Source organism: Physella acuta, unplaced genomic scaffold, assembly GCF_028476545.2.
Source record: "Physella acuta isolate Inbredline_101_S28 unplaced genomic scaffold, ASM2847654v3 ptg000481l, whole genome shotgun sequence".
Lineage (NCBI taxonomy): Eukaryota > Metazoa > Mollusca > Gastropoda > Physidae > Physella > Physella acuta.
In genome coordinates, this window is record NW_026732000.1 from 719796 (window position 1) to 791884 (window position 72089).

The window sequence follows — 72089 nt, forward strand, 5'->3', positions numbered from 1 at the left end:
TAGTTGCGTTATATTTTGTTTGTGATGCAGTTTACGACATGATGCGATTAGTCGTGGCATACAGTAATAAAATGACGCTGTAGCTAATGACATAATTTCAAATGAATCGATAATTTAATTGATAATGACTGCATTTTTTGTGTAATTATCAACAGTTGTGGTTAAGAAGGTAAAATCTGCGTATGCAAGGACTAAAGTATTATCACCTTATCGTTATAATATAATTAAAAAAAAGTGTGCATATAAGTAAAAAAAATAAATTGTCGGCTTTTTGGGTGATTTTTAGTGTAGCTATATCATACTAATTGCTTAAAAGTCATACCAGTAGCTCAAAGTAAACAAATTAGAAAAGGAAACTACATTACCTTAGTAAGTACACATCTAACCAATATTTAAATATAAAACCAGCATTTACACATCAAATAAGTTGGTGCACAAGGTACTTTTTCACATTGGCCGTTTACATTAAAAAAATAAAAACCCAACATGATAAATGATAACAGAAAAGTATTTAAAAAACCAATGGAGTAGTAAACTCAAAACTCGTTATGTCAGCATAGATAAAAGCCTTATTGATACGCTTGAACGCTGACAGCATGGCACAGTATACGTAAACACTCTCACTAACTGGTAACAAAAGGTAAATAAAAATATTTTTATTGAAATATCTACACACTTTATTATACAAGTAACACATTATATTTTACATAGCCAGTGGCGTAGCGAGGTCGGGTGTCACCCGTAGCGGCACTTAATGGTGTCACCCCCCAGAGGCGTAGCGACCCTTCCCGGGATCAAACTTTCAATATTTGATTTGCACCCCACCCTCCTCAAACTTTCGATTTGCACCCCACCCTCCTCAAACTTTCGATTTGTACCCCACCCTCCTCAAACTTTCGATTTGCACCCCACCCTCCTCAAACGTTCGATTTGCACCCCACCCTCCTCAAACGTTCAATTTGCAACTCTTAAAAGACTATTTAACACTCGAATTAATCACCTAATTAAGTGGAATTATCATTTTTCTCTTTATATTTTGCTATGTTTTGCCTTGGTGTCACCTCCCTAAATGGTGTCACCCCACACCCCTCCCCCTCGCTACGCCCCTGTACATAGCGTAAAATGTGACATACTGAACACATACCTCAGACTACATCGCTTATAGTAGAGTGATCGCTTGCATTATTGTGATGTATAGTATTTATTTTCTACTTTTTAGTTCAATCAGAAAACGTGGGTTTTTTTAAACTTTTTTAATGATTATTATTTTCTACTTTTTAGTCTTTGTCTGTTTGTTTGCATTAAAATCTTGCTATCGATTTTATCTTTTCACTTTTTTTTTTGGGTAAACGAAGACAACTCGTAAAAAGACAACTCGTAAAAAGACAACTCGTAAAAAACGCGTTATGTGAATACGTTACTGATTAGAACACATTTGAACCCGTGTCGAGTGGGATAGCAATCGTGTGCCCAACCACTCGACCATATCGTCTCCCCCATACTGGCCACCAGTTGTTACGGTTGTTTGTACACAAATTACAGTTACTGGGTTATGTCCCTTTTTCCCCACGTTTTTACTACAACGAGCCGACCCGCGGCATATCATACGCCGCTATTTAGTTGATTTATTTTCTACTTTTCAGTAATTCATAATTTGTGAATTCGACAGTACCAATGCTGCCACTGAAAATATTTGCTTTAAAACACTAACCCCCCTCCTTTCCCCTAACCCCGACCCCCCCCCGTGAAAGCAGCCTCCTCTTAGTTACCTCCTGTAAGTTTAAAGTCGGTTTTAAACTAAATTATCTGCCCCTAATAGCCGTCACTAAACCTGGCTGTACGGTTTGTAAACATTAACGTGACCAAAGCTCAGCAGACAATGTGGGGGTGGGGTTGGGTGGTAGAGAGAAAGAGAGGGGACTGTAAGGAGGCGCTTGCAGCTTGTTTTCTAATGGCTCGCAGAGGAGAATTATATATATAGATTATATAGCGGTCTAAAATGCTCAATAAAATGTTTCCATTGATCAATTTAGTAATAATAACAATTGAATATTCTATGGTCATCCAAAGGAAAGCTTCCCTGAAAATTTCAGCGCGCTAGCTAACTGGGAAGTGCCAGAAATTTCGATCGCAAGATTTGATTGGAAAGACAGAGAAAGCAAGTTAAAGAAAACGTGGGAAAAACATCTTTCATATGCCATGATTTGTTAGAATATTTACTTACATCGTATGTTTTGTTTACTGAGAAAAATTTCTTCGCTCCCTTCCTTCTGGCAATGTTATGTAAAATGATAACAACTTGACTAATGATCCACTTAGATTGGGAGTTCTGTAATTTTATACATTGTCATACATTAAATTATTTGCCATCACAGTTAATGTTTTTAGAGGTTTTCACGTCTATTAAGTCAGCTGATCATGATTTAGTCCAGTTATAATAGAAACCGATTAGTACATTACATGTTGGTCTGTGAAATAATATGAAGATTCTAGAATACTGTTAACCATCACCAGTATACCAGCCGTTAAAGTACAATTCAATGCAATTAAATACAATTACGAAAAAAAGCAAATAACACACAATACATTCCTATTTACAAGAAAGCTGATAGAATTATTGGAACCCAACATTTGAGCGAGATTGCATTTGTGTTGGAAATATGGCTCAATTAAGGATGTGGGTACGTTGTATAGGGCCAACAAAAATGTTTGGTAAAATATACACGAGATGAGCTGATATATCAATATAAACAGACAGAGTAAACATCTTACTTCTTTCTCTTTAGTTGAATTGGGTTTTTACATACGAATTTAACGAGATGTTTTAGAATAAACGTTCATCTATGTCCAGATCTTGACAAAACGTGTGTACTTAAGACAATTATCATACAGTAGACATAATAAATTAATAAGAGCTAAACATTTATCTGGTAATATGAAAAAAGGAATACATGTTTTGTGACATTGATTTATTTGTTTTTAATTTTGTATTTTAAAAAGTAGGTCTTTGTCTTACATCTCAATCATCTATAAAACCAAAGCAATTTTAATAAACATAATTAAGTATTCTAAGAATAGAAATTAAAACATATACTTAGTGCTTAATAAAAAAATGCTAACATAAAATTACCTGTATGTTTTTATGAGAGATGAGGAAATCTGTAAATATCTTTACAACGTCTTTCTCGGCCAAACGCTACAATTGAATGTTGAACAAAGTTCTTAAGTCGCTATTTTTTGTCACACTACCATGCTTTTTTGTAACTGAGTACCTCTAATTCTTTGTTAAAAACGAATAAAAACATGTTCTTGGAATAATTACCAAACCAAACTCTTTATTATGGTGACTACCGCTTATCAGCAGACTCAGCATATCACGAATTAAAGACAAACTAAAACCTGGTGCTCAGGTATCAAGAAGATTTTCATCTTTTAAGCATCTCGATGTTATATCTGTAACAATAATGTATCATGAAAGTGTTGCATTTTTATTTGTATTTACTTCTTAGACAGAATTTGAAGTCCCATTTTGAGCTAAACGTTTTTTTTGTAATACTCTGTAAATAATAATTTTCTTTTTCCGGAGAGTGTACACGGCTGACGTAATTTGTAATTTTGCACAAAGAAGGCATTGATTTAAACATTATATTACTTTGCATCAATAGAACATTTTTTTTAGGCTACAGGTTCAATAAAATGGAATCCGTCTAGTTTCATTTCCACAACGCGGCGTCAAAATGAACAGTGACAAATAGGCACCGTCAAAAAGACCCTAACAAAACGGCCCCGGCATAAAACCCCGCGACAAATGAACCCCGTCATATATTCTACCGACAAATAAATTCCCGTCGCTTAGACGCACAACAAATCCTCCCCCGACAAAAGGGTCTATTTCAATATGGTTTCCGTAAAGACAAAACGGCCTCATTGAATATGACACCTGCCAGTGGGACCTCTTCGGCAATACTCTTTAGAGTTAGTCAACAACCTTAATAATACAACACACGCAGTGTTTTTTTGGCAGGCCTTACTTTAAAAACAATCTTATCTAGTATAAGAATTAGTATGTTATAAATGTAAGGGTCAATTAGGTATGATTTCTATCAAATGAGTCGGTTTTGGACTCTTTCAGCTCAGTTTGTGGTGAGAGAGGTCCACGCTGTTCAGTTTGACTGCAGTAAGCTTGTAGGTTTTCAAAACAAAACATCGTTTATTCTATAGACATCATGTAGGCCTTCCTCAAAAAAATTAAACGCGTCTTAGCATCATACCTTCACGGTTGTAAAATACCATTATCAATATTTTTAAAATTTGTGGAATTCAGTTGCTAAGATCTCGATTCGTTCATGAGTAATAACTGTTAGTTCTTGAAAAAGCTCTTCGTTCAGACATTTACATTATGGTGGTTAATTTTTTACAGAAATATTTTCATTATTTTGAGACCTGTAGGCTTTGAAATTGTTTGGATTTTTTTATGGACAAAAGGAAACAACACCGTGCTAATAATCTAATCTTGGTTAATTTTCCTGATTTAAAAAAAATATTTCAGAGCCCTCGGCAGCCTTCTCAAGAGTATTCTCAGCAACTCTCCATAAGTTTCATGGCGCACGGATGAAAAGTGTCGAACCGCATCTGACTTTTAATTTTTATATAGCCTACAGTACATAGAGAAAAATCGAACCCTCCCGGAGCGCGGCCCTTGCGAAATTAAAAAAAAAATATTTTGCGTAACCTTTCCAGGTTTTGTTTTAATCAACTCCCCAAGGTTTGATATCATTCAGATGAATGGCGTGAAAATGCAATCGACTTTTATTTATATATATATATATATATATATATATATATATACTGTATATATTGAAAAATTGCACCCTCCCGTGGCGCCGCCCGTGACAAATGATCTCAGGATAAATGATCTCTTGACAAATAATCCCAAGGACAAATGATCTCATGGACAAAAAAATACCATGACAAAATATTTTAGGACAAATGATACCACGGACAATTGATCTCAGACCAAATAGCTCAGACAAAATATCTCCTGATATATTTTGTCCTGATGTCTTTTGTCTGTGAGATCATTTGTCCTTGAGATCATTTGTCCTTAGATCATTTATCCTGAGATAAATTGTCCGGAAGATATTTTGTCTGAGATATTTTGTCTGAAATCTTTTGTCCTGAGATCATTTATCATGGAACCGCTTTTAACATCTACAATGTCGTAGTGACGGTCCATAACAACCATGTTACAAACTAGAAGAATGACCTTTTTATGAGAGCTAAAATACAGCTTTTACTAACGCAAGCTGAAACACTAAATTACCCGCATAGTTACGCTCTAAGAGAAGGGTAAATAACTTCAGTTCATCTTCAGCATTTAGAGTAGAGTAAATTGTCTTCAAACATCTCTGACATATGAAGAAATGTAAAGCGTCAAAGTCTCTCATGTTAGAAAACTCAAACATAATATCCGAAACAAATTCCTGTAAATCATCATAGCTTGGTTTCTGTAAATAAAAAAAATAGTTTACTTTTTTTTAACATGATTGTATTTATATATGTGTAAAGAATATTTCAAACTATTTATCAAATAAAATAAATGTAATTTAAGAGAGAGTTGTTAACGAATGAGTTCGATTAATGCATCGTGTATTTGAGTCTAAAAAGGCGAACTACTCAAGTGCTAATAACAGATCTCATGCAACTGATAATATTCAAATCGAAACGCTTCAGGGTCATTGGCTTAAATCGATGTTAACAGCTAAGGTTTAAACTCAGATTTCCCTATAATTGGATGTCTGGGAACTAACTTATATATATATATATATATATATATATATATATATATATATATATATATATATATATATATATATATATATATATTTGTCGAAGGTACACCACGCCAATCTCGAGATGAATCTACGAATCTACGAGAGCTGTGAGCTGACGACACACAAATGAAATCACGCGGCTATTGGACAGTTTACGTAACGCAGGCGAACTATCATATAGGTAAAATCCATCATTGATTCAAAGAAATTGAACGGGCGGCATAGTGTCGGTGATTCATCATTACTTTGGCTTAGACTTTGTCCTCTCTGGAACATAGAGCCTCTACCATTTCCTTCCGTTTCATCCTATCCCCGACTATTAATTTTGCTGTCTCCCAAGACATCCCTGTTGGCTTCAGTTATTCGAGAAAACTCTGCCTTCAGGTCTGCCCGGGGCGCCCTCTATTCCGCTTTCCATGAAGGTTCCACTCAAGCGCTTGGCGTGTCACATTTTGGTGAGCATTTCAATACATCATAAAGAACGACGAATATCACGAGGCTACTATATGACATAATCATTAAATCATGAGCATACTTGAATCGGAAACATGAAGACAAAACTTGAAAATGTCTATTTGTAAGTAAATCAGAGGCAATTATGGATTACATAACAATAAAAAATAATGACACGGGAACTATGTGCATAAAAAATAAAAAAAAGAAATAGAAGGTGAAGTTAAAAGTCTTTATAATGAAAGAATATGAGGTAAATTAATATGTATGTTCATTGAACTTAAGTGTAAGAATCTACAACCAACTGAATGTTTTTACTATTGTAAAAGAAGCAATTTCAAGTCTGGTTTAGAGGTTTAGATTAGCAGATAGAAGACTAAACAGTAGTTTAAATAGAGCCACATATAATTATTAGAATAATGGAAAGTATATTAAGAGACTTGTATCTTATGAGGTTAAGTAAAACTGCAACGATGTATTCAGAAGTCTAGATAATAAGAATCAAATTAGGGATAATTCTCAAAGACTAAGATAAAGTAATTACATAACTATTAAATTGGTTTCTGTACCAATCAAGCAAATAGAGAAAACAAGAAATGAAGGTCACAAACCCGAAGAAAAAAGACAGGTAACCAAGAGAATAATGTTAAGAAAACCCGTCAGTTACAATATAAATAAGTAAGACATGGTAAACGTAATCAGTGGAATTATGACAGTATAAAAGCTTGAAGCTATACATTCTTTTCAATTAGCAATTTGCACAGAAAGTAATATTACAACGCCAAATGTAGACAGAGGTGGACAGTGGTACAGCATTTGTGTTTATTTTGCAATTTTAGTAACAACGTCTGCTTCCACCCCCATTACATGCTATTCAAAGCAGCTATGGCAAACAGGTCATCCTCTTCTCTCTCTCTGTCCGCAAAATATTTTCGCAGGATATCACATCAGAATATTCAGCGATATATGGAGAACTTGATACGGACTTTTGTTGAAAATAATATGGTAGATGTTTTAAATGTATCAAAAAACTTTTATTTAAAGAAGAAAAATAAAAATAAAGGCATATTCGAATGTAGAAAAACAGTTTTAATTATGCAACAGGAACACTATTTATAGTTGTGAAATAGAAAGCATAAAACAATGACGTCACATGCCAATTGTTTACACTAAGGAAAGTACACAGAACTCGCGGCTTCATCTTCCGATATTACAATATAAAGAAATGAACTTTTTCATTCAAATTTGATTTAGATCTACGTACGCTATCAAATGTATACAATACAATTTTCTCGGCCTAAACTTATAAAATTTACTTTATCTATTTGGATTCTAGATCTAGAGCTTCTAGATCTAGATCTAGACTAGATCTGCGGACAAACTAGACGTAGACGCTAAGATCTAGATATAGATTATCTACTCTAGAATCTATTCCCATAATAAATTTCTATATTAAACTATTTCTGGCCCGATTTATTTTATAGAAATCTTTATTTAGCTATGGAATTGGCTAACTTAGGATAAAATTTACTTTGAAAGGATAGGGCTATTCGCGTAAATTAAGTTTCTTAACTAGGTATTTTATACTTCATGATTCATACGCCGCCTAAATAGCATAGAAGATAGTGTCATTGATATTATGCGGGTGGTACGGGTTTGAGAAAAACCAAGCCAATCCTAATCATAAGTTCACCAGTTTCTGTCTTTTTAGCATATGAAGGGACAGTGTGGTCAGACCCATGCTCAGCCGAATAGGTGTTTTTAAAAGACAAAAACAACATAACTCTCATTGAACAGCCGGATTTTTAAAGAAATCTTTTAAGCCTTTCAATTTTAAGTATCTTAATCAGCAAGTTCACTTAATATGATATGTTTACCGATGAAGAAATTAAATATTTCATTTAAATCTATAGATCTATACATAAAAACCTAATTAAAATAAATCACTTTAAAAACAAGAAGAATACTATTGAATATCCGAGTTTTTAACGGAATCATTTAAGTCATTTAATCAGTGTGTGCCTGTGTTATGTGTTTTTTTCTATTCAATATTTTACACCTATTCCTCTGTTACACGTGATGTTATTGCATCTTGACATTTTTTTTGCATACTGACGCATTCAGGTTATTGATTTTGTTCGTTTTGTATAGAAACGTGCCGATTTTAATTTGTGCCACTGTATATTTTCGGAACGTTTCATAAACACTATTAGGTCTAAAAATGTTGTCATAAAATTATTTGTAACACATTAGAAAACTATTAAGTGATATGATCACAATAACTTGTTGATTTTTTCTACACTATAAACTTGTATGACTAAAAAAGTTCAGTCTATATTGTTTGTATTTTCATTCCAGTCTGAGATGTACTTTTTTTACTTTCTCGTATATACGAAGTATAGAGAAAGTATTGTAATCGTGCACAAAAATAACATGACATTTTGACAGTTTTCACCGTTTTACTCCTCAGTTCTTCCGGAATATAGAGGACTTATTTTAATCAGGCAAAAATTATAAATACAAATATATAAACGTTTTGGCGTTTTATGCGTTATCGAGTCGTAAAAACTGGACTTTGCAATTATGTCCGTATGTCTGTGTGTCTGTGTGTCTGTCTGTGTGTAAAAACGATAACTTGAGTACCGTTACAGCTAGGTTGATAAAATTTCATATATAAGTATTTTATCAAAATCGGCGATCCTGATCAACTTTTGAGTGATTTTCCGATAACCGGAAGTGTTACTTTTTCTACTTTGAATTTTTTTAAAGCCTGTAACTTGCGTACTGTTTTAGATAGATGCATGAAATTTTAATGTAAGTAAAAGATCTGATTCTCTACCTTCTGCCAAATTTTGAGTAATTTCAATTGACCGGAAGTACTAATTTACGCTATTTCCGATTTCTCAAAAAACGCATGTAAATGTATAAAGTACTAATAATATCCCGCACTTTTATACACATTTTATTAGGCATTCACTTGGTGTGGGACCGAGTGGTCTAGCGGTAGAGAGCTGGACTGCTAACACGTTAGTCTCGAGTTCGAATCCGAGTTCAAGTCAGTAGACCGTCCCTGAGTCCACCCAAATCCGATAGGTACCTAACTCCAGTTAGGGAAAGTAAAGGCGGCTGGGCATAGTGCTGACCACACTATCTCTTCATACGCCAATGTCACAGAAACAAGTGAACTCTACTTCACTTGCCCCATAGACCGTCAGGTTTGAAAAGGGAACTTTTATTTTCTGCTACTCTGCCTTCACAAGTTTTTGGGGATAAAATTATTGTTCACTTTATTAATGAAAGTATTATCGATGAAAGTCTCCTATCGGGTGTTCTAGATGGTAAAGAGAAGTCTTCACAGTTGTCAGTGGGTCAGATAATTGCTAAGTTCAAAAAGCTAGACCCAAAGTTTAATGAGGTAGACCTAGTTGTGTTATTTAATTATTTCGAGAATTTTGCTAGGGCGTGTAAATGGCCTGAAAATTCTCTCACAACCTTACTATGTACAGTACTAACAGGGAAAGCTGCTAGTGTTTACCACGCTCTCTCTCTCTCTCTGGATGTCCAAGCCAATAATGTGCTAGTAAAAGCTGCTATCCGAAAAGCTTACGAGCTTACTCCTGAGGCTAATCGGTAGAAATTCCGAAAGCTCAGGAAGCAGCCTAGTCAGTCATATGTGGAGCTTTTGTTTGAAAAGGAGAAAGTTTTACCGGGTGGCTCCATTCTGAAGAGATCAGAGAAATTCCTCAATTCCCTCCCCGAAGATGTTCGTCTGCATATCCTAGATTCTAGGATATCTGATATTAAGAAGGCTGCAGAGTCGGCAGACACCTACACTTTAGTCCACAAGAGACCACTAGTGTCCAGCAATCGGCTCAACCCAGTACACACCCCCGTTGGCAACAGTCCTCCTGTTGGCCAATTCCAGAAGTCTCCCCAGTCCCTAGGGAAGCCAAGGTACCCAGCCAGTCAACCAGTGGTATGCAGATATTTCCAGAAACCTGGCCACTAAATTATCTTCGATAACAGAGACAGCGAGACAACAGAGAGATTGTGCGCACACCAGCGCATAATGCTTTCTCTCTACATGCAGCAAGTTCACAGTTGAACACTATTCATCGGGATGACACTATTTCTAAGTGTCCACAGAATAGGAATCAATTCTCTACCACCTACGTACAGTCATCGTTTGACGACCCACTCCACCGTCCAGTATCTTCAGAGGAAACCGATTTTCGGGTACAGAAAAAGGCTGGCTTCTCATCGATCCAGGATGACGCTGATATGATATATCCCTGGTCATCCGTCTAAGCGGAAGATTGTTGTCTTACGAGACACAGGGGATTCACAGTCGCTTCTGTTGAAGGACTCAATGGTCATTTCGTCGGAAACAGACACCGGAAATGTAACCATTATTCAAGAAGTGTGGTCTGAGCCCACTTTAATCCCTCTACACAAATTCCATCTATCACATCAACTTATTCAAGGAGAAGTTATCATGGGTCTGATAGACTGTATTCCAGTCTCAGGAGTACATTTACTTCTCGACAACGATCTAGTCGGAGGTAAAGTTTTTCCTCAGAGAGTCCAAAAACCTTTGTCAACCTGTCTGGATAAAGACAGTGAATTGTATCCAGCGTGCGTATTCACACGAAGCCAGTCAAAGCTGTTGGCTGCCAAAGTTCCAGACCAACTTACATCCACATCTTTATTGCGTGATTCTGTACCCAATCCTGAATATGTTCCAGCAAAGGCTACACTCGTGGAGTTGCCATGTTTCAAATCTTGCATGAAGACATAGTGAAAGCACAGAAGGAAGATTCTGAACCCCAGTCTTTTGTCGATAGGTCTTTCTCAACCGACTATGGAGAAAATTACATATTAAATGACCTTGTCTTTTGTCGTTTTTTACCAGCGGCTGCTTCAACGGCTGAACCATGGTTGGAGAAAAAACAACTAAGGGTACCTCCACCATATCGTCAAGAAATCCTCAATTAGCACACGACAACCCGATGTCTGCACATCCAGAGGTAAAGAAGTCTTTAGCGAAAATCAGAGAGCTGTTCTTCTGGCCAAAGATGTGGAATGACATATCCCGCTACTGCAAGACATGCGAAAAGTGTCAACTTGCCGGAAGGCCCCGTTACACCCAGTTCCAGAGTTAGAAGAACCATTTTACAAAGTCATCATAGATTGCGTTGGTCTTTTGCCAAAGACAAAGGCGGGTAACGAGTACTTACTCACCATTATGTGCTCGAGCACCCGTTTTCCTGAAGCGTTCCCTCCGAGGAACATAACGACAAAGACAGTAGTCAAAGCTATAACTAGATTTTACCAACTATCACTTCCAGGAGGCGTTAGCAAAGCTAGGCATCACTCATGTCACAAGTTCAGCTTTTTACCCGCAATCTCAAGGTGCACTGGAAATTTCTCACCAAACCCTAAAGACTGTGCTGAGAAGTTTCGTTAGAAGTACGCCTAGTAAACAGTTCCGTGAGTTATCTTTGCCGCTAGAGACTGCGTTCAAGAATCTCTAGGGTATTCGCCCTTTCAGCTTGTGTTCGGTAATTCTGTCCGTGGTCCTCTGAAGCTGATCCAAGAGCGTTGGACAGGAGCCCGAACCCATCCAGTGAAGAACTTAGACGATTTTCACGTCCGTTTGAAAGCAGTATGTGAATTAGCTCATAAGAACTTAAGGAATGCCCAAGAGGTAATGAAAGAACGCTACGACAAGATCACACGAAATCTAACATTTAGTCTAGTCGAGAAATTTCTTGTTTTCGAGCCTGCCAATGCATTGTCCCTAAGGTACTGTGATCCCTTTACGTTTCAAGCAAGATTGAACGATATGAACTGTCATCAACACTCCAGACCGGAGGATGAAATAAAAGATTTACCATGTTAACTCATTGAAAAAGTATTATGTCATAATACATGTTTGTTTCCACAGATCCAGTTATTCTACCTATATGTACTTCTGATATGTCTGATGATGTAATTCATGGCAAACTTAAACCATCAAGATTATTAAACTCATCATTTTTGTCTAACCTAGATAAGCAATGTGTACATATACCCATATATGAAAGAGCCAGATTTTGTCTTAATTGTTTTATGCCTTTCCTTCCATTTTTTTAGTGATATACCTAAGGAGACCAATGTTCCACCTCATGATGTTGACGTAGGAGATGCTAATTCTGTAAAACAGCATCCTTACCGCGTTAACCAAGAGAAAGCTTTAATCATGAAGCATGAGATCAAATACATGTTGGAAAATGATATAACAGAACCAAGTTTTAGTAACTGCAGTTTCCCTTTTCTTTTAGTCCCAAAGGGAGACATTCAGAAAAAGTCACTAACTTTCGGAAAGTCAATGCCCTTACAAAATCTGATTCCTACTCTTTATCCAGAATAGAAGATATTATTGACAAGATCGGTCTGTCCACACTCCTTTCAAAAGTTGACTTATTGTCAGGTTACTGGCAAATTCCTTCGTCAGACCGTGCCAAAGAAGTAGGCCCCTATCTGCATTTGTAACGGCAAATGGTTTCTAAAGGTACAAACGCATGCCTTTTGGAATGAAAAAAAGCTGGTCAAACATTCCAACGTGTAATAAACTCTATCATCTCTGGTATTGATAAATGTGATGCTTATTTAGATGACATTGTTTTATATTCAGATTCTTTTGATGAACATATCGTCCAGTTATCTTAAGTTTTCAAAACATTGCCTGGTGTTAATTTCACAGTTAATTTACACAAAAGTGATTTTTGTAAAAGTTCCGTAACTTATTTAGGATATCAAGTAGGTACTAATCAAGTTAGACCTATTTAAGCCAAAGTAGAAGCTATAGTGAAAATGACTCCTCGTAAAAGTTGTAAGAAAGTGAAGAGATTCCTTGGGGTGGCAGGATACTATAGACGCTTCTGTAGAAATATTTCATCTATAGGAGCGCCTTTGAATGCCTTATTAAAAAAGAGTTAGCTTTATTTGGTCAGATGAATATAATAATTCATTTTTGGACATTAAAACTTTTCTGTCCAATGCTCCTCTCACGGCTGCCCCAAAGTTTAGTAAACCTTTTAAACTTGCAGTAGATGGCAGTGACACCGCCATTGGTTTTGTATTATTTCAGGAAGATGATCAAGGAATTGATCACCACATTGCATATTTTCCCAGAAAAATAAATACTAATCAAAAGAATCACTTCCCAATAGAGAATAAAGCTTTAGCTCTAGTGTTGTGACTACAACATTTTGAAGTGTATGTAGCTTCTGCAGTATACCCAGTCCTCGTTTTTTTTTCTGACCATGACCAACTCAAATTTACTAACAAATTAGGGCAGAAAAATCATAGAATTTTGAGATGGTTCCTGTATTTTCAAAAATTTAATTTGATTATTAAGCTTATGAAAGGTACAGACAATGTAATTGCTGACTGTTTGTCAAGAATTTAGACAACTGTTGATGACCACATGATTTATGTGAGTTATTTTGATTACGTTATATCAATTTTTAAGCTGTTTACTTAAGTAATTAACCCTGTATCCAGTATGTGGATTGTTTGCATTCTGCTGATTCTTTAAATGTACCATTGTTAGAGATTCTTGTTAGTTTTCAAGTATACATATTTTGAAGGTATTTTTCCTTATGTGTATTAATTCAGAGTAAAATATTATGGCTCAGCTGATGCTGAATTTGAATCAAGTAGATTAACCTATTGGTTTTCTTAGATATTTTATTTTCATGTATATATGGATACCCTTAAATAAGGGACTTTGATGTGCCTTTGTCTCAAATGAGGATTGTTGTAAAATGTGGAATTATTTCCATTTAATTTTCTAGTAATTTTTCCTCACATAATTTTTTGTTGTTTTGTTTTGTCAGATTTGTATTTATATAATAGCTTCCTTTCTGTCACTAATCTGTCACTTTAAAAGAAAGGGGGTTTGACCTATTTAGGTTTTGTTAATAGTTTAATGTCAATTTATTTGTACTCAATTATCTTTAAGCTCCCTATTTAATTAAATGATGTAATTTTCATTTAGACTTATTTGAAGGTGATCACAACACCCCCCCCCCCCGAATAGTCTTCGACCTTAGTTACACTATCCCATAATCCATCAGAGATAGAGAGGTATAAAAAGAATTTCGGCCACTGGCACGGGGCGACAGAGAGAGACGAAGGCATCCATGTTTTTTGTAGTAAACTAGTTAGTAATTACTTTGAAGTTAATTTGTATACCGTATATTATTTTCCTTGTCAAGGCTTAAATATATTATAATACTTTAATATTTAACTTTTTTTTATAAAGGAAAGAGTGGGTTGATTCCTAAAAATCAGTAAAAATAGCCAATACATGTTATAGCGACCCACGCTTTTCTTTACAGTAATTTAAATAGTTGAGTATTTGAATATTATTTTCTCCTTTTTCGTACATTTATACCACCAGCCCCCCCATATAAAAAAAAATGTCAAGTACACGCCCCTCAAGTTTGTAGTTAAAAAGATTGACATCTTTCTATATTATAGACTTAGGGTGTACCCAATTCCCCCCCCCCCCCCCCGTTTCCGAATAGCTGCCTGACTAAATTTTCCGGGGAGAAAAATATTTTATGTGTTTAAAATACCATTTTTATGAACCTATTAATTAAAAAATATTTTTCCCCAATCTTACAAGCCCTCTACGAAAAGTTTTATATCTGTCATCATATTGTATTTGACATCATTAAATAGCTGGGTTTCAATGTATTTGATAATAGTATTTTTCATCATCTAGGAAACACCCAAAGCTTACAATCGGTTTTACAAATTACATATTTATGGTATTTTCGTGACTCACCTTTTTTAAGCCCACACCTTTTTTATTTATTAAACAATGCCTACTATATTTTCAGTAATTGTTTGTAACCCTCACTCAGTTGGCATGCTTTTACCCACTGAGGTGTTGTAGTTAAGACGAGCTGACCCTGAGATTAAGGACAAATTGAAGCGACGCTGTTGTCCACTAATTGACTTTATTCAACAGTACATCGAGCCATGACGGCGATGCAGAACAACAGTAGTAAACGATTATAGATGAATAACGAAACAAACCAAAAAAGAAGAAAACTGTAGCCCTAAAACAAATGTCATCAAAAAGTTACATCAATTATAATACCACGTGTAGGCTACAAAATATACGGGTGCAATAAAATATGTTGCGGCCAGTACACAGTACTGCCAACAAGTACCAATAAGTAGTACAATAATAAATACTTAAATAAATATTCAACCTAGCTAGTGTGCAACATGGAGCACTTGTAGGAATACACAACTAAGTATTCTAACAATAAACATAATTTATATAACCACACTACCTGCATTAGGTCTACATTGTTATGTCTACCTCTTGGTACCGTCACCCTCCGTGTCCACAGACCGCAGCCTTGCGTGTGACTGACACGGCTAGGCACGAAACTACCCATAGTAAAATCGCTCACTGAAGAACCTGCAAAACAACTACATCAAAAGTGTTGCGATCCCACAGGGGCCACAACCCAATGAATTAAAACTTTATTCTAATCCCCCTTTGGCTGGTAACCATATGTGTTACACAGCCCCCCTCACAAATAAATGTATAATGGAATTTACATTTACAACTCATAAATAATTGTACTTAAAAAAAATTCAGTACAGTAGTACTCATTAAGTCCTAACAACTCAAATATATTATTCCTTGCAAACCGATAGAGGCTCCAGTGCTGGTACTGGTCACCACTTGATGCGCCAGGTTGAGTCGCTCGACGGGTCGTCGTTGACGGGTTGACCTCCGCAGCTCCGCTGGTGGTTCTGAGTTGATCAAAGAGTCATCCTCGTCCGATGCCTCGTCCCTCGAATTCACCTCGTCCAGATGTGGGGCTGGCCTGACCATCACCTTCTCTTGTCCGTCCCGGGCGACCACCTCTGGCACGAAAGGTTTGGGACCAGCTTGATTGCCAGTTCCTCCTCTTCATCTGCCTCCCGGGTTGGTATGACCTCTTTCCGTCGTTGTTCTTGCCGCCGTCTCTCTTCCTCTGCCAATATTAAGCCAGCATCCATATCTAGCATCCCACCGGCAATAGGAAGTTCCGATGCAATGTCCGACATTGCCCTTTTCCTGTCTCCTCCTGCACCGTGTACACTGGCACGTCATCCGCTCTATCCACTACCACATAAATCTCGGCCTCCCACTTGTCGCTGATTTTTGACATGACTCTAGGGCCAAACGGCGAATTAAGCACCGATCTCCAACCTCCAGCTCAGCAGCGTGGGTTCTCTGCTGCACGTCTGTAGGCCGACTTCAGTTGGGTTTTTAGACTTTGTATATACTACGTCTGTGTTCCCTGTTTCTTTCTTCCTACATCGATCCCAAAAGCTAAATCGAAGGGCAGCCTAGGATGACGACCAAAGAAGAGGAAAAATGGACTGTAGCCTGTGCTTGAATGGATACAGCTATTGTACGCATGTACAATGGCCGGCAGTTTTTTCCTCCACGTCGCCACCTCGTCCTCCTCAAGGCTTCGGATCATGTTTAGTAACGTCCTGTTCCACCTTTCTACTGGGTTTCCTGCGGGATGGTAGGGTGTGGTCCAACACTTGCGAATACCCGCCATTTCACACAGGTTTTTCACAATTTTAGCTTCAAAATCCCTACCCTGATCGGTGAGGATTCTCTTTGGAAAACCGTAAGTCATGAAAACAAATCACGCCACAGTGTCCGGGCTACCGTTTCACCGTCTGGTCTTTGGTGCACACTGCCACGGCAAACTCTGTAAAGTGGTCTAACATCACTAGAACACTTTGTTTGTGACCTTCTGCTTCAATAGTTAGATAATCTATTGAAAGCAGTTCTAACGGAAACGAAGTGGTTATTGTTTCCATCTATGCTTTCTGAACTGGTGCACGCCTCCTTAGACATCTCCCAAAGTTCTCGATCTTCCTTTCAAGGTCTGGGAACATATGTGGCCAGTAAAACCGCATTCGAGCATGTTTAATCGCATCATCCAGATGGGTATGAAATAGATCTTATCATGTACATGATCAGTCCCGACTGTTCTAAGATATCCTCCCTGATGGATGACGGATCCTTTACCACCTGTTCGACAGTCGGTATGTATGTGATACCTTCCCCGTTAGTTCTCATATCCGTTGAGAAATTCGACTGGCTCTCGCCACCCTTGGCTGCAATTATGGCTGATACTAGGTGTGTGTCGATGTGAATCGACTCGGCAGCTTGCAACTCAAACTTTTCCCTCAAAAATTTTGTGTCTTCGAGCAAAACTTGAAATTGCTCATCCTCCTCTGCCGGCTCGTCCTGGTGTCGTCTGGACAATAAATCGGCATCTACGTGAGTAGACCCTTTTTTGTACTGCAGGTCAAAGTCATAGATCGACAGAGACGCCAGCCAGCGATGACTTGTAGCATCCAGTTTGGCATTCCGAAGAATGTAGCACAGGTGATCATTGTCTGTGACCACCTTGATGTGTGAGCCGACGATATAGTCATGGAACTTCTCTGTCATCGCCCACTTAAGAGCTAGAAACTCGTTTTTGGGCAAACGTTTTGTCAGGAGAGAATGGTGATGGCTTTCATAAAAAAATTATGATAAAAAAATATGCAATACACTATTAAAAGAGGGACAATAAGGTCTGTAGAGTTTTGAACGGTTTACTTATTTTTCAAACTACAGGTCATGCAGTTATTTAACTGTGTGATAGTTACTGTAGAACAATCAATGTTGTAGTATATGTTTTTTACAAAATCACAAGTCTGTCACGGTGCAAACACATGCATTTGTTGTGTGAAGTCGACTTTTGGACCCCTTATACGCCCCCCCCCATCCCCCAATCCCGTGTTTTGGAGTCCAGCGGTATAGTAGTTCCGCCCTGTTTTAAATATAAAAGCTCGAAATTTTTAGATAAACATATCTTACCTTTTTTGCGAGAGCAGACGCTGTAATAGTTATATAGCAGTCGATGGACCTTATTAAAATACAATAATTATAAAACATTATGTAAGCCGTAGACACAGAAGAACATACTTTATGATTTACTATGTGATCGTGTATGTTATTTGAAATTAGCAACTTTCTAAGTGGAAACACAATGTATATTACTGTCGTTTGAATTAATTTTGTAATTTTGAACATGCGTTTTAATTTGATTGTTCACAATGCTTACATATTTTGTGTAAGAAATTTTGTCCTGGCATCGTAACGATGTATAAGAAAAACTTAACTCTTCAAACCGTTTTCTAAAACAAGTGATCTTGTGTTAAATTAGCACAGCGGTAAAATGATCACGAAACCGTACAGAAAATATTTGCATGTTTAACACTTAATGCGCCATTAACAAAAATTAAATTGTTTAACAGATTTGTCGATGCATTATTCATTTAATGTAGGTTATGGTATATTTTAAATGTTATACCTTCAATACTATTCCTGACACAAACTATATACTTAAATCACTTACAAAAATACATTGTGGCAAATCTTGTAACTCAACTTTGACCTGCTTCTAATGCATAAGTATACAGGCAGATGACAAAGACAATATATTTAAGGCACATAGCTTCGCTTACCTTCAAATGTATTGTCTGTCTGTATGCTAATTTCAAAATAATTACCTTTGATATTTGTCTTTGTTTTCAATATAATTCTAAAACTTTAATCTGGTCATTATTATTTATGCCTAAACAAAGCTAGTTTGATTTCTAATCATTATAAAAAAATATATAATGACTTGACAACATACATGTACCACGTGAAAGCAGGTAGGAAGATATTTTTTTATTACAAATAATACTTACTTTATAAAATTGTGGATATCAGCGTCGGAATTTTCACAGAAGTTCTCCTCAAACAATTCTGCAGCAGTACCATTTTCTCTAAATTCGCTCAATGCTGATATTAAAATTTAGAACAATATACTGTATGTTACTATTAAAACATGTATTTTAAATTAGAATATACGAGCCGATCCTAGGCGTAGCATACGCATATATATAGGTGTTTTATTTTCTACTTCTCATTATTTCAAAATTTGAGAACTCGACACTACATTTTGCTTTAAAATACTATCAATAGCTTATGAAGGACGATTATCCTCACAATCCACTGCTCACCAGACTGGCGAGGGTGGGGGTGATGGCTGTATAGTCTGTCGCGCATGCCTGTAGAACGAGGGAGGGGCGGGAGGATGGTTAGATAGTCGGCTTTCTTGCGTTGTGGTCTACACCTAGAGAATTATATATATTGATATTTATACATTAGCTGTTAACCCCGTTGCCGAATTTTATAAAACAGCGGCAGTTAATTTAATCCCAAGATATTTAGCAATTAATTTGATGTGTGCTGAAAACACTATTAAAGCCATTAAACGTTGTTTAACAAAAGATGCGATTAAAGGTTATCAAATATTTTTTTTTTCTTTCTCGTATACAAAGTATAGTGGACGTAATGAAATCGTGCAAAAAAAAACTTAAGTCGGAAAAAAAATAGTTTTGCAATTTTGTCTTTACGTGTGTGTGTGTATGTACGTATGCATTTGTAAAATGTGTGTATGTGTGTGTATATGTGTCTGTGATCACGATAACTTAAGTACCGTTACAGCTAGGTTAATGAAATTGCATACATCAGTATTATATCAAATTTGTATCAACTTTTCAGGAATTTCCGGTAACCGAAAGTGGAACTTATACTGCATTCAATTTTTCTATATTTCACATTGATAAATGTAAGTAAAAGATCTAAGTACTTGCCTTCTGTCAAATTTTGAGTAATGTCCGTTGACTGGGAGTAGTAATTTACGCTATTTCCGATTTGTCAAAAAATGCATGTGAATTTAAAAAGCACTAATAATATTCCGCATTATTATACACATATTATAAGGCGTTCACTTGGTGTGTATTTCTTTTTTTCTACGTGATTGTATTCTATTTTTTTTAAATTGATAGTAATTAAAAATAGATAAAAAATCATGTCTATATCACGAGTTGCCATACCAAGTAGTATAAGAATATTCGAGAAAGTTTAGGGGAGATCACTCCAAGTTTATTTCTCTATTGTTTTTACAATGTGGTGTAATATACAGCTTATATGAATGTATATACATTTTTTACATTTATGTATGTATATTGTCCTGGTCTCAAAACTTAAACAAAATCTATTGTAGTAATAATGAATCTTCGAATTGTGATTTTCCTGTGAATTTCACAACATAAAGAATATTTTGCTTTAAATTTAAGAAAAATTAAAAATGCCATTTCAATAATATTTGGACACAATAAATATGGTCATATTCAATAGAAGAAGTTTATCAATGCTTAATATTAAGATTGTATAGGGTGTCCTAGCCTAAGCACAGCTTCAATAACAGTATATAAAATCATTCGTAGTCGACATTTTTAAAAAGCTATATTTATATACCATTTTCCAAAACAAATTGAAATGACAACATTTTTCGTTATTTCTTCTTCTTCTTCTTCGTTTTTAATTATTAGTGTAGAAGAGGATCGAGATTTATCGTTAGATCTTCAAGTATTCACAGAATAAAATAAAACAGAAAAATTACTGTGCATATATGTTTTGATTATTATTTACATATCGACAAATTATTTTGAAAAAAGCGCATATATCCCTAATTATTAATTATGTTCATGAATGTTATTGCAAACCTGTTAAAACTCTGCATTTGCAGATCATTTGTTACATCTCTAGTTTGGTGTAAAGCGAGTCAAATATGTGTATGTATATATGACGCGTATACTTTGATAAGGGTAAAACCGTTTTTAATCCATTACGGAACATTTTGTTCTTTTAAATATTAATATTAATGTATGGTTTTTAAATTTCATATATCCCGACTAAGGCATAATAGACATAGTAACACAATTATTGTGTTACAATGTGGTGCTGTAAAGTAAAAGGATCAACATATCGGAATTCGATATTCTCTTAGTGAAAGATTGCAGTGAAACGGGAACAGCTACTATTTTAATTTTATGATATTAATTTGTACAACTAAGTTATGGAATTGTGGAAAATATTGCTGACCGATAGACAATAATCAAGATCTTACATTTAACTGAATAGAACGTTGATCTAATGCATTAACATGGTGCATCTTAAGTCTCTAAGTTAACACAAACATAACATGCATTTGCAACAGCCCAAATAAAGGTTAACTGAGCAAACAACACAGATACATCTATCTGATAACATTGAAGCCCGATCTGAAGGATAAACTCGTCTAAGCTATCTGAACTTATTTGACTTGAAACAAAAACTATAGATGAACCAGTTTCATACATTTTAAGCCCTCTTCCGTTATTTTTTGTTGAAAAAGTAAAATATCCATTTCTTAGGTTATTTTGGTCTTATAATTTCAATAAATAACTGTTAATTTTGATTAAACTGTATTCTATTACAAGCTTGTGTCTGGCAAAATAATACTAACAATGTCGATATATTTAATTTCACATAATTTAAATTACAATAATGTTAACAAGCAATACATATTTTAACAAAAATAATGAATTATTTTTACCTTCATCTGTTGATTTACTAATAAAACGGAGAAGCATTTTTGTTCTTGTTGTAATGTATTTCTCATGAGCTAAAGATAAAATTGTTTCTACAATTCTAAAATTGTTTCCAATCAAAGTCAAAACAATGTTAAATAGATACACATCTGAAACAGTTACGCCATGCAACATGGAGGCTGTGAATGCATTCGGCATGTTTTGAGGTAATAAAATTCTATCTGCTTGAGTTTTTATTAAAAACTCGATAAATTTTAGGTGACCTCTTGTGGCTGCTAACATTAATGCATCATTACCATCTGTATCCACATCATTTACTGTAGCTCCATTTCTAAGTAAAATATCCACCACTTTCTCATGTCCATTAAATAATGCACACATTAAGGCAGTTCTTCCATTTTTATTTGTTTTATGTACTTCCGCCTCATTCTTCAAAAGCATCGCTACACATTTATCATGTCCGTTTTGAGAGGCCATCATTAATGCATCATCACCATATGAATCTACATGATTTACATCTGCTCTCTTTTTAATGAGCATATCAACTATTTTAGTATGCCCATTAAAGCTTGCAAACATTAATGCATTATGTCCTTCTTGGTTGACATAGTTTACGTCTGATCCATGCTTAAGCAAAACATCAACCACATTTTCATATCCATTAAGTGAGGCATGCATTAAGGCATTTCTTCCAGCTTTATTTGTTTTATGTACATTCGCCTCATACTTTAAAAGTATGTCTACACATTTCTAATAATTTTTTCCTGCTGCTAACATTAATGCATCAATACCATCTGTATCCACATCATTTACTGTAGCTCCATTTCTAAGTAAAATATCCACCACTTTCTCATGTCCATTAAGTGATGCACACATTAAGGCATTTCTTCCAGCTTTATTTGTTTTATGTCCATTCGCCTCATACTTCAAAAGTATGTCTACACATTTATAATTTCCTTTTCCAGCTGCTAACATTAATGAATCATTACCATATGAATCTACATCATTTACTGTAGCTCCATTTCGAAGTAAAATATCCACCACTTTCTCATGCCCATTAAGTGATGCATACATTAAGGCATTACTTCCATTTTTATTTGTTTTATGTACTTCCGCCTCATTCTTCAAAAGCATCTCTACACATTTATCATGTCCGTTTTGAGAGGCTATCATTAATGCAGCAAAACCATATGAATCTACATGATTTACATCTGCTCTCTTTTTAATGAGCATATCAACTATTTTAGTATGCCCATTAAAGCTTGCAAACATTAATGCATTATGTCCTTCTTGGTTGACATAGTTTACGTCTGATCCATGCTTAAGCAAAACATCAACCACATTTTCATATCCATTAAGTGAGGCATGCATTAAGGCATTTCTTCCATCTTTATTTGTTTTATTTACATTCGCCTCATACTTTAAAAGTATGTCTACACATTTATAATAATTTTTTCCTGCTGCTAACATTAATGCATCAATACCATCTGTATCCACATCATTTACTGTAGCTCCATTTCTAAGCAAAACATCAACCACATTTTCATGTCCATTAAGTGAGGCACGCATTAAGGCATTTCTTCCATCTTTATTTGTTTTATGTCCATTCGCCTCATACTTCAAAAGTATGTTTACACATTTATAATGTCCTTTTCCAGCTGCTAACATTAATGAATCATTACCATTTTTATCCACATGATTTACTGTATCTCCATTTCTAAGTAAAATATCCACCACTTTCTCATGTCCATTAATTGATGCACACATTAAGGCATTTCTTCTATCTTTATTTGTTTTATGTCCATTCGCCTCATACTTCAAAAGTATGTCTACACATTTATAATTTCCTTTTCCAGCTGCTAACATTAATGAATCATTACCATATGAATCTACATCATTTACTGTAGCTCCATTTCTAAGTAAAATATCCACCACTTTCTCATGTCCATTAAGTGATGCCCACATTAAGGCAGTTCTTCCATTTTTATATGTTTTATGTACTTCCGCCTCATTCTTCAAAAGCATCTCTACACATTTATCATGTCCGTTGTGAGAGGCCATCATTAATGCATCATCACCATATGAATCTACATAATTTACATCTGTTCCCTTTTTAATGAGCATATCTACTATTTTAGTATGCCATTTAAAACTTGCAAACATTAATGCATTATGTCCTTCTTGGTTGACATAGTTTACGTCTGCTCCATGCTCAAGCAAAACATCAACCACATTTTCATGTCCATTAAGTGATGCCCACATTAAGGCAGTTCTTCCATTTTTATTTGTTTTATTTACATCCGCCTCATTCTTCAAAAGAATCTCTACACATTTATCATGTCCGTTTTGAGAGGCCATCAATAATGCATTATTACCACCTGAATCTACATGATTTACATCTGCTCTCTTTTTAATGAGCATATCTACTATTGTAGTATGCCCATTATAGCTTTCACATTTTAATGCATTATATTTATCTTGATTGATATATTTTACGTCTGCTCCATGCTTAAGCAAAACATCAGCCACATTTTCATGTCCATTAAGTGAGGCACGCATTAAGGCATTTCTTCTATCTTTATTTGTTTTATGTCCATTCGCCTCATACTTCAAAAGTATGTCTACACATTTATAATTTCCTTTTCCAGCTGCTAACATTAATGAATCATTACCATATGAATCTACATCATTTACTGTAGCTCCATTTCTAAGTAAAATATCCACCACTTTCTCATGTCCATTAAGTGATGCACACATTAAGGCATTTCTTCCATTTTTATTTGTTTTATGTACTTCCGCCTCATTCTTCAAAAGAATTTCTACACATTTATCATGTCCGTTTTGAGAGGCCATAATTAATGCATCATCACCATATGAATCTACATGATTTACATCTGCTCCTTTTTTAATAAGCATATTTGCTATTTTAGTATGCACATTAAAGCTTGCACATATTAATGCATTATTTTCATCTTGATTGATATAGTTTACGTCTGCTCCATGCTTAAGTAGAATATCAACCACTTTATCATGCCCATTGTGTGATGCAATCATTAGAGAATTTCTTCCGTTATTATCTGTTTGACGTACATCCGCCTTATATTTCAAAAGTATCTCTACACATTTGTAATTTCCATTTTGAGATGCAAAAATTAATGCATTCTTATTATGTTTGTTGGTTAGATTAACATCTGCTTTTCTATTCAAAAGAATGTATATTGCTTTAGTATGTCCATTAAGGGATGCAGACATGAGTGCACTAAGTCCATTTTGATTTATTTGATTTAAACTTGAATAATGTGTTATTAGCAGATCCATAATCTTATCATAGCCTTTTTCTGACGCTAATATTAAAGCATTATTTTTACTATTGTTTAAATGATTAATATCACTTCCGATCTTAATCAGAAACTGTACAGCTTTATATCTTCCATTGTACGCCGCTATCATCAATTGATCCCAATCATTTTCGATGATTTCATTTTCTCGATATTTCGCAAATACTAACCAAATAACTAAAATCAGAATTACAAAAAATAGAAATAATTGTGTAGATACAGCTACAATTTGTATTATATGAGGGTAAAAAAAGGTCGTAGCGCCATGTTTGAAAAATATCCCAACAACATGTTCATGTCCTTTTCGAGATGCTATCATTAATGCATTTTCTCCGTCGTCTTCAACACTGTTTATATCTGCCCCATGTTTAAGTAGAAAGTTGATTACATTTGCATGTCCGTTTTGAGATGCAATCATTAATGCATTCCATTTTCTATTTTCTAAATGATGTACGTCTGCTCCATTTCTAAGTAATATATCGACCACTTTGTCATGCCCATTTTGAGATGCAATCATTAATGCATTCCATTCCTGTTCTTCGACAGCGTTTACGTTTGCTCCATTCTTAAGTAGAAGGTTGATTACATTAAGGCGTCCGTTTTGAGATGCAATCATTAATCCATTCCACCCAGTTTGATAAGTTTGACTTATGTTGGCTCCGTGTTTGAGTAAAATATCTACAACTTGTTCATGACCAAACTCACAGGCAATAACGAATGCATCACGGCCAATATTGTTTACTAGCTTCAAATCTGCTCCGCTTTTAAGTAACATATCTACCACTTTATCATGTCCGTTACGAGATGCAAACATTAATGCATTCCATTTTCTATGTTCTAAATGATATACGTCTGCTCCATTTCTAAGTAATATATCAACCACTTTGTCATGCCCATTTTGAGATGCAAACATTAATGCATTCCATTCGTGTTCTTCGACAGCGTTTACGTTTGCTCCATGCTTAAGTAGAAGGTTTATTACATTATCGTGTCCGTTTTGAGATGCAAACATTAATGCATTCCATTTTCTATGATCTATATGATTTACGTCCGCTCCATTTCTAAGTAATATATCAACCACTTTGTCATGCCCATTTTCAGATGCAACAATTAATCCATTCCACCCAGTTTGATAAGTTTGACTTATGTTGGCTCCGTGTTTGAGTAAAATATCTACAACTTTTTCATGACCAAACTCACAGGCAATAACGAATGCATCACGGCTAATATTGTTTCCTAGCTTCAAATCTGCTCCGCTTTTAAGTAACATATCTACCACTTTATCATGTCCGTTACGAGATGCAAACATTAATGCATTCCACTTCCTCTGCTCTACATGGTCTATGTCTGCTACATTTCTAAGTAACATTTCTACTACTTTATAATATCCTTTTTGTGAGGCTAACAAAAGTGAGTTCTGTCCATTTCTTAAGGTGTAGTTTACATCTTGAACTTTTTCCAATAGAGACACTACCAACGGAGACTCTAGAGATACAATCGTCATTTCAGTATTATTCAGCTTTTTAACAGCGAATTCTAAATTGTAAAATGTGTTTACTGATATACATTTTGTATTAATTCCACAACTCAGTATGTTTTTCAAAACATTACATGTCGCAGCGATTATTTGTTTGCCACTAATAATATCAACTCCAATTATTTCAGCAGACCTATTCAGTAGAATGTCTACTACGCTGAAATGGCCACCAAGGTATGCTAAATGTAAAGCAGTGTCACCTTGTTGGTTTGTATGGTTTATGTCAGCTCCTAAATGAAGTAATAATTTAACAACCTCATGTTGTCCATTATACGCTACAAGTAAAAGTGGTGTATTACCATTACCGTCAACATGATTTATGGCTCCGAATTCTTTAATAAGTAACTGTACTTGCCCAATGTTGCCATAAAATGCTGCTAACAACAAGTCAAAACGTTTTCCTATTTCCTTTTTGTCCTCAACACTTGTTCCTATAAATAGTATAGCTAAGGTGAAAACAACCCTCAGAATACTTATTGTATTCATTGCTGTTTTATTTCTGTTTTTTTTTTATTTCTATGTCCAAAAGCTGAGGTAATCAAATATGCACATTTGATTGATCTGAAATATAAATTTAATACTATTACATATGTGTGTGTTTACAGATATAAAATTAATACTTAATACAATGTATTCTGGATGTGGTTGAAATAATAACTTGATCAAAGATACATCAAAGTTGTATTTAAATCAACCAGAAATGTAAATCAAAAACAGCTGAAATTAGTAACAAAAGGGAAGTAGTCTGGAGACGGATACCTTAATACAAAGACCATACTATTTTTTCAAAGCACACATGAACTTCTGTATGTTCGATCTTCAGACGCGCGAATCGATAACTTTTTTTTTAACGGGTCATTTTGCATATTGCCACCCTCCGAGAGGTAAAACGACGTCGCCGTTGATACATACGGGAAAAGAGCCTCGTATATGTAATTTAGCAATATTTTAACGAGCGGAGGTCATATTTAATTTGACAACTATGCATGTAAACTACACGTTTAGCGACTACCAAGGTTATACATTGACTAAAATTAGAATCTGTATTCCCTTTTGTACATGTATGCTCTACCAGTAGTACTCTTTCTAACACTGTGTTAGTAATTAGTACTGTTTTGTAATTATATGTTAAAATTAATCTTCGTTTTAACAATTCCAAATTAAAACCATAATTCTTTTTCTCGTTTACAATAAAGATTGCTTCAACGTAAACAGACTCTGAGTACGAATAACCCAATTTCTCCCTGTATCTATTATCTTCAGCAAGCCAACAGAAAAGTGTTCCTTTTTTTAAAAAGAGCTTCTGTCATTTGTATAAATGTCTCAATTCAAGTCTCTGGCGTTTCCCACAGTTTTCTTAACCGTCGCAGTACGCTAAACTCGTTGCACAGCCCGGAACGACAATTGACAAAAATGTGTCAACCATAGCCGCATTTTTTGTTGGTCTTTTGAACATTCTATTTCACTATTTTCTATAACCACAACTGCGATATTCTGTTTAATTGCCAATACACACCAACACACAATTCCACAATCAGAGGTTACAGTATGTTCTTAATAATGAATGTAGTATGAATAATCACTTTAAAATGGAAAAAAAATACGAAAATTATCAACAACTTTAGATTTGCAAATGTGTTATCTCCCCTATATATGTTACTGTCATAGCTTAGATATATAGAATTAGACTAGATTAGTAGAGGTTACTGGGGACAGCATGAACTTGATGGTAGACGATTTGGTGCGAGAGTATTGTGCGCGTGTTCAATAAAATATTTGTGGCGTGAGTGTGACGTCAGCATGACGCGACAATGGACCGACGACGTAAGACGCAGCAGTGAAGTTCGATGGGGGTTAGCTATAGTTGAAAACGGACGTATTTCATAACTGTTTAATAGATCTATTAGTGTGTGATATTAAAGTTAATGTTATTTTTATGAACGAAGTTGTTAAAGTCGTTCATTAGTTTCTGCGGAAAGATAAGAGTGTTCCCGTCCTCCTTCACAAGCTTTTAGTTGCAGTGTTAATAATGGCAGTATCTATATATATAATTCTCTTCTGGGAGCCGTTAGAAAACAAGCTGCAAGCGCCTCCTTGCAGTCCCCTCTCTTTCTCTCTATCACTATCACTACCACCCCCACCCCACCCCCACATTGTCTGGTGAGTTGTGGTCACTCTAAATGTTTACTAAGATAAATGTTTACAAATCGTAGAGCCGTAGAGCCGGGTTTCTATTAGGGGCAGATAATTTAGTTCAATATTAAACTTACAGGAGGTAACTAAGAAATAACTAAGAGGAGGCTGCTTTCACGGGGGGGGGGGGGGGTGTAGGGTCGGGGTTAGGGGAAAGGGGGGGGGGGGGTAGTGTTTTAAAGCAAATATTTTCAGTGGCAGCATTGGTACTGTCGAATTCACAAATTACGAATTGCTGAAAAGTAGAAAAAATACTTACAAAAAACTTTTTAAAAAACCACGTTTTTCTTGTGGACTAAAAAGTAGAAAATAAATTTTTCTTTTGTGCTTCCTCGGTGCAGGTTCTTTTGATGACTGACAAAAAACATGGGTACGTTCACCATCAAATTTCCCGACCCATCTGCCCGACCCACGTTTTTTTGTCAGTCATTACAAGAACCTGGTTTTTTAAAAAGTTTTTTATATAGTTTATTTTCTACTTTATCTAATGACTTGATTAAGTGTTTATAAATACACGGACTAAAAATCTTGAGCGACCAGGATTCGAACCTGGGTTGTCGCGGCCACAACGCGAAGTACTAACCACTATACGATCACGGCCAGCGTGCTCACATCGATTAGGGCCGAAGTAACTGTGTCAATAGGCCTCCAGTCTTGTCGGTATCTTTAGAAATCATGTCCTCAATTTTATGGTCCTTGGGGCGTAATTAAATTAAGCTAATTACGGTCTCTAATTGCTAGTTTTTATGATTGCCTCTGAAATTGTTAGGCGAAAGTAGCCTGCATGCCAAATTTCATATCTCTAGAGCAATCAGAAGTGGGCTAATTTTCGATGTCAATTTTAACAACAAACAAACAAACAAACGCGAAGCTGAGTTAAGAAAAACGTGTTAAAATAAAACAACTAAATAGCGGCGTATGATACGCTGCGGGTCGGCTCGTTCAGAATAAAGATACATAGATGAAGTATCATACACACTTATAAAACCCCACATCACAGTTACCTAGTATCATAATGTTAGCATTGCATATGTAGCGCCATTTTTTAGCTTGTGCAAACTCGACCGACCGTAAATCCATTATCTTTTACATGGTTCATGTCTACTCCACCTTTAATTAGAATATCTACCACCCTGTAGTGTCCATTTTGTGATGCAAACGTTAAAACATCAAATACCATACTGTTTAACGTGGTGCGTATTTGACCCATCTTATAAAGAATGTACACACGCCTGTTGTACCCTTTTCCAGATGAAACGATTAATGTCACACCGATGTTGATCAAGTTTCGTTGCTGTTTTAATATTACCACCAAAATCTGTAATGCAGTACGTAAATTAAACTCAATCTTTCACATGAATTTGATTAACATAAACTCAACTGCAAGTATTAGCTTGGTCATAAAATCATGGCCATTTCTTTTATGAATTGTTAAAACATTTAGTTCATTTTGTTTCTTTTTTATTGTGTATGTACTTTTTTCCTAAAGCATAAAATTTTTCATGAATAATCGATTGATGTTTCCATTGAAATATTGTAAGTTTTTGTCTTTAGTAAAAAGAATATGTCATCTAATTTTATATCATAAAAAACAAAAAGATGATTTTACTGATAATTTTAAAAAAAATAATTATGGAATGGATCCTCATCTTAACCCTGAATCATTTTTTTTTTCATTATGAACGTTATTTTTAGCACTCTAATTATTGACTTATGATTGCGCGAGGATCTGCTTTAATAAAAAATAAATGGATTCTTTTGTTTTAAAAAATATGGGCTTTAACTGGTCCACATTACAGATGAAAATATGTCACTCTGACTTGTCGATTTAATGAAAAAAAATTCATTGTTTTAGGCCGCCACTGAACTTTCGTTATTTGATTAATGTTAGCTGTAACGGACACCAATCTATCAGCCAGATAGATGGCGAACGCTCCCGGATTCGTTTAACTGATTACACACAGATGGCGACAAGCCTAAATAAAAGAAAGTTAACACACTAGTTCGCTAGGACTCGTAATTGTCTAGGGGAAACACTAGAGAAACTACTGATGCCAACAATACATTTAATCTGCATATAACTTGTAATGAGTGTACAAAGTCGTGGCAGAACACTAGATTTATACAGGAATAAAATAGATTTACAGAATGAACGAAACCCAACTTACAATGTGTGGGAAATAATAATATGATACTCTATCACAGCTTTTAACACTTCAGAAAAATCACCACAGTTTACACAACGCTGCTATAAGCATAAAGAATTACTTAACCACAAGTAATATAATAATATGCTACTTAAACAACTTAGTACTACACGGCAACACACAGGGCTTAGGTCTCTCAACGACGTCTGATCAATGAGCTGCCTATTGTGTGTCACCAAGTCTCATACGACCACACAGGTCGAGGGTCATGGGATCAAATGTGATCCAGGCCACAAGGGCCACCCTGAGGGTCATGGGATCTAACCGGGAACCGAAACCCGTGATCCAGGCCACTGCGTAACAGGGCCACCCTACTCGGTTCCGAACCGAGGAATCGAGCCTCGGCCGCCGCCGTGGCGCGCCGAGATTCTAACCGCTGTGCCACACCACAGACTATATATGGTATTATAACAACTGTCAAAATAAAATTACCAGACCTAAGTAGGTCACATCCCCTCCCTTTTTGGAAGTGGCAGATAGGTTCCACAAAAACATACATAAGTAACCAATCGTGCATAAAATAAAAAAAATGTTCTACAAATGTAGCCAACCAAAATCTTTATACCAGGTGAAAACATCCCTGGGAATAAAAGGGAAATAACTCAAGCTTTTACAATTCGTGAAATGGGAGTAACCCTTTCAAAAAATAATAATACATCAAAGTCCCTCAGAAAAGGGTATTACAATATTTCCATGTGGATATTAAAAGTGGTAAACCCGACAGGGTAAATCCTTTATTTCAATGACTAGCTACAATATCAACTGAGTCATGTGAGACTTATTTTCATAAAAGATTACATATTATGAAAAACCACCTTTAAATAAGGTTCACCTGAAAATAAACAAAATATTCAACAGGATTGTAATTTTGAATAAAATTCAAAACTCAGACCACTCACATTCATGTGAGTGTCACCCAAACAAACCACTTATATAAGGTCTCAACCAACCACAAAACATGTCACATGATCAATGTGGGTAATAAAATTTTACATCCTTGACAAACAGTCAGCCACAACATTATCAGTTCCTTTAATGTGTGAAATTACCAGATTAAAATTTTGGAAATATAAACACCATCTCAATATTCTGTGATTCTTTTGTCCTAACTTAGAGGTAAATTTAAGAGGATCATGGTCAGAAAATACCATGACTGGATTGATTGAAGAAGTGATATAGACTTCAAAATGTTGTAAGGACAAAACCAAAGCTAAAGTTTCTTTTTCAATAGTGGAGTAATTTTTTTGGTTTTCATTTAACTTCCTGGATTAAAAAGCGATTGGATGGTCAATCCCCATGTTGTCTTCCTGAAATAAGACTGAGCCAATGGCTAAGTTGCTAGCATCAATGGCAAGTTTAAAAGGCTTGCTGAAATCTGGTGCAGCCATAACAGGAGCATTAGATAAAAATGACTTAATGGTTAAAAAAGCTTCATGACATTTAGTTGACCATTCAAACTCAACACCCTTTTTCAATAAGGCAGTAAGTGGTTCAGCTACAGCTGAACAGTTTTGACAAAACCGCCTATAGTAACCTGCCATCCCAAGGAACTTTTTGATTTCTTTACAATTTTTGGGAGGAGGCAACTTCACAATAACATCTACTTTAGCTTCAATGGGCCTAACTTGGTTAGTTCCCACTTGATAACCCAAATAGGTAATTGAACCTTTACAAAAATCACTTTTATGCAGGTTTACAGTAAAATTAACTTCAGACAATTTTGTAAACAGGTCAGTCAACTGAACAATATGTTCTTCAAAAGTATTAGAAAATACTACTATATCATCTATGTAGGCCTCACATTGGTCTATGTCAGCAATGACAAAGTTAATGACCCGCTGGAAAGTTTGACCAGCATTTCGCATACCAAAAGGCATACGTTTGTATCTATAAAAACCATTAGGGGTTACAAAAGCAGATATTTCTTTTGCACGGTCAGATAAGGGGATTTGCCAGTATCCTGACAGTAAATCAATTTTGGAAATTATCTTAGCTTGACCAACTTTATCAATAACGTCCTCTATTCGAGGTAATGGGTAGGAATCAGCTTTGGTGAGCGCATTGACCTTCCTAAAGTCGGTCACAAACCTGAAAGATCCACCGTCTTTCGGGACTAAAAGGCAGGGGGAACTCCAATTGCTGAAACTGGGTTCAATGATACCATTCTTGATCATGTAATTAATTTCATCTTTTATCAAAACAGCTTTTTCTGGGTTAACTCTATAGGGGTGTTGCTTGACAGCCTTTGCATCACCTACATCTACATCATGAGGTTGTACCTTTGCTTCTTTGGGGACATCCCCAAAAATAGAGGGAAATGTCTCAAATAACTAAGACAATATGTGGCTTTCCTCAGTGGACAAATGCATAAGGTGGTCATTTAAATTATCTAAAAAGGAAGAATTTACCAATTGTGGGGGTTTCAATTTATCATGTACCACATCATCAGAAACATTTGTACATACAGGTAAGGTAATTTTAGCTGTGGAATGAAGATTGGTACAATTGTCATAATACTTTTTCAGTGAGTTAACATGATACACTGTCTGTTTCTTTCTTCTGTCTGGAGTGTTGACAACATAGTTCAAATCACTTAATTTTGAATGTAACGTAAAGGGTTCACAATATCTTAAGGATAACGCATTGTTCAGGTGAAGCACGAGCACAAAAACTTTCTCGCCTGGATTGAATGTTCGTTTACGAGAACTCTTATCATACAGTCCTTTCATTCTCACTTGGGCCTTTCTTAAGTTCTTGTGAGCCAATTCGCACACGGCTTTCAATCGAACGTGAAAATCGTCAAAGTTCTCCACTTACTGGTTACTGGTACCTGTCCAACGCTCGTGGATCAGCTTCAGGGGACCACGGACAGAATGTCCAAACACAAGCTGAAAAGGAGAGTAACCTAGAGATTCCTGAACACAGTCTCTAGCGGCGAAAATAATCCATGGAACAGTTTCATCCCATTGGGTGTTACTTTTAGCGAACGTTCTCAGCATGGTTTTCAGTGACTGGTGAAACCTCTCAAGTACACCTTGAGACTGAGGGTGGTAGGCTGAGCTGGTGACGTGGGTAACGCCTAGCTTGGCTAGCGCTTCCTGAAAATGGTGGCTGGTGAAGTTGCTGCCTTGTTCTGTTTGAACGATTCTAGGTAATCCAAAGGTAGTGAAGAACCGGGTCATGGCTCTGACTACAGTCTTTGCCTTAATGCTCCGTAAGGGGAACGCCTCGGGAAAACGGGTACTTGAACACATAAAGGTAAGTAGGTACTCGTTGCCCGCCTTGGTTTTAGGCAAGGGACCTACACAGTCCATGATGATTTTAGAAAAGGGTTCTTCTAATACAGGAATCGGACTCAAAGGGGCCTTAGGAATTTTCTGGTTTGGCTTCCCGGCCAACTGACAGTTCGTGCAACTTTTGCAGTAACGCGACACATCCTTTTTCATTTTCGGCCAAAAAAACAGTTCTTTGATCTTCGCCATTGTTTTCGTGACTCCTGGGTGCGCTGACATCGGATGGTCATGTGCCAGTTTCAATATTTCATGCCGATAAGGTGGAGGGACCCACAGCTGGTTTTTACCCAACCATGGTTCGGCAGGTGAGGCATCCACTGGTACAGAGCGACGAAAGAAGAGGTCTTTCTTGGAGAAATACTCCCCATCGTCAGCTGAGAGTGATTTTTCGACCATTGCTTTGAGTTCCGCGTCGACTTGTTGAGCTTTAATGATGTCTTCCTGAGATATCCTCAGGGGTAAGCCCAGGCTTGTGTTCTCTGGAAGCATAGACTCCAGTTTGGGAGATGGATTTCCCGACGATGATGGTAGGTGTGGATCAGGCGTTGTGTCAGCCAATTGTTTGGTCTGGCTTCTTGTCACCACACATGCAGGATACAGTTCATTATCCTTATCTGGAACTGTTGACAAAGGGTTTTGAACCGTACAGGGGTATACTTTGCTTCCCGCAAGGTCATTCCCTAGAAGCAGGTGTACTCCTGGGACAGGAATACTATCTATTACACCTAAAATGACTTCACCTTCGACGAGATGATGTTTCAGGGAAAACTTGTGTAGAGGGACCACGGTGGATTCTGCCCCCACTCCTTGGATAATGGAAACATTCCCGGTGTTCGTCTCCGGTGTAATGTCCATTGAGCTTTTCAAAAGAAGTGACTTTGACGCTCCTGTGTCTCTTAGGACGGTGATATTCCGCTGAGACAACGGATCACCTGGTTTGCCAATGACAGCCTCTGCAATGAAAGATGAAAAGTCAACCTTTCTCGATCCCTCGAGATCGGTAGACTCGGAAGAAACTGGATGGTGGCGTGAACAGTCAAAATGTGACTGAACGTAATGGGTGGAGACTTGATTTCCTGTGGACACTTAGGGTTAGTGTCATTCTGAAGACTAGAGTTCAGATTTGAACTGGCTGCTTGATGGATGAGAGCATTGTGCGCTGAGGTACGCACAACCTCTCTGTTAACGTGATGACGCTTATAGCAGTCCTTGATAAGGTGACCAGGTCTCTTGCAGAACTGGCATACTGCTCGACGACTGAGAGTTGATCTTGGCTTCTCTCTGGACTGTAACGACTTCAAGTGTTGGCCAACAGGGGAACTGTTGCCAAAAAGGGGAAGTACAGGGTTGAGGCGGTTTCCTGACACTGGTGGTTTCTTATGCACCAACGTATATGTGTCAGCCGACTCAGCAGCCTTCTTGATGTCGACTATCCTATTATCCAGGATATGTAGACGTATGTCTTCAGGTATGGACTTTAGGAATTCCTCCCTCAGAACAAGTGATTTGAGTTTCTCAAACTCTGAGACTTCCTCTGAGTTTAGCCACCTTGAAAAAACTTTCTCTTTTTCGAAGAGAAATTCTACATAGGATTGAGTGGGTAGCTTTCGGAGATTTCGGAATTTCATCCGATAAGCCTCTGGGGTCAATTCGTAGGCTTTCAAAATGGCAGTCTTGACCAGCCCATAGTTAGTTTGAACGTCTTGAGAGAGTGCCTGATATGTGTTTGCAGCTTTTCCTGTAAGAACCGTGCTTAGTAAAGCAGTAATAGAAGTTTCGGGCCATTCACATGCCTTCGCTAAACTCTCAAATGAGTTAAAGAAGACAACCAAATCTATTTCATTAAACTTATGAACTAATTTCCCAAATTTGGCAATCACCTGCCCCACCGACAACTTTTTTGGTTTCTCTAGAGAAGTGACATCACCACTAACCTTGCAAAATTCTAATTCCAACCTCCTCTTATCTAAAGCAATTTTCTCCTCACGGAGTATCACACCAGCCAACAAACTCTCTTCGAACACACCTTCATTGATAAAATGAACTATTATTTTATCTCTTAGCACCTCTGATTTCTGAGTGGCAGAATAATCTAACTTCAATTCTTTTACAACACTAATTAAATCTTTCCTACTTAACTTCTCTACCTCCTCAATAGTGGGTTTTATAAAAAAAGACTCCATTTCAACTAGTTTCAAAATCAAAACAAAACTAAATTTAACACAGCCCAACGCTCTGCTATGAACTTGACCTTAAATCTAGGACACGACACGTCTGGCTGTCTGACCTAGATAACTCTAGCCTTGAGCGGCGCTTTTACACAGCCCCACTGGGTTAAAAAACAACTAACTAGAACTGAACCTAGTGTTTAAATGTTTAAACCAACAACTCGTACAACAGATTACATGCCGGCGAGTCCCCACTTTTGTAACGGACACCAATCTATCAGCCAGATAGATGGCGAACGCTCCCGGATTCGTTTAACTGATTACACACAGATGGCGACAAGCCTAAATAAAAGAAAGTTAACACACTAGTTCGCTAGGACTCGTAATTGATGTCTAGGGGAAACACTAGAAAAACTACTGATGCCAACAATACATTTAATCTGCATATAACTTGTAATGAGTGTACAAAGTCGTGGCAGAACACTAGATTTATACAGGAATAAAATAGATTTACAGAATGAACGAAACCCAACTTACAATGTGTGGGAAATAATAATATGATACACTATCACAGCTTTTAACACTTCAGAAAAATCACCACAGTTTACACAACGCTGCTATAAGCATAAAGAATTACTTAACCACAAGTAATATAATAATATGCTACTTAAACAACTTAGTACTACACGGCAACACACAGGGCTTAGGTCTCTCAACGACGTCTGATCAATGAGCTGCCTATTGTGTGTCACCAAGTCTCATACGACCACACAGGTCGAGGGTCATGGGATCAAATGTGATCCAGGCCACAAGGGCCACCCTGATGGTCATGGGATCTAACCGGGAACCGAAACCCGTGATCCAGGCCACTGCGTAACAGGGCCACCCTACTCGGTTCCGAACCGAGGAATCGAACCTCGGCCGCCGCCGTGGCGCGCCGAGATTCTAACCGCTGTGCCACACCAAAGACTATATATGGTATTATAACAACTGTCAAAATAAAATTACCAGACCTAAGTAGGTCACATAGCTCATTGTTATATAGATTTTGCTATTAAGAGAAATTTAAGTAAATGGGCCTGTTATATTAGGTCAACTAGATTTAACATATTCCTGTTTCTGTGTTCGTTCAGGAAAGCAGCACACGTTGAGTCAACTGAAATATCGATTCAATTGAAATATATTATCTATAAAGTTTGCGATCAAGACTAGAAGGTGATGCAAGAAATAAAGCATAATCAACAAAACATAAGTTAATAGCAAATATCAAATCAGTATAAAGTAAGGTGTCATTTAAATTAAAAACATTTTATACGGAAACATTATTTTATATTATATCCGACGCAATTTGCCTTTGAAATATTATGTTAAAATAAGTGTGTTCTTAACATGATTATTAATTAGTATTTATAAACTATTACCAGAGTAATCCAATGTCAAATTAAAACAATCGCCTTGACAATGTATAACATTCATAGATTCCGTTTGTTGTTTCAAAATGTTATCTCTATCTATTAATCTCTGCTTTGGCATTCGTGTGCGGTTTGGCCAGGTTCTCCCGCGGATAGTTCAGAAACTTGGTTCCGTTTATTGGTCACAGGATGGTACCTATACTTCACCACCCGCATCCCGTATGACCCGTTGATTATAGCGTGGATTAAAGCTTTGATTAAATTATTGATTAAAGCATTGATTTAATCGAACCAGTAGCTTGAATCCGATCCACGATTGTTGAATAACCCGTTGCAGCTTGGGCTACCCAAAGACCATAATTGCGCATACATTCGTTTTAAAGTATTCCCTTCACTTTGAGCACGATGGACACAACATTGGACGACTAAATCGAACCACAGTTTTCACTTCGCGCCAATGCGATCTTTTTACTTTGACCGATTTTAATACGTAATTATCGTACGGATACAAACGAAATGAAAACATATTTGACATAAAGTAATAATGTGTTATAACTTTGACTGATTTTGATACACAATTATGTGTACAAGTGAAATAAAAATAATTTGGACATGTAATAATATCGGATTAGAACATTGATCAGTGCCGAGAACAGCTTGTAAAGCACAGACTGGAACATGCAATTTATATGACGTAAGTACATATAAATAAGTTAAGAAGACTTTGCTAGATAAAGCCAGCCTAGTTACGACATAACATTACACTACATCGTGAATGTATTAGGGGCAGATAATTTAGTTTGAAACTGTTTTAAACTTAGTGGAGGTAACTAAGAGGAGTTTGCTTTCTCCGGGGGGGGGGGGTAGTAGGGGTTGGGGAAAATAGGGGTTGGGGGTGGGGGTAGTATCGTCCTTAACGACGTACTGATAGTGTTTTAAAGCAAATATTTTTTCTGTGGCAGCATTGGTACTGTCGAATTCACAATTTATGAATTACTGAAAAGTTGAAAAAAAAAAACAAATAAATAGCGGCGTATGATACATATATATTTCAAAGATCCATATAATATACAAATATATAGGACCTCCTTTGATTTCAACACATACTAGATCTACTACTAGGCTAGTAAATTTCTTTTAAATAGCTGTTATGCAGTAACATATATTTTGTGATATTAGTATTTTTTATGCTTGTCGGCCTTATGGCTGTCGGCCTTCTGGCTGTCTGCCTTATGGCTGTCCGCCTTATGTCCTGTCGGCCTTATGTCCTGTCGGCCTTTTGGCTGTCTGCCTTTTGGCTGTCTGCCTTATGTCCTGTCGGCCATATGTCCTGTCGGCCTTTTGGCTGTCGGCCTTTTGTCCTACATCCCAACTCTCCACATCATTCCTGATCCACGTTTCAGTGATCATCTGACCGTCTCACGTGACCGGTCATCTCCTGCAGTTCTATTGGTCTACCTGATTACCCTATGCTCTGTTTCTGCTACCTTCTACTTGAGCTCTCTAACGTATTACTTGCGTCATAACTAAAGCTAGTCCTTTTTAGGCCTAAGGCTAGCTTAGCTGGTAGCAACAGCTAGATGCTATGTAAATGTTTACTAGTTGGAGTAGATCTCTAGACTCTAGTACTTTACTACCAGATCTAGATGTAGAATTCCGACGAAACTAACATTTTTGAGTTGTGTTGCGAGTTGATCTAGACTCTCGAGCTTCTAGACTAGAAATTTTAACGTCTATGGAAGCAAATCCTAAAAGAAAAGCAGGCTGAAATCGGAGTCAATCGCTTCAATAGCGCATAACCAGTTGACACGTATCCTTAATTGTGTTGGAGGTTGATCCCTTCCAACACTAAAATTAAGAACGAAGAAGAAGATATATATCGTCCCCTAGCGCAAAATATAGCTTTACCTCTGCCTTCCGATTTTAGTCCGCGAAAAAGCGCACCCTCTTCCCCCACCCCCATCGGAAAAGCTGGGAGGCGGTTTTTAACGGTCACTGTTTCTTAATGTTATTTCTTTTTTAGTCAAGGTAGAAAACAGTTAAATCAGTATGTAAAGGTTTTTAGTCGTTAAATTTCTTTATTTAGACTGCAGCTAAAATGAGTTTTTTTCCAACCCATTTTGGTGCCCCTAGAGTCAGTGCCCAGGGACATATGTTCCCCCCCCTTCCCCTGCGCTACGCCTCTGGTACTTTTGCTTATAACTTAAATATTTCATGTTAAGAATATTCGCTTTTTGTAATAGGTTTAGTTTTAGTAAATTGTAGTACCTCATTACAACAAAACCAGTTTATTCTAATAGCATTGTTAGTGTTTATTGTATATATTGATTATTATATCGTTTAATACCAAGTATCGTTTGCCGTCTTACATTTGCCCGTTTTCGACAAGCTAATGTGCTAACCCTACTCACTACTAGCTAATGGGTAGGGTTATTGTGTTGTTAAATAGTGAATGTTATTATATTAAAATTCCATTTTTCCATCTGACAAAGGACATTCATTTGTGTGACGTAATTGTTTAGTTATTAGTTTCAGCAATTCGCATTCTTAACGCTATCTAGATTTTCTGACTCAGCAACTTATTTATCTAATATATAGGAATTAGTTAAATCTTGGTTCTTTCTTTCTACAAGATCGAACGACGCCCTTTATGAATATAACTACGTGAATTCTAAAAGTAAACAGATAAAGACCCCTGAGAAAGGCATTGTTTGCTCCTATTGAAACGAATACAAATACACCTTTGTTGGGTCGAATATGTCCCATAAAGATTGTGGAATTAAAATAATATTTTCTACCATAACAATGAATCAGGCTTCATAGATTACATGATGCATTTTAAGTTTAAGTCGGTCTTTTAGAACAAAATAGCGGAAATATATCTATGATTGTATGGCATTTTCAAACATGAAAGAGACACGATAAACGACAGCAACAACATATTTTTTTATTGATCTAAATAAACCCATGAGAACCAACCTGTATGTTATGTTATTGTAAGGCTAGTTTTGAAATTAATAGACAAGCAAACAATAGTAAGATTTGGAGAAAAACATTTACATCAAGCAGCTTTTTGTGCTACATAAAAAATGCAGTAAAATAAGAAAAGCATTTAATGGAGGAGAGCGCATTGTATACACACAAAATATATTCAAAACACAAAAAGAGAGGAAATAACTTAATCATAAATGATTCATTTTAAAGTTGAGTGACACCACAAGCATTTAATAGCTTTATCCATGCAACTATAAGAGGACTTTATCGAATAAGTTAGAAAACTATACTACATTTATTAGTAGAAGACACTGTAAATGTAATGTTAGATTGACTAATTTTAATCTTTGCCTGGTGAATTCTTACATTGTGAGCGTAATGAAACAAAAATAGGAAAAATAATTAAAAGCTACTCTGTAACAAGGCACGGAGAGCCAAACAAACGCTCTTTAAATAAAAGTGGTTTGAAAATTTGCAAAAAAGCACAAAGCGTGTGTGCGTGCGTGCGTGTGTGTATATGTGTGTATGTGTGTGTGTGTGTGCGTGCGTGTGCGTGCGTGCGTGTGTGTGTGTGTCAGCACCCCGCACCAGGAAACTTTAGCCCGCCCCCCAGTGGCGGAACTAGAAATAAACTGGGAGTGATCTCCCCTAAACTTTCTCGAATATTCTTATATAAAACAACATGGGATGGGAACTCGGGCTATAGACATGATTTTTAATCCATTTTAAATACTTAACGTTTTAAAAATAGAATAAAATCTCGTAGACAAAAGAATTGCACACCAAGTGAACGCCATATAAAAAAGTGCATAATAGTGCGGAATATTATTAGTACTTTAAAAATTTACATTAGTTTTTTGAGAAATCGGAAGTAGCGTAAATTACTACTTCCGGTCAATGGAAATTACTCAAAATTTAACAGAAGGTAGAGAATTAGATCTTTTACTTACATATGAAATTTCATTTATCTACCTGAAATAGTACTCAAGTTATAGGCTTTTGAAAAATTCAAAGTAGAAAAAGTACCACTTCCGGTTATTGGAAATCGCTCAAAAGTTTATACCTATCTACGATTTTGATAAAATACTTATATATGAAATTTCATCAACCTAGCTGTAACGGTACTCAAGTTATCGTGTTTACACACGGACAGACAGACACATAGACATACGGACAGAATTGCAAAGCCCAGTTTTTCAGACTGGATTACGCATAAAACCTCTTAATTTTGATAAATCTGAATTGATATTTTTTGCCCGATTGAAATAAGTCCTCTATACTTCGGATGTGATGAAGGACTGAGGTGTAATACGGTAAAAATTGTTAAAATTTCAAGTGATTTTTTGTGAACGGCTACAATACTTTCTCTATACTTCGTATATACGAGAAAGTAAAAAAGGGCCACCCCGCAATATGTGTTTGTTTGTCCTCTTCAATTCCACCGGGTCTTTACAAATGCAGATAATCTTGTTGTTATATTTCTATAATACCCTATCTACATTTGTGGAATTTCCAATTTCATACAGCGTTCGGATGTTTCTGGTGCCTATTCTGTATTTTGCTTTGGTTAGAAGATTTTAAAGAAATAGTTGCGCAATCGTAACACGGTGTAGAATATAGTCTATAGCTTGCTCACTGATGTCAGATGCATTGATTTACTTAAAAAGATCTATGGACGTGGTTATTAATAACTGCATGCAGCAACTTACACTTAATCACTTTTTTTTTACTTTCTCGTTTAAGGAATGTATAGGGCGTTTTTATTGAGTGAAAATAGTGTTATTCAAATCCTCGATTCGGAAAAAACAGCTTTAGAATTGTATTGGTATGCAATACGCCTGATATGGAGCTACAGAGCCTTCTCCTTTTAGAGCAAGTTGAAAATTGACAACACACATGTTAAGGCAGTATTTTTGTATGGTTTGGAAACTTGTACCGTTACCGAGGCAAATACATAAAGGATTCAGCTATTTGCAAACAAATATAAAGGGTAGATTTGTAACACTAAATGGCCTAAATAATTGGAAATGAAGCCATGTCTAAAAGCTTAAAACAACAGTCAATATACAGGGACATTTAAGTGAGTGAATGGGGATGGATCGGGCAAAAGCCTGACAATGGAATGGTACATTATCGCAAGAAAAGCGTTTGAAGTTCCAAGGTTAAGAGGAATTTAGGCGGGCTAGAAATTGTGAAGAAAGCAATGTAGAACTAAACATAAGTGCTGTCGGGATAAATTGGCGTAAATAAAGAGAGTTGCCAAAAACCGAGTCCGGTGAATTAGTACGACTACAGCCCTTTGTTTATACGGGATTCCAATAAAATACGTCAAAACAATTAATATTATCTATTTATATTATGTGTATGTGTTTGAAACCTAAAACTTGAGGTTAATTTTAGTTAGATCACATTTTATAGCCGATTCTAATGGAATTGTGCAGGGCAGAAATATGCTGATATAAGTACATACCAGAACTTTAAGGAGAGATCACGTGACCTCATTTAACATTTAGTAACTACGAGCCGACCCGCGGCATATCATACGCCGCTATTTAGTTGTTTTATTTTCTACTTTTCAGGAATTCATAATTTGTGAATTCGACAGTACCAATGCTGCCACAGAAAATATTTGCTTTAAAACACTGTCAGTAGGTCGTTCAGGACAATACTACCCCCACCCTCCTTTCCCCCAACCCCTACCCTACACCCCCCCCCCCTCGTGAAAGCAGCCTCCTCTTAGTTACCTCCCCATAGTTTAAAATCGTTTCAAACTAAATTATCTGCCCCTAATAGCCGTCACTAAACCCGGCTCTACGATTGTAAACAAACATTTAGCTGTGAACCACAGCTCACCAGAACATGTAGGGGTGGGGAGGTAGGGAACGCGCTTACAGCTTGTTTTCTTGCGTCTCCCAGAAGAGAATTATATATATACGAGCCGGCCCGCGGCATAACATACGCCGCTATTTAGTTGTTGTTTTTTCTACTTTTCAATGATTCATAATTTGTGAAATCGACAGTGCCAACGCTGACACTGAAAATATTTCTTTAAAACACTAAACCCACCTCCCGCTCCCCCCGCCACGTGATAGCAGCCTCCTCTTAGTTACCTCCTTTAAGTTTAAAATCTTTTCAAACTAAATTATCTGCCCCTAATATCCGTCACCAAACCCGTCTCTATGATTGTAAAATGTAAACAGCGTGAACTACAGCTCACCAAATCATGTGAGGGGGTGGGGGTGGGGGTAGTAGCGATAGAGAGGAAGAGAGGGGACTGTAAGGCGAGGTTGCAGCTTGTTTTCTAACTGATCCCAGAAGAGAATTATATATATAGATAGATTGGGAGTAACAAAAGAAGATTTGTTTATAAAAAGAAACTTCACTAGCATATCTTTTTAAACGTGTTTTTATCAAAGCTTTTCACTTTTAAGCTGATATTTTTTAACTGAGTTCAACACAGACACAATAGCATTAATAACAGTGTTTTAAATGTATTCAACATATACTTCCAGCAGCTCACGTTTTAGTTCTCGAAATATAACCTAGGATCTCTCCATCTGAAAGATTTTAGTAACACTAGATTAAAAGTATGAAGAATATGTTCACAAACAGGTATTGAATAGATATAGTGGTCACTAAATACAAAATCTACCTGGAGCTAATGGGATATGAATTAGTACGGAAGCAAATCAAAAGATTATGTTACGGCTCACGTGATATAAGCTGGCTAATCTACTGAGAGCTGCAGGCTACAATTTTCCAGAAACCGAAAATGCCGCCGTAGCAACAGTGTCGCTGTGTGCAGGATGTGATCAAGAATGTTAATGTAACAGAACACGTTAGACTGGGTCAACGACGGTAAGGGGCCGTAAACATTTGACTTCCTGGGTAAAACCCAACGTCACCCGTAACGTACCTTTCAAATATACGAATATTTATATCAGCATCCATTAATGGTATTGAGGCATTTTCGATCCGACATAAAATATTGTGGAAGCGTATCTGTAGGTCGTAGTAACGGTTGTGCTTGTTGAGTTACCATAAAATTGGGTCCTATGTCCACTCAGATTTAATGAAAATAAAGACAGCTCGACATGATGCTGACCACATTATTTCTTCATAAACCGAGGCACTGAAACAGTCATTCTATTTATCTTGCTGTATTGGAGATAAAGATCGAATAGGTAACTTTAATATGTATGATTGGTATATAAAAGTAATAACAAGCCTGAGCCTACTAATAAAAAACATATATTTTAAACACGTTTTGATATTGCATTATACTATCTTAAATGCAGAGTATAGAGGAAGTATTATAATCTCGGTGCAATCACGTGCAATTATAAAGTTTTCACCGTTTTACACCTCAGTACTTCATCACATACTGAGTATAGGGGACATATTCTAAATCCAGATACATCCTAATTTCGGCGTTTTACGAGTAATTGAATCAGAAAACTTGGGCTTTGCAAATATATCTCTATATCTGTGTATGTTTCTATGAACATGATAACTATAGTACCGTTAAAGCAAGTTGATGAAATTTTATGTATAAGTATTCAATGAAATTTGTAGTTCTATATTAACTTAAACCGATTACTGATTAACAGAGGTGGAACTTATTCTGCTTTCGGTTTTTCAAAAGCCTATAACTTGAGTACCATCTCTGGTTGATAGATGAAATTTCACATTTAAGTAAAATATCTAAATCTCGTTTTTTTTCTCTAAGTTTCGATTATTTCCGGTAACCAGAAGTAGTACTTTACGCTATTGTTGATGTATCAAAATTTTTTATTCATTTATATAGTACTAATATTCCGCACTACTACAAACACATTATTTCCTGCTTATTTTATGCGCACTTATTTTTTCTTCGAGATTCTATTTTATTTTTAAAAGTTTAAGTAAGTAAAAAGCATGTCTGTATACAGAGTTGCGTTCGCAAGTTGTGTAGAATGAGAATATTAGAGAACGTTTATGGGAGATCACTTCCGCTTAATTTGTTTAATTAGAATGATTATGAAATGAAAACTATCTTCTCAAATCGTATGAGGTACATACAAAATAAAGTTAATTATTTAACATATATTTATACGCAATAGTATATCATTTTTATTTTGATAAATTGTGGTGTTTTAGCACACATTAATGAGTAATCGCAAGTCAAACAGATACTACTAACATCAAATAATTTTATTTAATGATGATTCAGGTTTAAAGTCAGCACATGTATCTCATTTACTCTGTTTTCACACAATGTACCTATTTGCCAACTGTACTAAAGCATCAGGTAAGGTTGCTGGTAAAAAAAAAGTTGCATTCGGTTTGAATTGTATGAAGGTTGTTTGTCACGTTTAGCTGCCATCCTTGTGTTAGATAAACGAGTAGTTGGTTAGTTGCAACAGTTGGTTGATTAAGCGTTTTGTAGTTTTAGATTTAAGAAAAAAAACTCTTAATGTTACAAGATCTCGAGTCATCCATCAACACAATGTCATTATGATGTACAGAGACATTTTACTTAATAATATGCGGATTTTAAAAGTAACGCACACGACTGCTATATATGACTGTAACAGACAATATTTTATTAGGAACTACACATTATATTGAAAATGATTTGGATACAGCTAAGTGCGAAAAAAAAACGCTACGAGATACTGTTCCTAATACAAATACCTTATTGTAAATAATCAATGTTTTACACAAAGCGAAATAAACACTGAGACTTACATGCAGACATATGTTTTGTATCAGCTTTATTGCAGAAGTTGCCAAATCAGAGTTCATATTTCTAAAGGGCTTCACTCTTGTTCGATTAGGTTTTCTCTCCGATCACGCAGACCCAATTAAACTTTACACAATGTAAAAAACACAGCAGTAAGGGAGGGGGAGGTGGTATTTAACTCTTAATCAAGCGACGCTCAAGCCTGTTTATTGGATGGCGCTATTAAGTGGGTCAACTAAAAATAAACTACAGCACCTTGTTTTTAGTAATAGGACTTGAAAAAAAAAGCTGCGTAGTGAGCATGTGTTTAACAATTACGTAAACGTTCAGAACCCAAAATATTTCTATCAATTTATAGCAGGTTTTATGTCCCTGGAACTATCTCGTTTATTCTTAGGGAAATGATCTTTCATGTGTATTTTTAATTATTATTATTATTTTATAACTTTATATTTAAAAATAAATAAAGAATCAAGCAGAAAAAATAATTGCGCACCTAACGAAAGCAAACATTCCGATTATAATAAAATGGAACGATTGTACTTTCTGAAACAGAAATAGAGTAGGATACAATGTTATTTTACCGAAAATAAAAAAAAATGTGATAGATAACAATGTGTAAAATCGTAAACCTAGCTATGAAATTGTGTTGAACTAACCGAAACAGTAATCAAGTTATTTGGTATTTTTGTAGTTTTAGACTTAAGCGACACAGGGATTATAATCAAAATTATTTCTTTAGTAGTGAAAGCTTCCAATACAACGTCAGTTCGTTGTGTTTATTGCTAATGGGATGGATGTCTCATGAACTGTCCGTCTCTCGTGAGAATAACCTTTTATGTGCATATAAATTTATGTTACAGCGAACTTAAATACATAAATTCATTACGGTTTATATTTTCCACTTGCAGTCCAACATTAGGTACGACCTACCCAACTCTTCTTAACCTGACCAGTGTCCCGCCAAGTCTCATACAACAAGTTTTTATCGTTCAAAAAACAATTCCGACCGAGTATGGCTCGGACCACAGTAATCCCTTCATATGCTGAGGACGCAGAAACAGGTGAACTTTAGTTCACCTGCCATGTATCCCGCCAAGTTCCAATATACAACTTTATCTTTCACATAAAAAAAAATAATTAAAAATAACATAAAAATTGAAAAAAAAAAATGACATTGACATGAATTTTCTCGAACACGTGCCAAACGCCTTGTAACCTAATATGCTAACATCTTAGCTATCTAGGCTCATATAAGGAATGTTTTTACTAATAATAGCTTTTACTTTTATTCTGCTTAAGAAACTTGATTTACGCGAATAAGCCCTATTATTAGATCTATTTCAAATTAAATTTTATCTTAAATTAGCCAATTCCATAGCTAAACAAATAAAGATATATATAAAATAATGAAGGTCTGAAATAGTTTAGTATAGAAACTCATTATTATCTAGATATAGATCGTAAGAGTTATCTAGACTCTACGACTGCTTTAGTTAAGTCGAGTTTTCTCGTAGATCTAGAACCTAGATAGAAAATCACTTGTATTCTTGAACTAGCTGCATCCCATGCTCCGCCACGGTAAATCCTTTATAAATGTACCAACTTGGGAACAGAACAAAACTAAACACAACACAAACGAACGCAAAAAAAAAACACAAACGAAAAAACAAACACAACACTCATAACATAAACACAAATAAATTAAATGCAATCATAAAAGCATTTTGCTCATAGTCAAGCCCGTAGCGCCAAATCGCGCCCTTTCCGAGCGCCGGCTGACGCGTCTGACACAGTGAATTACTATAAAACAGGGCATAGCGACCCTTTGCGGCGCACGGGGACAAACTTTCGATTTGACCCCCCCCCTCAAACTTACGATTTGCACCCCCTACCCTCAAAATTTCAATTCCCACCCCATACCCTTAAACTTTCGATTTGCATCCCCACTAAGACTTTCGATTTGCACCACTTTTGATTGAAAATTCCCCCGCTAAAACTTTTGATTTGCACCCCCTCGATTTGCAAATTTCTCAATTTACGCGTTTTTTTTCCAGTACTTTAACTTTAAAAATGTACAATAGAGTTTCATAACTAAAACCATTGCGCACCTAATGAACGTGATGACGCGTCTATAATATTGCGGGATAGTTGATTAAAAATTATAAGTATTAACCAGTACATTCAGTGAATAAAATAAATAAAAGATTGCCTTTTATCAATCCACGCTAATTATACTTTTCTAACAATAATTTCCTCGTACACATCCGCATAATTTGCATTCACATTTTTCTAATTATATTATTGCAACACTGACACACTACTTGCCCGCTTATATTATAGATATTCATTGGGACAATGCGAGCCACTAAAACGTAATCTCCTTCTAGAACGTCCGTAAATTTGCATTCACATTTTTTTTTTTATTAGCGTGAGTTTAATTTATTTTTAAATTACCTCCCTTGTCAAAATTAGAAAGAGTTAAATTAATTTGATTTTTCTACCCTGCTGTTATTATGTTATGAAAATCTATCCACTTTTTCTAGGAATATAAACTAAAATTAATATTTGACATTGATCTTTTTAATATGTTTTAGCAATATTTAATATTTTCATAACGTTATGCAAAAAAGTAAACACAGTGGCATTTATAAAATAGCTCTATGTCGTTATATAAACGAACCCTAATCTAATATTCGTAATAAGACAATGCGATGCACTGCAAAGCGCTACATAGTGCGATGTTTACTTTTATGGTTCCAAAATCTATAGCGATGACGGAAGGAAGGAAGGACTGACACACTACTTGCCCGCTTATATTATAGATTAGATGATCGTGAAGCTAAAAAGCAAAGATTTATATCAAATATTTAAGGACTAAAATAGTTTAATGAAGAAGCTCAAAAATATATTCTGATTTTAAAATGGTTTTTGTTTTTAACTAATAAATTTTGGTTTGATATAGATTCTAGATCTATAAATAACTTCCCTATGGTCAAACCCCCTATGGTCAAAACCCCTATGGTCAAAGCTCTGCTGTGGTCAAACCCCCTATGGTCAAACCCCCTATGGTCAAAGCACCTAGGACCACGTTTCAAGTAATAAATTGCAAACATTTCAGCAATGCTCTAAAATTACTATTACGTTTTAATCTTAATTAAGCTCCCCACATCAGCCAATCACTCTCAAATGTTTTTGAAAACATAAGCGTAGCTAGGCAGTATATATAAAGTTAGAGGGTTTTTTTTGTTACATTTCTAAATATTTTTTAACATGTTAGGTCAAAGAATTTTTTTTTGATATAGGGAGGGTCCAGATATTTAAATATGTGGTTTTATACGGCAGTTGCAACAACTATTTTCTAAGAAAATATTGCGTCTAAAACTAGATGCGTATAGATTAGGTGTTGTGGTATTCAGGAGAGACACGTTTTTTTACTATACATTTTCGTGATCTACATACGTTAAGCTCAAGCTTTTGCACAACAAATTGTCATGCCATATTCTTTTACATTACATACAACAACATTACTTTTTGTGCTCGATACAAAAAAAATTGACTGTCTACAAATAAAATGTGCATAATAGTGCGGAATATTATTAGTATTTTATAAATTTACATCCGTTTTTTGAGAAATCGGAAATAGCGTAAATTAGTAATTCCATTCAACAGACAGACAGACAGACAGACATACAGACAGACAGACAGACAGACAGACAGACATACAGACAGACAGACAGACAGACAGACAGACAGACATACAGACAGACAGACAGACAGACAGACAGACAGACATACAGACAGACAGACAGACAGACAGACAGACAGACAGACAGACAGACAGACAGACAGACAGACAGACAGACAGACAGACAGACAGACAGACAGACAGACAGACAGACAGACAGACAGACAGACAGACAGACAGACAGACAGACAGACAGACAGACAGACAGACAGACAGACAGACAGACAGACAGACAGACAGACAGACAGACAGACAGACAGACAGACAGACAGACAGACAGACAGACAGACAGACAGACAGACAGACAGACAGACAGACAGACAGACAGACAGACAGACAGACAGACAGACAGACAGACAGACAGACAGACAGACAGACAGACAGACAGACAGACAGACAGACAGACAGACAGACAGACAGACAGACAGACAGACAGACAGACAGACAGACAGACAGACAGACAGACAGACAGACAGACAGACAGACAGACAGACAGACAGACAGACAGACAGACAGACAGACAGACAGACAGACAGACAGACAGACAGACAGACGGAAATAGAGACAAACAGAGGGGCCGGCGGACGAACGGACTGACAGACGGACAGACGGACAGACAGACAGACGGACATACGGACAGACGGACAGACGGATTTTTATTCTGGGGAACATAAAAGGGATATCTGATCCATCTGATAACCAGATTTCAGAATGGATGACTAGACTTCACATAAACATGGTACAGACTAGGGAACAAACTAGGAAGGAAATTATAAAGAACTGGGAGACATGAAAATGGATGGTGTCCTAAGTGAGAAAAAGATAATAGAAGATACAAAGCGTTTTTTTGACATAAATCGAAACCTCCCATAAGACATTTAATTTTTTTTCCGCAGAAACTTTCTCGAGATTATTCTCATCAACTCCCCAAAGTTTCATTTCACTTGGCTGAAACTTGTTGAAATGCAATCGACTTTTATTTTTTATACACCTTATACAGAGAAATATATATATATATATATATATATATATATATATATATATATATATATATATATATAATTTTAAAAACTAGGTTTGTATTTTAAAAAGTAGTATATTAACCTGAAGTTATTTCTCGTGTTTTAAAGTCTTTGTTGTATTTTAAAATACAATAAATCCAAACATATCTTTTACTAAAGTTTTAGTAAGCTGTTGGCTTTTAAATTGCCTTAGGCTTTAAAGACAGTATTTTGTTTGATTTTAAAAGATACGAAAATAGTGTGGATATTGTAACTGGTAAATATACGACAATGACGTAAATGTAACACGAAAACTAGTTTTAAAATTTAAAACATGACTAAAACGATTGCATTAAAGGAACCAAATATGTATATAATACCGATTAAGTATTAAATACTCTGTGGTGATGTAATGTGTATGAACGATGAATACGTGGAACGGATCACTGAGTGTGTGTATGTAGCATGTAGTGAGACGCGAGGCCGGGTGTGTTGACGTGTTGTTGTAAGGAGTGAACGAGGGTACTGAACGAGGGTACAAGGGAAGCGACTGGTCGGGTGACAGTGGCTGTGTTGTGAGTGAGAGAAAGGTGGTGTGTAGGGATGAATGCGGACGGCAGTTGAAAGTTGGGCATGTAAGGAGGCAGGTTGATTTGGTGACTGAAGGATAGAGAAATAAAGGACTGTGATATCTAACTGCAATTGTGTTGTGCATTTCTTGGATATTTATCAACCCTCACACACTTGGTGGAGCTGCGGGACCCACAATTGGGGAATAGAACCAACAGATCTCCTGTAAGTGACAACTTTTTGAGTTTTTGAATTAGTTGAATTATGGAGGAACCAATGAGTTTGTAAGAGATGTATAGACTGGGCAAAAGCAACGGATACGAGGGAGAGAAGTTGGACGAGTGGGTGGAGAAAAGAATGAATCAGAGTGAAGAAAGGAGGGACAGATGGTGCAGAAGGGAAAGAGAAAAGATGGAGACAGAAGCAAGGATAGAGAACGAAAAAATGAAGATAGAACACGAAAGGATAAAGCAGGAGCAGGAATTCGAACTGGCACGAATGAAGCATGAAGGTATGAAAGACATACCACACATAGACGTGAGCCATCAAAATGTCCTATCAAAGTTGCCGAAATTTCAGGAAGATTCGGAAAACATAGACGCGTATATCAGGAGATTCGAGACAGTGGCGAGGACGACAAGCTTGAGCGATACGCAGTGGGGAACTCAACTCCTTGTCTTAATAGGAGGGAAGGCATTGGATGCATGTCAGGGCTTGAGTGAGGATCAAATGAAGGACTACAGAACATTAAAGGAAACTCTCCTCGAGTTCTTCTTACATAATGAAGACTCGTATAGGAAAAAGTTTCACAACAGACTACCATCCAAAGCGGAGGACTTCAAGAACTACGTGTTGGATCTAAAAACCACGTTTATGAAGTGGCTAGAAACGGCTAGAGTGGAGATGAAAGTGGAGAATGTAATTGAATTCATTTTGATAGACAAAGTATTAAATTCAGTAGATAAGCAGCTACTAAGTTACATACAGGAAAGGAAGCCCACCACTCTAAAAGAACTCACTGACCACTGCCAAAAGTACATTATTGCACACACGGATAGACCAATAGCTAACAAAGAATCAGAGTATGAATCAATCTTCTACGCGAAGGCGACAGGCGATACAGCGGAGTATGTTGGTCTAGAGGCAGGAAACTACGGATATGACAATCTACGGCCAAGGAGATATGGAACGCAAACCAACGGCACAAGATACGTTGGGAGGTGTTTTAACTGCCAACAACCGGGTCACATGATTAGGAACTGTCCACATAGAAATTCAAACGTTGGGGTCAATAACCAGGCTGCGGGTCAAGAATACTCCAGAGACACAAACACTCATGCGGCACACAGTTATTACAGCCAACAACATAGACCGCGGCAGGACGGTAATCATAACAATGATTACAACAGTAGTCCAGATAAGGAGGGTGTAGAACAAGCACCGCTACTACAGATCACACCGAAAATACCAACGCTAATGGTGAATGTGGGAGCTCATACGGTAGAGGCGGTTAGAGACACGGGTTGCTCTACTATTGCTGTAAAAAGTAGCTACGTCGAACAGTACCAATACACGGGTGAATGGAAAATGGTAGAGGTGTTTGGTGGCACGGTCATACGCCTACCGATAGCACTGATAAACATTAAATCACCGTATGTGACGGGGCAAGTACGAGCCGTAGTGTTCGAACGGGGATCATTCGACGTAATCATCGGGAATGATATCGTGAGAGAGACCATACCACAAAACTATCATTCTAAAGCAGCGGTAAGGTGATATTTGATCTGGTCACAGTCTGGGACGGAGCACACAACAAGACGGCGGTGAGACAACACACATGTAAGACATTTGTTCTACAGTATACATTATAGCATGGCGTCTTTCGACAAGTTGTACCGTAGGAGAGGAAAATCGACGTCGTATCCAAAGTTAAAAACAAGTACCGGTATCCTTTTGTTAAGGTTTTTTTGTTGCATGTATGTATATTGTTAATTGTTATATACGAGAAATGTAAATGATGATATTCTTACAGAGACTGAAGGTGGATTGTACCCAACAAAAGTATGCTACTGGTGGTGCCGAGTCAACGATCGGTTGTCGTTTGTGTGCGATTTTTAAACCTATTTCAAATGTTCTATACATGGTTACTATGTAGCTATTCTCTGGAATATAATATGTACATGATGCCATGTTTTTGTACTAGGTGTATTTTACGGAGTACAAGTTTGATATGGTTCGTCTATTCTGTGTACTACAGACTTCCGGAAAGTCTTTGGAGGGACCACTTAACAGTCCCATTAAAACTGTTAACATCGTAGTTTTGTATATATACATATTGTGTTGAGTTATTGTTTTTTTCTTGTTAATTCCGCTGATTGCATCAGCTAGGGACAGATGGAGGGTATGTGGTGATGTAATGTGTATGAACGGTGAATACGTGGAACGGATCACTGAGTGTGTGTATGTAGCATGTAGTGAGACGCGAGGCCGGGTGTGTTGACGTGTATGTTGTTGTACGGAGTGAACGAGGGTACAAGGGAAGCGACTGGTCGAGTGACAGTGGCTGTGTTGTGAGTGAGAGAAAGGTGGTGTGTAGGGATGAATGCGGACGGCAGTTGGGCATGTAAGGAGGCAGGTTGATTTGGTGACTGAAGGATAGAGAAATAAAGGACTGCGATATCTAACTGCAATTGTGTTGTGCATTTCTTGGATATTCATCAACCCTCACATACTCTATATAGCAGTTTTTAATTAGTTTTTAACGTTAATAAAATATGGCCTATATATCAACGTTTATGTCGCACTGCACTGATGTCAGATCATTTTATATTTCTAAATACTTTTGAATGATATATCTCAATAGACACATTAGCTCTTTACTGACAAAATAATATGACTACATTTAATAGTCTGCTCTTGAACATTTCATGTTATTTTGTTAAAAAGTAACTTGAATATGAAAATAAACTTTCTTACCGAGTTCTGTCGAACTCCTTTCATGGTACCAAGACTAGACAGGTTACCCTCAATCCTTTCATTCTGCACCGTTATATTTACTGTAACTTGTAACACAAACACTATGTATACTATTTGATAATGAACATTTGTGGTAGTTAGAAAAACGAGACAGCCAACACACCTGCTATCTACATGTAGTCTTAGTCATAAGATTCGTTATCACACATGTGATGATAAACTTATTGTGGGAGTATGTTAGTGAAGTGTCTTTTGGTGATAATTAAATCTAGCTCAACAAACATATTTTTTCAGTTATATCTCTTAAAGTCTGAATTACGTTCAAATCGAGTAGAAAATTGTTTGTGCTGATTTTTGTCATCATACTGACACTGAATTTAAGGTTTATTTTTGTTTTTAACTTCAGGCTAAATTGTAAAGCAAAGTGTAGTCTGGGTCAGTTTACTAGTTATATTGAATGTGTGTTGCTAAACATCCATGCACAGACAATAAAATATCCCAAACTAAACATAACGGCATGCAATGCAGAGTCGTAGCGACCCTTCCCAGCGCCCGGAGACAAACTTTTAATTTCGCACATCATCGGGAGCAAATTTTCACTTTCCACCCACCTCAAATGTTCGATATGCACCCCCCCTCAAACTTTCGATTTGAACCCACCCCCTCAAACTATTTATAACTGCAAAAAGGCAGCTAAAATGCCATTTTAATTTACAACCCGTTTGGCGCCCCCTAATGTCAGCGCACGTGGAAATATGTACCCCCCCCCCCCTCCCTCCATCGCTACGCCTCTGATGCAATGAGATGTAAACTCACTTGTACAATTTTATTTGTTAAGGCATAGAGTTAAATAACTTTGCTGTACCTGCTTACTTGTGAATGGGTAGACTGAAGTATTCTGTGCTAGATCTACTACTTTACAGATACACTAGATATAAAAGGACTTCCTTAATGTGAATGGCCTTAGTTGTCCATTTTTCACTGGACTCCTATTCAAGTTTTACTTTTAAAGTCGCATAATTATCATTTGCTCTTTATTTGCTATACACACAAAGCCCATGAAAAATATTATTCTGAATAACAGAGTTATGCGGTTGCATAATCTTCCATGCTACATGCAGCTGCTGTGGGTACTCACTGCTATTGTTGTTGGTACTCAATGTTCCCGCTTTTGTTACTAAGTGCTACTGCAGTGGTATTCAAATAAGACTACTATGGATACCAAATAATAGTCGCAAGGGGAGGTAAAGTAGGCTGGGAGTGCGGACCGCACCGGGTGACACCAGTTAGGGGGGTGACACCAAGGCAAAGAATAACAAAATATATAGAGGAAAACAATGAATGTTTGAGTTCAATGAATGATTCATTAGAGTTAAATAGTCTTCTAAGAGACAAGTTGACAAATCCCCACAAGAGTGGGTGTGGTGGGGGGGGGGGGGGGAGAGGGAACCGACACCATGACGTAAACCTGATGTCGATAGAGAAAACAATGCCCCATCCAGCCTTATTAATAACCTCTTATAGATTAGAATCGTTAGTATCATCTGCGCACAGTTTAAAGCTAACACGTGGGAAAGGGAATGAAACCAATTAAACGTTGTATTATTTGCCAGAGGGAAAAGCTTTTGTTGAGAATTGTAAGATATGATATGTCAATCGACTACTGGTTGAGGTGACACCAAATGTTATAATTTTCTACAAAAGTAATGATTTTTCCACTTGAATTATTAACTTAGAATTAGGCCCCTATTTGTAGGTGGATTAATGTTACTTGATGCCTCTCGACAAAAGGGTAAAGGGTGAAGGGTGACACTATTGCAGTGCATTGGTGTGAAACCACATTGGACAATTACAAATCTACACATCAATAGCCAATATAAAGCGAGCAGCGGATAAATAGAACTGTTTGACTTGCAACATTGACACATTTTAACGCTTTTCTTCAGCTATGAAAAGAGTTGCTAAACGTTTTGAAACTATTCTATTCTTAAATCAATGTAGTCTTGAAAATTATGCAAAGAAATATGTAAAATTATAATAATTTGATTATAAATTTAGTATACCCACACGAGGTTAAGAACAACTAGCTGTAAAAAGTTGTAAAATGTATTTGGTTGATATGTTTTTCTATACATAGAAAAACACGATGTTAAGCCAAAAAATGCGTAGCTTCAAAAACATTTAAATACGTAATATATATATATGTAAATGCATATACACATGCATATAAACATACTTACAAGTGTATATGGCATTTATATGTTTAAATATAAACACACACACACACACACATATATATATATATATATATATATATATATATATATATATATATATATATATATATATATATATATATATAATTGTTTCGGGGGGAGGGGGTGACACCATTAGATGCCGCACCGGGTCACACCCGACCTAGCGACGACACTGCAGAAGCTACTTAGTGCCACTGTTGTGTGTACCGAGTGCTGAAGCTGTGGGTACTCAATAACAATTTAATGGGTACTTTTGTCAGCATTCAGTTTTACTGTATTTATCATGAGGAGGTTTATGATCTGTGTTGTTAGTGTTCTGATCACTGTGAGGACCTTTCCCTAGAGTTATCCAAAATAGTGGTCCACCACCTCACTTCCTGTAGTCTTAATTAGTTTTTAAATATTCTCCAAACATTTTTCAAATCTAAATTTGTTAGTGTACCCAGCATTAGATGATTTTGTTCAAGTATAGCACTCTCTCCATACGCAGAGGTCAATGAAACTGGTAATATATATATATATATATATATATATATATATATATATATATATATATATATATATATATATATATATATATATATATATATATATATATATATATATATATACATATGTAAATATACATCCTACACTTATTTCTAATTATACTTGAAGAAATGAAAAAAAATTACACCTGGTATAAGCATCCCATTCAGCTATACCTACTTGGTACTCAAGTACAATTGTATGTCTTGTTGCATGATTTCGGAAAAACGCGACAAAGGTTAATCAGAAGATAACTTCCCAAATTATTCTTATATTGTTTATACTATTTATACACACACAAGAGTGAACAATATAGCCATTAGTAATTTTGGAGTAAAAACGGACGTACTATTGAATAATAATAATCAATATAATTAGGCTGAATTCAAGTATTCAAAGATTGTGATGCGCGCGTATCAAGAAATTGTGACGTCATAAATTTCAACTTGACAACGTGACCGCCTGGATTTACGCAACACACAACAACCTGCATCATTAGGATAAATGTACCGATGTGTATGTGCTACGCACACAAATAGTATTTCGCCTTTAGACGAGAGTCGGCCTTAAGTGAATATATACTTTCTTGTTACTCTACATCTGTCAATTATACATGCATCAATCTTCTTTTCTTAAAATCGATCTCTTCTATGTTGACACCAACATTGTAATTCAAATATATAAAACAATCGTAATTGCTCTCAATAATATTTAGCAAAACGCATGATAATTTCAATCACATTTCAAGCCGTCTATCCAAAAATTGTCTTAGGTTGTTCAACAGTCTATATGGACAAATAAGATACATAAATGTATTAACACAGCTGCACTGAAAACACTTTAAAAAGGAGCAGTTAGGGTTAGATAAAAATTTATCTGTAGTTGATAACAGTTACATTTTCATTAAACAGCCTTGTGTTGTAAACAATTGATATGGGTATCAGTTTCTAGCAAGATAAGAAGTTCAAAGTTCCGTGTGCATTTTAAACAGATGATATTCAACTAACCTTTTACGATAGTAGTTTAGTGTGTATTATATTTTATTACTAGCCATCCCGACCAGGCTTTACACTGGTCTTTGTGACCGTGACTTTATTTTTAATCAAGCATCGTATACATTTTCGCTCCCCGCACGCACACGTACACGTACGCGTACACATATACGTCACGTACACGTACACGTACACGTACACGTACACGTACACGTACATGTACAAGTACACGTACACGTACACGACAAAGTGGCTTATTAAAACGTGATGTACCGTGTTAACTAGCGATAACAATAATCGAGTCTTAAGTGACCGATAACTGACTTAAACCAGACCGCGGCCTGATATAAACTATACATTATATAGATAATGCTAGAACTAGATCGACTACTTGCAGATGCGACAAAAGTAATCTTCAATTTTGAAAAGCAGATAGTTCTGGTAGGCCCTTTAAAAAGTACCAGATTCTCTGAAAGGTCATATGAAAGGGTTAACAACTGTACCGCCTTACAGCTAAATTTTAACTATTAACCCTGCTCAGGCACATTACAAAATTACAAGGTCTATGGTGACCCCAAGATGAAAGACCAGAACAACTGCATCTTATTATAATATTTCGTTTTCCCTAACTTAATGTATGTGTGAAGTACGTTAAAAAAAGTGCGCAATTTCACGGGTGTGTTTTTAGGGGTCATCCATTAATGACGTCACGTTTTTTGGACGATTTTTACCTCCCCTTTCCTCTTCGTCACACGTCATCACACAAAGCCAGACCCCCTCCCTAAAATGACGTCACACCTCAGCCTACAACCACCTTAAAAATTGCAGTTTAATTTTTTTTTAAAACATCGATATTTTTCTAAAATCTTGTCTGAACTCTGTCAAAATAGAGTATTTTAGTCAATTCTTATTACAATTTATTAAAACAGTTTGTAAAACGCGAAATAACGGCTAAAATTCGTTTTCTAACATTGCTTTTTTATAATGCAAAAGTGTGACGTCGCACCATCTGGACGCACCCCCCACCTCCCCCTCATTACACATCGTCACAAAATTACGGACCCTCCTCCTCCCTACGAGTGTGACATCATGTATTGACGACCCTTAGGTAAATTCAACCTCTTTTGGAAAATGTTATTGTTGACATTGATTGCGCACTCGATTCGAATATTATTCGCACAGAAACTGATTGCAGGCATTACAGACTAGTTTGGTTTTCTTGTCACGTGATCTGGGACAAATATAACTTCTCTTGCTGTGTTGTTGTCGAAAGATAAGGGGAAACAAAGTATTATCACATTGACGGTACTATAAGAGTGAATATGTTCACAAACGAAAAAATAAACCAAAAGATACCGTAATACTTTGAAATTATCAAACATGGCAACTTATTTAAAAAGGCCTTACGAAATTATATTTGGAAAGTTAGAACACTCATCGTGATTGTTTAAAAAAGATAGCCCAAATGTGGCTTTGGTGATATGTGAGTAAACATTAGACCTAGAGATTATTTAGAATTGCTTTATCAAAGCTTCCGATAACGACTAGTCTTTTTTCTATTCTAAGTGTTTATATTAAAGCATTCAAAGTATGTCTGTGTGGCGGACTTTGTCTGTTATAGAAATCAAAACGCAAGAATAGATCGGAATCAGGACAAAAGGCCGACATGGACAAAAGGCCGACATGGACAAAAGACCGACATATACAAAAGGCCGACAAGACAAAATGCCGACTGCCAAAAGGCAGACATCCAAAAGGTCGACAAGACAAAAGGCCGACAAGACAAAAGGCCGACAAGACAAAAGGCCGACATCCAAAAGGCCGACAAGACAAAAGGCCGACAAGACAAAAGGCCGACATGTTTTATAAATAGCAAACTGTAATTACAGCCATGTTTAATATATAAAATATGTAATTATATACGACTTTTTATGTTTCTAATAAATATTCCTCGGTAAATATAATAGGATATAATAAAACACACGACGTAACCAATTATTTGTAGAAAATCAAATTGTTAACAATATTTCAAATATATAGGACATACAGAAGACCTCATTTTTGCCATTTTTTGTTATATATTTTAAATTACCCGCGCTGCGTTCAACGCCATGCTATTTGCTTTCTTATCTATCGATTTCTGTATTTTCCTATTTAGTATTTATTTAACATTATAAAATAAAGACGGGATTGAGTACATAATACAATGAGATATTTTCAAAAATTAAAATGCTGCTATTATTATAATATTTTAGTTTTTAGTTTTTTTTTCATTTTAAAGTCATTCAAAGCTGGATTGTCTACTAATTATTATGTATTTATCACTACTGAGGACCTCATTTTAATCCTTTTGAGTTCTGTTTAAGTTTAATATGGCGTGCAGAGTTCAGCGCGGGGCAATTAATCTTCTTATTTATAAACTCTCTGTATTCACATTTTAGTCTTTATTTATCATTATAACCAAAAAAATCGGAATTGAGGGTATATATGAATTAATATGCTGCTATTATTATAAGTCAGGTATTACTTTTATTTTTTAATTTTATAATTGTTATTCATTGTATCACTACATTGAGTCAATATCAATAGAAGATAAAGGATTATGTTAGATAGATAATTCAATAGGTTAGTGTTTTCATACGTCACATTTGTCCTGTATTGTTGTGATAGACTTAAGGTCATTTTATTCTGTTTAGATTCATTATATAAAAGTGTTACTAATGTTTAAAAATATACTTGGTTTATCATTTCAGTTTACTAAATTAGTAATTTTATTTGTCACAATTTTATCAGTGTGTGTATTTGTAATATACTTCAATTATTCGAGTGTACGTGTATGTGAGTAATAGTTAGGGGTAGATTGGAGTCTACTTTGCATTTAATATCACTGTATGTAAAACATTAGTAAACTGTTATAAATTTAAAAAAATATTCTGCTAATTTGAACGGTAGTTAGATTTAATTAAACTGTTGATTTTTGACATCATAAATTTGGAATTTATAAGGTCAATTTTCTGACAATATGTAACGAGCGGATAGAAACACTTAAATAAAAACGTGTCGGAAGTTTGACAATAACAAGCGGTAAACTGCTTCCGGTCATCCCCCACCACCCCACATTAATTGTCCCCCTTGTACATATCCCCGCCCAAATATTTGCAGTAGTGCATTGCTATAGCGTGGGGGGGGGGGGGGGGGTGAGGTGCAAGACTTCCGGGAACCAAAAGGGGTCTGCTCTCGACCCTAACAAGATATTTTGACTTTAAACTGCGGCCTTCACGTGGCTTCGGAAGAGTGCCATTAGTCGGACCAAGCTCATGTTTCCGTAGAGAGAGAGAGAGAGAGAGAGAGAGTAGGACATTGCCTACAATCAATTACTCATCCGTCATTTTCAGAGAGATATGGGTGGATATAGCTCAAAGACAAGTTATAAATAGGTTAGGTATAGATATTGGCTTAGATATACATATGTATGTATAGGAAAAAATGAAGGGGTAGGTGTAGGTGTAGGTGTAAGTGTAGGGTTTGAAATTTATGTTATTGATTATTTTTCTTCTTCTTCGTTCTTAATTTTAGTGTTGGAAGGGATCCCTCCAGTACAATTAATTATACTTGTCAACTTGTTAAGCGTCATTGAGGGCATTTACTCCGATTTCAGTCTGCTTTTCTTTTTGGATTTGCATCCATAGCCTTTGTCCAACCAAGAACAAACAGCTATGCAGCAGTTGTTTGATTTTGGAGTTGTCTCTCCTAGAAGAGTGTTTTCGGATTTGCATCCATAGCCTTTGTCCAACCAAGAACAAACAGCTGTGCAGCAGTTGTTTGATTTTGGAGTTGTCTCTCCTAGAAGAGTGTTTTCGGATTTGCATACATAGCCTTTGTCCAACCAAGAACAAACAGCTATGCAGCAGTTGTTTGATTTTGGAGTTGTCTCTCCTAGAAGAGTGGCTGTCCCCAGCTAACGAGCCTCATCTTCCCGAGGGTTCGAACTTTTACAAAATAGACTGTTGTCAAATATAATTGATTACCAATATTATTGTATTAATTCATTATGCAAGGTAACTAATTCTCACATTCTTTATAAGACACCTATTTTGCAAAGTTACCTCACACTTACAACCATTTTTGTTTTTAAATTACAGGTAGGCAACTCCGTCATTTACTTAACTTAAATTTCATTTCCAAGGTTACTTACCGTTAAACACACTTTTATTTAAACACATTATTAGGTTTATATATTAGGGTATGAAATATTTGTTTTAACATAGGTGTAAGTATATTCTGTGATCAACTAAGATATTTAGTTAATTTCAGGCTTTCAAAGTCCTATCACTGTCTACAGTTGCTGATAACTACGTCTAACACATAATTTTAATTAAATGTGTGTATGTGATAATTGATAAGCGATCTTTACATAAACATGACGTATCAATGTTAAGATAAGAAGTCCAAAGTTCAGCACGTATCGTAATCAACGTGTATGTAACTAAACCGTCATGACAGCATTCTCGGCAAAGAATATATCATTTTGTAAGAGTAAGACCGATTCCAAAAAAAATATTGTATCCATAGTATTCATATCTATACTATCCAATGTCACATGGCCTTAAAAATATGTTTACTTAATTTTAGTTGATGTATATATATATATATATATATATATATATATATATATATATATATATATATATATACTGAAAGAGATTGAGAGAGATCACACTCATCAAAGCGACCTGTTGTTCGTTTAATCCTATGCATTCATTAGAAACCTCTAGAGGGGGGGGGGTATCGTAGATGATACCAGCGTACAAATTACGATTAGGTAACTCAATGGTTCATTAATGTTAAATGTTGATTGGTTTAGTCTCTCACATACACAATACAGTTAGCCTACACGATTGTATCATGCATATTTTTTTTCTTGAAAGAGTCAGTCTGTGTATGATGCAACTTTAGGTATGTGTAGAAACAAATCAAGCAGAAGAGATGGGTAGAATTGTGTAGAAAACAAAGACGTTCGTCAAGCAGAACCAATATGAAAAACTATAAGAATCGAGCGATCACGAGTTATGGTATTTTAGCCTCAAAATACGTTAGCTTGAAAACGATGGCATTAAAGATAGTCCAGGTTACAATCGAGTTAGGTTAAAGTTGAAAAGTTGGATATAAGGTTGAATTTTAGAGCAGAGATTTAGTGGAATACTAGTGTAGGATAGTAGAAGCCACTCGAACTATGAGTAGAATATCTGCATATACTAAATGACGTTGGCTAAAATTAAACTTCGAACTGTGTTGATTGTTGACATTTTACTCAATGATTAACTCCCCTAAATAAAGAAGAACGTTTTTCCATACAAATATACAAAGAATATAACTTAAGTTCCTTGAACTACACTATTCATTACACATACATAGTTTAGTGAGAATCATCACCTGCCATTGTCTGTTTAAAGTACATAATTATTTCAGATTGCAGCTGCGTAAAGAAAAAATATGAATACCACACTTCTATATGCACCATGCTATCAGAGTCTCTATAACTAAACATGAGACACATTGTTTTAATACACTATGTAATTCAATAGATCGCCTATTTGATATATATCTGGATATATTATTTATTGGAATACTGATTCGTTTGTTAAATAAACATTGCCCATAGATAAAAGTTGTCGTCAACGGATGCTTTGATAAGATATGGATTTCCTACTTCATATTCACCTATCATATTAATAATAACATGTTATCAAACTTATCATAGTACCTTATCACACTTTGTTTATCCCACATGTAATCCACTATTTTAATTTTGATTACGTAATTACGCAAACAACTAACCTAATTAGTGGCTGCTGTAAGCATTGCATTTTTGAAAGCTGATTAAAAAACTCGACATTTTTCACAGGTAGTTCATCATCAGACGGTTTAATATTTTTTAGGTCAGTATGTGATTTATTTCTCGTGGCATACTCCTAAAAGAATAGAAATTAAATGATTTGTCTCGCAAGCTTAGCACGAAACATGACTACTGGTTGATAGTTTTACAAGCATTAACACAATAGTTTTCAGTGTAGCCTAGTCCTGTTTATGAAATACATTTTTATCGCTCCTAAATGTATGTGCTGTTTGTTGATCGATAAGTTAATTATGTCAGTAATATTGGACTCATTTTTAGCTAAAAGATGTTTAACTTATAACATAAGACAAACATTCATTCAGTCGTTAGTAGTAATAATAATAACTATATGAACAACAATTCGAACAAATCTGGAAGAAGTCGCGAGTAAGTGTTTGCAATGAGCAAAGTTTAAATATGTTATAACTAAGATCTTTGTCTTAAAAATGTTTTTGACAGTGAATTTGTTGTATTTCCTGATTTCAAATTTATTATCTGCGTTTATTGACTCCGACTACAAGTTTGTTCCTATAAGATCATGCCGTTCCACAAGATTAACATAGTACATTGATTGTATTTGAGTTTAAAGACGTAAAGTTTGCATGATGTACAACCTAATGTTGTCTATCTTATGACAATGCAATATCTATAATCTGCAGTGACTGTAGTTTAAGTGTAAAAGTATCTCTTTACTTCTCACGACTTGCTGTCCAGCCACCAACTACCGGCTGCCTAAAATTATCTCTGTATTTCTTCAAATGTTTTGCACTCAAACAAATCTGCATGAAAATACTGTATTTATTCCTTCCTCTCTTAGCCTACATTTTATACTTCACGACAGCAAAAATGGTGAGTTAAAGGCGATTTATTTGATATTGAACTAAATAACTGTAATAGGTGTTTACAAACACAAAGCGAATTCAGAAGTGTAGATTATTATATGTGTAGACGTAATATACACTGCAACTTATCAGCGTTTAAGCACAGCAAAATTTATTTATAAAATATGTAGTAAACTTATTATTCTAAATATTAATTGATAATCATGTTTTAAATTAAAAGTTAATGTAATTTATTTTTAAAAAATGTGTTTAATTATAAACTAATTCATATGTATTAATAAAAAATACTAAACATTTCAATAAACTAAAAAGATATAACTTTTTATAAAACATACATAATTAATTAAGTGAACCCTTGCATTTTCAATGTTCTTAATCATCAAAGATACACCCTTTTTTCTATTTTAATTTGTTTTGGTGAAAACTGTTTTTATTTCATGGTTTAAATACAATGTATTGGTTAAGTGAATATATTTCAACTTTGTAAAATAGGCCTATTTATATAAATTGATAAACATTTAAAGCTGACAAAGCTTAGTTAAAGCTGAAACAGAATAAAAAAAAACGTTTTATATGAAATATAAAATGTTTTTTCCCTAACGTGAGTAATAAACCCATCAGAACGAGGTGCATTCATTGATTTTCTACGGCCTACAAACATGATTCAAATTCCATAATTTCGGGTTGATAAGTCTTATGCTCTACCATTCAACCATGTCATAATATATTATGTAGCACCAAAAAAAAACATATAAAAAAAGACATTTTAAATTATCGTGTACTGTAAAACAAACAAAATTTATTGCCTATTTTCTTTTAATAAAGTTTAGCACTGTTTTCATAATGGATATATTCATACAATTTAAATAAAAGGTTTCAGTTTTAATATAACAGGATATACACATAATAGTAAGATTTTATATTTGAGCATAAGTTAAATACTTGAAAATAGTGTAAACTATTATACTATTACATAAAATAAAATAAAGAACTCTAATATCCTATGATGCTCGCTAAAAATTCTCTTATTAATCTTGTAAATGATAATAGCTGGCGTATTTGATTTGCTCCTTGCTCTTTCCTTGGCATGGCTGAGCACATACGATAGGTAAAACCCATCACTATGTGAGAAATCTTGACGCTCACGTCCATCATTTAAAATTATACCATCAGTTAAAATTGAAACGACGCTCTGATGACTGGTCCCATGAAACAGTTTGATTTCATCTGGACGCACTTGTTCACGTATACTTCGCTGTATTAATGTCTGCACAGACGTGTCGTCAATGTCAGATTTGATTCTATTGAATCGAATTCGAGTTTTTCGTGTTAATAGTCTAACCGGCCGTAAACTAATGTTGTCGTCGGATTTTGTTCTTGTTTCTCATGAATGTTTGTTGTTCTAGCAACTGCAATGTTATCGTTACTTTAAAAACTATTACCATGCCCATGCTACTGTTTACGTAATGTTTTATATTCATTTACATACATTTATAAACGTGGAACAAAGCAGTAATTAAATTGATTGAGATATCCACATTCTATTTTACAAAATCAGGTGTATAATTCAAATTAAAATAGTAAGACATGGACTCTATTTTATATTCATTTTGAAGACCAACTACGAAACAAAATAGTATTTTGATTATACTTACACTATGTTTATTATGTAAGTACGTAGGGACAAGGGTACAGTGCCGGTGCCAGGTTATTTAGCGCCCTAGGCAAAACTTATTAAAAGCGCCTCTCCCCCTCCCCGCAATTTGTTTCGTGCCCCGTATTATCAGAGGCGTTGCGATCGTTCCCGGCACCCGGGGACAAACTTTCGATTTGCACCCCCCTCTCAAACTTTCAATTTTTTTTCCAACCATTTTGACGCCCCTCTACGGACAGCGCCCTAGGCGGCCGTCTAGTTCGCCTTATAGATAGCGCCGGCCCGGCAAGGGTATATGATCGAACATTTTGACATTATTTCTAAGGTGTGTCGATTAGTTGAGTAAAAAAACAAAATCGCTTAACAGCTACATCACTTCAGCATTTTGTGTTAGGTGGTAGCCAAGGATTATACGAGGATGTCATTCAAATAACGGGGATGGCAGTTGTTGTACACGTTTAAGGTGTAAATTTATTTTATACACAGATTGGTTGAAATCAAATTTAGTTTTAAAATTAGTTTCTGTTTATTTTTAATTTTTTAAACCTTATGATTTAGTGATACATAATTTTAAAAAGGCGAAACTGTGTAGTTATCAAAACAAAATCAAAATAATTACTTTATAAAATATTACGATACATATGTCAAATGCCGTATTGATATTTTGTTTGCGCCACTGAGAATTAAAGAAAAGTATTGGATTTTATAATAACCTAAAATTAAAATACACACATTTTAATTAATACATTATACACGTATTGTAGACAGATAAAATGAAGTATTACGTAAATATACATCAATATTTGAAGCGGGCATATCTGTTATGATGTTTTGAAAAATACAACTGATATATTGTACAATGTATTTGTAACTAAAAAGCTTCTCCAATTTTCTTACATTAATTGTCAGAGAAAAATTACCCTTATGGCGTAGTCCTCATTGACAAATGCATCATTCTTCAGCAGCCAGTCAGCCGTTGGTCTGTGTTTAGCTTCTCTGTGTAAAACTTTGTCTAAAAATTCTTGTAAGTAAACTGATGAAGATGGAGGAAGTTGGTAATGTAGCGGCTCACTGTTGGCGATTCTTAAAATAGCCAGTGGTGTAGGGACTGAAGAGTTGGGTGGTTTTCCTGTCAACATTTCTATAACAGTGCAGCCAACGCTCCTAGAAAGATGTAAAACGTTAAGTGTTTTGCATCGAAACATTTTGTTTGAAACATTGCATCATCTTTATTTTCATTCATCCTGAGATATTTTATACTGATATATTTTGTCCTTGATATGAAATATCTGGGCTATTTCGTCAATCATAAATAATATATATGTATATACATATACATATACATATATATATATATACATACACACACATACACACACACACACACACACACATATATATATATATATATATATATATATATATATATATATATATATATATATTCACGGTTGAATGAATATTGGCAATCCATGGCTCATCGGCTCTTCACGGACTACCCAGCGTTGGGGATGAGTGGGATGGGGAGGAGTGGTGGCGTGTCTAAACTAAAGTGCTGTACCTAGGAATGTGTAGTAGGCTATTATCAAGAGGCAATACACTTGTGAAGGTTACAATTTAAAAAAGATAGGCATTGTATTGAAGTGAGAAAAACGAGTAAAAAAATAAATCTTGTTTTGAGAATAACACTCAATTAACAAGATATGTAATACTTAATAGTCATCAATTCATTAACTGCTGCATAAATAATTTCTGCTTGTATTGGAAAATATATCTTAATCTTACATCATAAATCAGCACGTATTTTATTATTCAAATGGCTCTTCCACACATAACAAGATGTCTTTTTCTGTTTTCTATAAGCGGAGGCGCACAGTGCCTTTTCCAACCTTCTTTTCACGTTCTCCTAACTTTTTATTTTTACGCAAAATTAAACACTCAAATAACTAAGGCTCTGGAACCCTTTGTCATATAAATATAAACTTTCCACATATGTTAAGCAGTATACCATCTACAATATTTCTTTTGTACATTGAGTATACTGCAATAATTTAGGTTATATTAATGATAAAATAGCACCAACTTTTTTATTTTTGCACATTTTGTTAAATACAAAATTGTATAATAATAAAATCCTAGCTATCAAAATAAAATAAAAAAAAACCGTAGCAATGCAAAGATTGAACTGAAAACATAAATATATTTCAAAAGTGTAATTTTTATTTTTATAAATACAAACCAAATATCAGCCTTGCTGGTGTAATTAGTTATCCTGCCGTCGTCTGAAGTAATTAATTCAGGCGCAATATACCTCACTGTTCCCACATCTGTTGCCGCAACATGGTCATCCATAAACTCGGAGATTCCAAAATCTGTCAACTTCACGGCACTCTCATCTACCATTAAGATGTTGTTGCCTAAATGTAACGTAATATTGCATTTTCATGATAATATAAACAAAAGTGGGAAAGCAGATAAAAGTTATTATTCTTCACCAGTGGCATAGCGAGGTCGGGTGTCACCCGGTGCGGCACTTAATGGTGTCGACCCCCCCCCCCCCCAGAGGCGTAGCGACCCTTCCCGGTAACAAATTTTGATTAGCAACCCCCCCCCCCCCGCCCCTCAAGCTTTCGATTTGCACCCCGCCCCTCAAGTTTTCGATTTGCACCCCCCTCAAACTTTCAATTTGCACCCCCCCCCCCTCAAGTTTTTCTCTATATATTTTGCTATTTTTTGCCTTGGTGTCACCCCCCCCCCCCGCACCCCACCCCCTCGCTACACCTCTGTTCTTCACTGAATTTGAAAATTCACCCTTTTACAGTCAACACTATGATTAAATAGAATGTAACAAAAATAGTATAATCATTGTTTGGTAGTGGTAAGTTTTTATAGAGTTAATACATTTTCTGTTTATTTTTTCCCGAATAGTAGCAGTGTAGATAGATTAAGAAAATCGCTTACATATCAATTCTCTTCGATCTAATTTTTTTAACAAGCTCATATTTTCTATAATAATGTGCATTATCACCTTTTATATCCCTATGAATAATATTATTTTTATGCAGGTACTGTACACCATCAAGAATTTGAATTGTAAATTGTCGCGTCAACGTCTCTTCTAAAAAACCTCTCCTTGAAACAAATGTTGCCAGCGTTCCCTGTTAAAATAATATATTTTATAGAAGTATATGTAAAATTTCATAATTTATAACTGTTTATAACCGTAGTTTTTTTTATCAACCTTTATTCCATGTTAAAGTAAAATGATACTAATTTAGTAACTATATCATGACAAATTATTTTAATCACAGATACTATTAAGAAAAATTGTATATTAAGCATAAATATAAAGAAAAATTAAACCATATAATAATATAATCACTATTTACATGTTTTAAATATTCCAAAAAGATGATAAAAGTGTCGTCTTGTTTCATAAATCCATGAAATTGTACAATCCGTGGATGCTTTGTCTTTAACAGAACCTCAGCTTCATGCAGAGAGATAGCCTGTATAAATATCTTTGAAACATAATTTGTAATAACATAAACTATGAAATGGTAACACAAAGAAAAAACATTTTAAATCATTCTAAAAAAAAAATTACTACCATTTGTGCAAGATTTTTGAGTTTTTTGGCTACAAACTTTCGTTCATCAGGTTTTTGCGTGTCTTTGACAAGATGTACACTCCCGAAAAAACCTTTTCCAATATCATCTGTTTCAATTTCAAAATGCTTTGGAAATTCATCAGATACAACTTTGCCTGATAAGAAAATATATATTATAATTCTTGGAATCACAATTTTGTAAGATGATTATAAATAGCAATGAAAGGTAAGTCTATAATAATATGACATATATAATTTTATATAGCAAATTAATAGCGTGTAAATATAGTTATGTCAATCGCTAATAAAAACCCTATGCATATCAATACCTGATATAGTAGTCAGAATCCCAGTTGATCGTCCGCCTTTCCAAAATATGTCGTTGATATTTTGATCAATGTCACTATTTCCAGAATTATCTAGCTGGACCAGTCTCGATGTTAAATCTTGATTTGTTAAAATTAGTTGGCTTGCCTCTAAATTTCCACTCATTTCTTTCAAACATTCCGTCGTGTGTTCCAATTCCTCCAGATCCTCTTCATCAAGAACATTATTCAATGTGTCAAGTAAAGGAATGATCTGTACATATTACAAAAGACATTAACATTTACACGTAATCTAAAGCACAATAAATGATCATATATTTAATGTGTTATATCCAATTAATTCTCTTGTTTACAAACGAACATTTTAAAAATTTAGATTACGCAATGACAATAACATTTTTTTATAAAAATACCTTGAATGAAAACATTTAGAGTTATGTTAGAATCTATATGCAATCGTCAATAAGTAAAAAAAAAACAGTTTACTCTATACACAACAATAAGAAATTGACATCCACCTACATTCTGAACACATTTAGCAAATTGATATAAATTTTGATAGCTATAAACATTTGTGTGGTTACAACTCACTATTCCTTTAGGTGTACTGAGCACTATAATTTATTTATTAAATGAAGCCGAAAGTCTATTCTGACTTTAGAAGTTATAGTGCTACTTTACGTGTTGTTGCGGAGATGCGAAAGTTTTAATGGTTAAAAAAAATTGGTAAGTAATTACCAGCTGAACTCCGTTTTTTTGTAAAGGTTTGACCACATGCGTTTATATATATATATATATATATATATATATATATATATATATATATATATATATATATATAAATATATATATATATATATATATATATATATATATATGCCACGAAGACGGCATTAATAGATTACTCCTATATTGTACTCCTATATTGCTTTTGTCTATATTGTATTAGAAACAAAATAAAAAGTTTTAAACC

General features: G+C 35.6%; 3 protein-coding genes across 3 annotated transcripts in view; all 3 read right to left on the minus strand.

Moving 5' to 3' along the window:
- Window positions 1–17304: 17304 nt before the first annotated feature.
- Window positions 17305–25298, minus strand: LOC131944112 (serine/threonine-protein phosphatase 6 regulatory ankyrin repeat subunit B-like). The gene is made up of 4 exons (XM_059304620.1): window positions 22640–25298; window positions 21854–22543; window positions 19116–19209; window positions 17305–17890 (listed from the first exon to the last, which is right to left on the minus strand). Exons 1-4 carry the CDS (start codon window positions 25296–25298, stop codon window positions 17305–17307), a joined length of 4029 nt encoding a protein of 1342 aa, XP_059160603.1.
- A 53-nt stretch (window positions 25299–25351) lies between these two features.
- LOC131944113 (ankyrin repeat domain-containing protein 50-like) lies at window positions 25352–27209 on the minus strand. Its single transcript, XM_059304621.1, has 2 exons — window positions 25473–27209; window positions 25352–25363 (listed from the first exon to the last, which is right to left on the minus strand). The coding sequence occupies exons 1-2, from the start codon at window positions 27207–27209 to the stop codon at window positions 25352–25354; spliced, it is 1749 nt and encodes a 582-aa protein (XP_059160604.1).
- Window positions 27210–66064: 38855 nt separating this feature from the next.
- The window catches only part of LOC131944114 (mitogen-activated protein kinase kinase kinase 2), a 10675-nt gene continuing 4650 nt past the window's right edge, over window positions 66065–72089 (minus strand). Inside the window, exons 8-14 of the mRNA XM_059304624.1 lie at window positions 71120–71369; window positions 70791–70945; window positions 70570–70689; window positions 70209–70338; window positions 69420–69597; window positions 68101–68344; window positions 66065–66070 (exon numbers count right to left, since the gene is read on the minus strand). Of these exons, the coding sequence (XP_059160607.1) occupies window positions 66065–66070; window positions 68101–68344; window positions 69420–69597; window positions 70209–70338; window positions 70570–70689; window positions 70791–70945; window positions 71120–71369 (1083 nt within the window). The remainder of the gene's footprint in view (window positions 66071–68100; window positions 68345–69419; window positions 69598–70208; window positions 70339–70569; window positions 70690–70790; window positions 70946–71119; window positions 71370–72089) is intronic.

What these genes read in the sequence shown, in the direction of transcription:
- LOC131944112 (XM_059304620.1), bottom strand. Translation starts at nt 25,298, where the DNA reads ATGATAGCGGCGTACAATGGAAGATATAAAGCTGTACAGTTTCTGATT. An exon ending in AAATGATGTGGATACAGATG is followed by an intron (nt 22,544 to 22,639) that starts GTATTGATGCAT and finishes AAACAAATAAAG; the next exon opens with CTGGAAGAAATGCCTTAATG. An exon ending in TAGTAAATCAACAGATGAAG is followed by an intron (nt 19,210 to 21,853) that starts GTAAAAATAATT and finishes TTTTAATATCAG; the next exon opens with CATTGAGCGAATTTAGAGAA.
- LOC131944113 (XM_059304621.1), bottom strand. Translation starts at nt 27,209, where the DNA reads ATGAATACAATAAGTATTCTGAGGGTTGTTTTCACCTTAGCTATACTA.